Raw genomic sequence first — 72,089 nt, forward strand, 5'->3', positions numbered from 1 at the left:
TTGACTACTTTGATCCAGCTGTATACCTGGTCCCCTGTTTGTCTGAAACCCTTTCTTGGATGGTAGAGGTGAAGACACTGATGTTAGGGATGGCTGCTGGAGAAGGCATGTGGTCCTGGGCCAATAGCTATATAGCTATAAGCTCTTGATTTTCCCCGCTGTGAGTCTGCTCCTCCACCCATTCCCAAGCAGCCTTACCTGTTGCTGGGAACCTTTCTTGAGGAAGACCCCAGGGCCAGTAAGTCAGGCTGAGGAGGCTCTAAGCAGGTTATGGTAATGGGGATCTTACCAACCAGGACACAAAAGGAAGTGGGAGGATGTAAAAGAAAGAAATGAGAAGGAGGAGGATGGCTTCCTGCTTCTCCCACCCCATCAAGTGTGGCCTCAGCTCCAGTAACTCAGCACAACCATTTCCACCTGTCCTCTGGGACTTGCATCTTTCTAAGACATGGGCTTGGAGGCTTAGGACAGGGAAGGCTACATGTTCCATGGGCCTGGAATCAACCAAGGTAAGCCTGTGCAGAGTGGAGGGGTCTCAGCATTCTTTCACTTGTTCTGATGACACCCCTTTGCCCTGGCACTGGGCTCCAGCTGTGGAGGCCTCTGTGCCCCTCTCCATCCTAACCCTGACACTCCACACTTTTCCTGCCTTTCAGATTCTCATGGAAAGTCACATATCCTGAAGAATAAGGTACAGAGTTTAGGAACTTGGACTCTGGAGACAGTCACATGTGGGTGCAAATGGGCTCCACCATGGAACTGTTCTGCAAGCTACTTACGCTCTATGGGGATGAACTTTCATAGTCAAAAGGTGGTGAGTATCTGCTTGTGGGGTTTTGGAAGGACTGCATTAGATAATGCTTATGAGCTGGCTTTTGAGCTTTTGACAAATAGTGACTACTATGCTCTTTTTTTTTTTTTTTTTAAAGACAGAGTCTTGCTGTGTCCTCCAGGCTATAGGGCAATTGTGTGATGTTGGCTCACTGCAACCTCCACTTCCTGGGTTCTAGTGATTCTCCTGCCTTAGCCTGCTGAGTAGCTGGAATTACAGGCACCCGCCACCACACCTGGCTAATTTTTTGTATTTTTAGTAGAGATGGGTTTCTCCGTGTTGATCAGGCTGGTCCCGAACTCCTGACCTCAGGTGATCCATATACCTCGGCCTCCCGAAGTGCTGGGATTACAGGTGTGGGCCACTGCACCAGGCCCATTATGCTGTTTTTATAACTATATCTTTCTCTAACCTACCTTGTCAGAAATAATTCCCCTTCCACGGTGTTACTACAGAACATTGTGATAATATCGTTTTCATAATAGTATATATAATATGTGTTAGATATAAGCTATATGCTACATATGTAGTATATTTTATATATGCACTATAAACTTATATGGTATAACTAGATACAGTATATATACTATAGTGTTTATGGTATATACTATAGATTTAATAGTATGTAATAGTGTATGATAATAGTCCTAATAATAACTTTTATTCAATGCTTACGATATGTCAGACACTTATGAGCCTTATATGTATTCATTCACTTAATGCTCCCAAGATAAGCATGATCATTATCCAAGTTTCTCAGATAAATAACTGAGGCACAGAGAAAGTAGGTAACTTGCCTAGTGATCTGCAGTAACAGCAAGAGCAGGATGTGAAACGAGGCGGGTGGGCTCCAGCATTAGAGATTGTTGAACATGGGCTTTAGTACCCACCCCTGGGCTGTGAGTTTTATGACATGCACTGCCTGGGTCTGATTTATCCTTGTGATCTCCCCAATGCCTTGCTCCAGGTCCGCAGTTATTTGTGGGAGGCCTGTATGAAGGAGATGCCATCAGCAGAATGTATTATCTCTTCAGTAGCTAATAGCCCCAGGAAGGAGGATGCCAGCTTCCTGGTGCCTGCTTCCCAAAGCCCTGGCCTTCTGCTCATTTCTGATCCAAGTAAAAGGGCCATATCTGAACCTGACAGCAGTCAGGAGATGTTTCCCTCCCAGGGAATAGTGCTTCTAGTGCACAAGGCATACTGTGGTGGAAAAAAATGATGACTAAGGCAATTAAAATAAGAAAAATTGAGTCTCAGTTTCCATCTAGGGATTCTTCTTGAAAAGTGAGCAGAGGTAAGACATTGGGCACAAGCATGGACTCAACTATGTGGTGGTCTGCCAGCAAAGAGAGATGGTGCTCAGTATCTCATTCAGGGGGCCAGCAGGGCCCTGCTGAGCCATCCACCCATCCCCCACTCCAGGCATGCTGAAGCTGACAGTCACTTGAAGGTCATCACCATCAAAAGACATGAGTATGTAGCCAGGCACAGTGGTATGTGCCTGTAGTCTCAGCTACTCAGGAGGCTGACAGGGGAGAATGATTACTTGAGCCCAGCTTAGAGACCCTGTCTCCAAAACAAAATCAAAAACAAAAACAAAAGACAGTAGTGTGTAGTGATACAGACATATGATTGTTGATTGTTAGGAGGTCATTTATGCCTTTTAAAAAGCATCATACATTGCAAAGGGTGGTAAAGATATGTTGTAACTGCAGAATGCTATAATAGTAATTACTAAGTAAAGATGCTAGTAATAATAATATCTAATCTCTATACTGCACTTGCTGTATGCCAGAAACTCTTTCAAGTTTTTATACATATTTAATCCTCACAACACAATCTTTTTTTTTTTTATTATTTAATGTCAGTTTTATTCCTCAGCTATAACACCTTATAATTTAACTGCTTGGTAAAATACCGGAGCTTTATGTATTTATTTATATATATATTTTATAGCTCTTTAGGTTCTGGGATACATGTGCAGAACATGCAGGATTGTTGCATAAGTACCTACATGGCAATGTGGTTTGCTGCCTCCATCCCCCCGTCACCTATATCTGGCATTTCTCCCCATGTTATCCCTCCCCAAACTCCCTCCCTGCTGTCCCTCCCCTATTCCCCACCAACAGACCCCAGTGTGTGATGCTTCCCTCCTTGTGTCCATGTGTTCTCATTGTTCAACACCCACTTATGAATGAGAACAGGCGGTGTTTAATTTTCTGTTCTTGTGTCAGTTGCTGAGAATGATGGTTTCCAGATTCATCCATGTCCCTACAAAGGACACAAACTCGTCATTTTTTATGGCTGCATAGTATTCCATGGACAACACAATCTTATAGGATAAGTACTATTATATTTATTTTACAAGTGAAAAAAACTAAAGCACAAAGAGGTTCAGTAGATTGTCCAAAGTTACACAGCTAGCAAGTAGCACAGTCGACATTTGAACTCAGGCTTTGAGTCTGTGCTAACTGCCGTGCTATCCTTCCTTTTATGAAGAATGTGAGCATGTACATTTTTATAAAGCATAATTTCAGGTAGCCCTCCCTCCTCACTCCCTGAACTCTCTGGCAGCGGCAACATTGGGTCATTTTTCATACTGAGATCAATCCACCTCCTGAAAAATTATCTGGAGTCTGCTACAGATTCCAAATCTTACCAAAGCTTGTCTGGTGTCCCAGAAAACTATAAAGAGGGTCAGTTTTGTTCTTGTTGAGAGGCCAGGTAGCCTCTGCAAATTCTCTGGGTTCTCATGGTTCTGACATCTCAATGTCCGGCAGAGTCCTCAGCAGCTGAACCTGACTGCAGTGGAGGAAATTAGACTACAAATATACATTAGACACCCACATTATGACCAGTATAGTGCTGGGATGTGGGGGATGATGTATAAGAAGCAGGATAATGGTCTCTATCTACAAAGAGTTAGCAATACAGTTGGAAAGATCCAACAGATGAAACCACAGATTAAGATAACAAGATAACATGAAGTGACAATGTGATACTTGAAACTGTTCAATATTGACAATGAGACCAGGAGAGATAAAGGGAACATGCTGCTAATTGTATACCATTCAGCTCCTGGTCTTTATATCAAAGCTCCAAGTTTTCATGTCTCCCAGAGTGAATGATCTGTCCTTTCTTCCTAGAGAAACAATTCCAAGTAAAAGGACATTCTTCACCCAGCAGCTCCTGCCACACTCACTGAGATGTGTCTTTGTGTTTTCCTATGTATTTCTTCACCAGAGATGGTAGATAAATGAATCTGAGGTCTGTTACCCCTTAAGTAATACCTGAAAAAGTGAGGAGAGCAGAGGGCACTTGGGTCAAGTTGTGATGTCAGGTGATTCCCTGCACCCTGTTTCGTGGTGTGCTCTTACCTCTGTAGGGACCTAGAAACTGTGTTCTAACCACAGATGCTTAGGTTGCTTCAGATAAGGCATCATCTTAATTTTGGATGGGCTGCAGCCCTTTCTCCTCTAGCTGGGTGGCAAGTTGCTTACTCTCTTTTGAGTTTTAGTTTTCCTCATCTATAAAATGGATGTATTAGTCCACTTTCATGCTACTGATAAAGACATACCTGAGGCTCGGCAATTTATAAAAGAAAGAGGTTTAATGGACTCACAGTTCCATGTGGCTGAGGAGGCCTCACAGTCATGGCAGAAGGTGAAAGGCACATCTCATATGGTGGCAGACAAGAAAATAGAGCTTGTGCAGGGAAACTCCCCTTTATAAAACCATCAGATCTCATGAGACTTATTCACTATCACAATAACAGCATGAGAAAGACCTGCCCCCATGATCCAATTACCTCCCACTTGGTCCCTCCCACAACATGTGGGATTTCAAGGTGAGATTTGGGTGGGGGTCCAGCCAAACCATATCAATGGATATATAAAAATGGATGTGAAGACAAGCTGAAATAATCAATACAGAGTACTTACCATGCTGACTGGTACATAATTCATTTTTCTAAAATGGTATTTTTGTTATTAGTTCTACTACCAATACCCTGACATTGCTACCACCATTATCATCACCATCATCATTACCACCAGCATCTCCAGTATCATCAATACCATCATCACCATCATCATCTAACCGGTACATCTCATGTCCTATTTCCTTAGGACCTATTCAAATAACTTATTGGTTAATCTGACAAATACTTAAGCCTCTGTGAGTGGCTTAATTTGTCACTCCACTCAGGCAACATCTTCATTCAAGCTTGCAGGGGGCAAGGGAGTGACTTGCTGAAAATTAATGCTGACAATGGTAGGCCCTATGTTGGGAGAGAAAGGAAGTTAGTTTTGGCTGGATGGACGTTTGAATGCTTCCCAGATCCCTTCCTCTGCAGCTGTCAGGTCTGGCTCAGAGATAAACTGCTTCACTGGGTTTTCTCCATTGTCCCACAATGCAAGTAAAGGAGACCTTAGCCCACAAACATCATTTTCCCTTTATCTATTAATTACAGTGTCATGGTGAAGGGAGGACTTCATTTTAATTTTAGTCCTACATAACCCAGTGCCCGGAGGAGAACAACAGAGTGTTTGAGGTTGGGATTCTGAAGCATAAAAAGCACAGGCTAATTACCTTTGGCTTCACAGGCAGATTTCTGTGTACACAATTGTGTTTCATCTTTGTAACCTGAGGCTCTACTTTGAGGGTTTCTCAAGTAGAGAAATTACCCATGCTCTGTCCAGAGTCATGCTCGAGTTAGGAGCTCACAGGATGATGAGCATAAATACCACTGGAGCAGCCCTGCACCTCTTGGGGCCCCCAGAAGAGAAGTCTCTCTCTGGAGAGAAACTGATTTCATCATTCAGAAGACTAAAGGGACTCATTCTGAGTTTTTTGCTTGGGGTCTGTCATTTAATGTTCCACTCTGGAAAGTGGTATTCAGTTCCATTGAATTTTTTCACCAAGTCAACACAAATTGCAATGTGGAAATGAGTATGTGGAGACATTTCCAATGTATTATTATTATTGTTATTATTATTATTTTGCCCTTGGCAAAAAACACAGTCAGACCTTTGTGCAGAATGAGGACTCTGAAAGGCCATTGAAGGCCGGTTGGGAGAATCTTTAAGGCATCTCAGCAGAACATTGAGCACATATACAACACATGCCAACTTGCCTTGCGGCTGGGAAGGCTGAAGCTTTCTGTGCAGCACCCCCACTCTTCCTACACACAAACCCTGAGAGGATCTGGAAGGCATATCCCCTTGGCTGGTACGGGAGGCTTGTTCCATTCATCCATCGAACAAATATTTGTTGAGTGTCTGCTGGTGCCAAACCTATTATAGGTGCCAAGGATACTGCAGTGAACAGAAATAGGCAACAATCCCTCCTGACACAGAATTCACTTTTCCTCAGGCTGGTTGAATATTGGTATTTTGTTCTCTCTGTTTGTATGTGTGTGTGCGTTATGTAAATGTATCTTAGATTTTATATATAAATCTTAGATTTCTTAGATTGATATAAAGTAACATGTAATAAAAGATAGCTATATTGACATATTGAATTAGTCTGTAATCACAGTGCTAATAAAGACATACCCGAGACTGGGTAGCTTATAAAGGAAAGATGCTTAATTGACTCACAGCTCCACATGACTGGGGAGGCCTCACAATCATGGCAGAAGCTGAATGAGGAGCAAAATCACATCTCACATGACAGCAGGCAAGGGGACATGTGCAAGGGAACTCCCCTTTATAAGCCCATCAGATCTCAAGAGACTTACTCACTATCACAAAAACAGCATGGGAAAAACCTGCCTCCATTTATTCCATTACCTCCCATCAGGTCCCTCCCATGACATGTGGGGATTATTACAATTCAAGGTGAGTTTTGGGTGGAGACACACAGAGTCAAACCATATCACATTATAAATAATACATGAATAAAAATATACAATTATATATTCTTAGATTGTGTGTTCCAGGAAGGCAGGGATTGAATTCATCCCCTGCCTTCTTTGTACAAGCCCAGAATAATACCAGTCATTCATTTATTCACTCAAAACATACCTTCTGAGTGCCTATTCTGAGTTAGGTGATGGGGATACAGTGATAGGCAGAAAACCCCTTACAAGAGACTGTAGTCTAATTTAGTGAATATGAAAACAAAGACAGTGAGGCCATGGTATTTGTTGACATTTAATTTAAGTTTATGATGTACAAATCTTAAATCTTACATCCAAACAGTAATGTTATATTCATTGCCAGTTGACACATTGTTTTGCATGAATGACTTTGCCTACCTTATGTACAATCTGGTTTTTAAAAATCTTTTTATTTTGAAATATGTTTAGCTTTGCAGAAGGGTTGCAAAGATAAAGCACAGAGGATTCCTATGCTCCCTTCTCCCAGCTTTCTTTAATGTTATCGACTTATGCAACTATGGTACATTTATCAAAACTAAGAAATTGGCTTTTGTGTAATATCATGAACTAAATTGCAAACTTTATTTGGAGTTCACCAATTTTTCTATTATTATTTTACATTCCAGGTTCTAGGCAGGAGCAGCCTGTGACCTCATTCACTGTGTCTCTTTAGTGTCCTCTGCTCTGTGAGTTTCTCAGTCTTGTTTTTATGACCCTGACAGTTTTGAAGAGTACTGGTAAGATATTTTACAGAATATCCCTCAGTTTGGGTTTGTTTGGTGTTTTCTTATAGTTATTCTGGGGTTATGGGTTTTTAGGAAGAATACTACAGAGGTGAAGCAGGCTTCCCACTACATCCAGTCAAGGCTATGTGATAGGACCATGACTGGTCACAGGTGATATTAACATTGGTCATTTGGTTAAGGTGGTGTCTGTTAGGTCTCTCCATGGTGAAGTTATTTTTTCCCCTTTATATACTCTTTGTTAGGAGCTAGTCATTAACCAGCTCACATGGGAGCAGGAGAGATTAATCTCTATCTCCTGGAGGAAGGCTTCCTTTCTTCTTGAGTTTTCATCACTTACATGTCTTGTTGTTGGGAATAAGGGCTTTAAGAATCATAAGATTATTTTCCTTTGAAGTGATGTTAAAGTTATGCTATGTTAAAGTTCAGAAATTTAATCTGTACTGCAGTTTGTTTAGAACATTCTCCATCTTTTAACATGAGCTTGTATGATACAGAGAGAGAGGGAGGGAGGAAGAGAGAGATGGATTTTCATTTGGAGGGTTCTAAAGTTCTTGTTATTTGTAAACTAACTCCAGTACTACAGATGCAATACCCTTTCCTGAGTTGAAAGCAGTTTTAGCAACTGCCTATTGTATCTTAAGATAAGAGACGCAATAGTAGTTTAATTCACATAACTATAGAATCATAGACTAGGGCTGGGCACAATCATCTGCTCTGGCCTTCTCCCTTTACAGATGAGGAAACTGAGGCACAGAGAGGCAGCATGACTTTTCTGAGGTTGCTCAGCCAGTCAGTGGGAAGCTGGGCCTCCTGCTTCTCAGGATTCTTTTGCTGTAAATTCCTGTGTGACCTCCCCAGTAACAGAGGGAATTTATGCTCTCCCCTCACCCCACCCTCACCCATTCAGGCTCTCTCCAGGGCCTCCCATTTCTCTTTGTAGATCAGGAATAAGGCCTCTATCCAGGCCATACTTAGGATAATGCAGGATTGTGAACATCCTCACACCTCAGTCCCACTCAGCTCACACCCACCACCCTGAGGGCAGAAGGACCTCTCAGGCTTCAGCCACTTGCCTGCATCCCATCCCACCAACCTCATCTGTGGCCTGTAATTCCTACAGTTCCCGCAACCCTTCTAGCCAGGCTCTGCTACAGGATGGAGATGTTGTGGTTTAAAAGTGGAAGTTCTCTAGTAAATTTGGAGTTCACTCTCAGAGACTGCTGTCCCGGCAAAAAGGAGGTCAATTCCCAAAGACGACCAAGCCCTCTTAAAGCCATAGAGGGACTAAGCAAGTAGGTCTTATCTTCTCAAGAGGTGATATGACTCAGAAGTTGCATTTGGGAGAGGAAACAGGAAAAACATTGACCCCTTCCTCTTACCACCCACTTCCCCTGGGGTTAGAAAGTGAAGGGGTGAACGTCTGACTGAATTTGTCCTGCTCATGAAACATGTCATTTCTCCCAGTGAAGTTAAAGTGAAGCTTAAAGTCCCATTGAGCTCCTATGTTCAAAGGCAGTCCAATGATCAAATTCATATGGGGATGCTTTCCAGTGACTCCCTGGACAGCGAAGTTTACAGGAGGTCAGGGGAAGAGCTTTCTCATGCCAGAGGCTAAGTGGTATCCAGGGCTTCAGTCAAAATATCTGACTGGCTGGATTTTTCACATTGCCCATTTGGACAGTCTTGGCCGCAGCTGGGGAGGCTACAGGAAGCAGAGCCAAAGGCAGTACGAGCCTCCAAGGAAGCAGCTGTAATTGTGGCTTCAAGGGCACCTCCTGCCTGAGGCTTCCACAGATTGAGCATGTGATGACATGAGTAAAGGTGGGGTTTGGCTGCCTCTGTTTCTCTCTGGGGTTGTGCCTCAGTATTCATGCCATTTCCCGCCCTTAAAATCTCTCAGGAAAGCTCAAGAACTCATTTATGTTAGCTTGTAAATCACTGGCTCTGCATTGAAATATTAGATCTTTACAGGGATCATTGCTTTTTAATAGGGATAACATGGTTCTCAACCTTGGCCATGAATCAATATCACTTATGATACATTTATAAAATACGAAAAACTGGGCCCCACTCAAACTCTATAAAGAACAAAAACAAAAACAAACAAGCAAACAAATAAAAACCCCTCCACAGGTGAATCCCACTCACCACCAGGCCTGAAAGCCATTCCTATTTTAAATGGGAAGGTGTCACTGTGTGATTCCCAGACCAGCAGCATCACCATCACCTGGAACATAGAAATGCAAATGTTCAGCCTGAAAGAGACCTCCTGAATCAGAAACTCTAGAGGTGAGTCCTAGCAATCTGATGAATGTGAGAGTTTGAAAACCACTGCTTTAGGCTAAAGGACAGAGGTCTTCCTGGGGCATTTCAGTTAAGAATTGGAGTAATGTGGTTGGAAGGTAGGGGTGTCCTCTGAAACCATACTTGGTCAATGGTTGGCTGGTCTGCAAACTCACAGAGCTATCTCTGGTTGTTTGTCAATCTACGGAAGCTGTCTCAGCCTTGCAGACGATTAGCAGTGTTGGAGCCTTTTCTTCCGGTAGGATAAACAGTGATGATTTACCTAAAATGGCAGCTACATAGTGGCTCGCTAGTGGTGGTAATGGTGGTCATAACTACCCTTTTCCTTCCACACATGCCCCACAAGACTACAAGTGAGGGTGGTGGACAGGACCAAAGCAGAGGATAAGGTTGTGGTAGGGGAAGTTAATGATTTTATTTAAGAGAAATTATACTGAATTAGAGATTATGGAACTCTTGCACACAGTAATTCTTTAGTTGTATTTTTATCTTAAAAACAGTGATTCCAAAGCATCACTTGAAACGTAGTGCCTTTATGGCCTGAAAGCACTGTATGTAAGAAAGATTTCCCGAATGTTTGGCTGAAATGTGGTGACATTTCAATTCTATTCGGTAAGCACTATTGTTAGTATTGGGATACACCATGAACAACAGACACTGTCTAAAGCCTCAGGATATAGGAGGGAAAACAAACCAGTGAGCAGACCCCCCCCTTAAAGAGGAGACAGATGCCCTGTGAATACCTATCAGTTGGTTTGATCTGACTTCTGGGGCTCAGGTAAGTCCTCTCTGGGTAAGTGATGTTTAATCTGAAAACTGAAAATTGAACAGGAATCAGTCAGGCAAAGGGATGGAGGAAAGGAAAGAAAAAGGTGGGGAGAAGAACATTCTAGACAGAGAGAAGCGCTCCTGTGAAGGCCTGAAATAGAGAGAGACCCTGGTGTGGAAAATTTAAGAACCGCAAGTTGAATATGCTGGATCCTAGAAAGTACGGGGGAATATGACAGGAAATGAGGTTAGAGTGGCAGCCATCCCAGCTCCCAGAGGGCCTAGGAAGTTAGATGAAGGATTTAGACTGGGGCCTCGGGGAAACTGGAAGGGCAATTGAAGGATTTAAAGCCATGGAAGAGGATGAGAGATTTGCATAAAAAACGAACCTCTTGGCTGCATTTGGAAAGTGGACTGGGGGAGAAATTGTGGGTATTGGGAGACAGTCCAGAGATGGGTGTCATACAGATTAAATTTGCAAATGCTTGCTTAAGGAAAATATGAAATGAACTAAGAAATTAGGAGATTAAAATGTGTGCTTCATCTCATGTTCTTTTTCAGCCCTAGTTTCGTTTCTTTGAGTGAAACAGCTTTATGAGAGCCCTCTTCAGAGTTTGTATGCTCTCAACACTGTTCCTAGCCAGTGGCATGAATAAAACAACCTATACTAATTGAAAACTAGCTGTGGGCAAACCACAGTATAAAACGCTGCTGGGCACCATGGGAGATGGGAAGGCTCGGTCCTTGCCTGTAAGAAACTAACAATTGAGTAATGAAAATAAACAAAAACTCTGAACTCTTAAGTGTTCATTGAAGATTCAAGCAACATGGGATTAATTATCAAAAAGTGAGGAATTGAATCATAAACACTCTAAAAGAAGGGTTAGAAGTGATTTCAGGGAAGTGTAGGTCTTGGGCAAGGCTTTGAAGGATGCTGGGAGGTGGGTGAACCCACACGCATGGAACACTGAGGGCAGGAGTAGCGTGAGTTTTGGGCCTTGTGGTTGCATCCGCATGTGCGGTTACATTTGTCTTGATTTTCAGGGAAGGTCGACTGAACCTCAGACATAATAGAAAAGCACACTAGCTTTTGCTAAAAAACAAGGGGGTAGAAAATATTCCTATCTTAATTAGTGGGCACTTTTCTGGCGCACCTGCTGGAACTGCAGCAGAATGGGGACATGCTGGTAGACTTGGCTGTGAAGGGAAATGGGGCTGACTTGGGAGAGGCCTGAGAAGGGCAGAGGGGACAAGGGAGTGCTGTGGACCTTCCATAACCCTGGCTGGTCACTCTGGAAATTAAGGTGACTGGTTTTCAGAATGTTACCTAATGCCAAGGCAGTTTAGAAGTTGCATATAACAGGAGGGACCATTCTAAAAGCTCTATCCCCAAAGCCCCAAGTCTTTGCCCCTTAGCATAGAGACAACCTGTTTTTATGTAGGAATTCAACTGCTCTGAAGGGGGCATTGGCTCTGAATTGCTCTCAAGTCTCAAGTATAATTTGCTACTTGATGGCCACCTGTCACCATCCTGGGCAGGGGCTGAGGAGGTTGAAGGGCACAGGGGCTGAAACTGTGTGTTGCAATAGCAGCACCACGTCTGGGCTGGGCCCAGAGAAGACAGGCATGTCTCTGGGGTGGCTTCTGCGAAATGCCTGTACCAGCTGGTGGACCAGGTTGAGGAGCTGTGCAAAGCGATCAAGGTGATGCAGGATGCGTGCCTCCAAGTTTGGCTGGAGGACGTTTGTCTGCAGGGTGAGTTCAAAGGGGGCATTGCCTAGGGCAGAGATATCTCCAACTCTGTGTGTTTTCTGGAGATGCTTGTGGGGCTGCCTGGACTGAGGGCTAGGGAAGTCAAAGGAGTGGGAAGACCCCAAATACAGCCTATGGGCCCCACATGCTCCCTTTTCACTGGAGTTGGAGCTTTTTTATCTGCTTTATGTTTTGGAGAACTGCTTAGTAATTTATTTGAAAAAGAAAAGAACATTGCTGATAGAAACCAGTTGAAAATCTTTGTCATTTGAACAGCATTTTCACAATATGCTCTTTTGGTCCCTGCTACCAGACTTGGAGGCATGTCCCTAAAATAGGGAAGGTCCCTGACTCCCTGACACACACAGGGGTGACAGTGTTGAGCCCAGGACCTGCTCAGTGTGTACCTACTCTGCTGGAGTGCTGCGACGCAAGGCTCTGCTGGGGTCTCCAGGAGCAGGGATGGGAGCAGGAGCCAGTGAACTGCCAGCAGGAGGAAGAACAATGGGCTAGTGTGAGTGCTGCCTGAGGGGGCCTTCGGAGGTGACAGTCCACCGGGGCTGTGGAGGCGTGTTTGTACAGGCAGGAAGCCACATGGGACCTCAGGCCAGTCTCCCCTGGCACAGCTCCTGACCGCACCTGCAGCGGAGCCCCTGGGTGCCTTGAGGATGGAGGAGCTGTTGCTGGATGCCCAAGCCCAGCTGGCCTGGGCCAATTTCTTCCTTACTTCCTGGTTGTGGTTGAGGACTACCCTCTCTGCTCCAGGAAAAATTCTCCACTATTTTCAGGCCATTTGGCCTTCTTCCTTAGTCACTCCATGGACTCACTATCTGGGAGCCAGATTTCCTGAGCTGGGGGCACTAAGTTCTAATGAAATGGCTTCTGAAGGGGAGAGGACTCCTGGACAGGGTCTCCATTTATATACATGGAATGAATGATTTTATGAGCATCTCAGGCTTTTCCACTCTGCTGAGATTATTAGGCCAACAAAGATAAGACCATATCTTGGTAAGTGGCAGTCGTTTTATCACCAGGTGATGCCTTCCTGGTGTCAGTTACTTGGGGACGAGGTCTGCCTCTCAGACCAGGCACAGGCTGGGCACAAGTGTCTGAAGAGGATGCTGAGGTGGGCCTATATGGAGATAAACAGTCGAAGAGGCTGTGGAGGTGGGCCAGACATTAATTTTCACACTAGGTATGTGTTTCATGCTGCTGTTAAAGCTATACCCAAGACTGTGTATCTTATAAAGAAAAAGAAGTTTAATGGACTCACAGTTCCACCTGGCTGGGGAGGCCTCACGATCATGGCTGAAGACAAAGGGCATGCGTTACATGGCAGCAGACAAGAGAATGAGAACCAAGTGAAAAGGGTTCCCCCTTATAAAACTATCAGATCTTGTAAGACTGATTCACTGCCATGAGAACAGTATGGGGGAAACTGCCCCTGTGATTCAGTTGTCTGGTCTCTCCTACAATATGTAGGAATTATGAGAGCTATAATTCAAGATGAGATTTGGGTGGGGACACAGCCAAACCATATCAGTATGGAAAGGGCAGGAATTTCGAGCCATAGGAATGGGCTGGCTACCGCAAGTTTAGAAAGCTGGACTTGTCAGCTTGCCTTCTTCCCCATACTTGGTGTTCCCTGGGTCATTCCTAGCATGCTCGCTCTTGCTCAGTGCTTAGTAACACAATGGCCATTTCCTGGTCCTCAATGATTGTGAGGCTTCATGGTATGCCTTTTCACGCAGTATGTGAGTTGATCCTTATAACAGCCTGGTGGGGAACTATTGTATCTGTATCTTACAGGTGATGAAATCAAGACACAGTGCATTAAGTGATTTTGCTCAAGATAATGGTTTTAAGAGGTAGACCTGAGATTTGAACCCAGATCTATTTAATTCCAGAGATCAAATTCTTCGTTGCTTTTTGCTATGGAGTTTTTTGACAGTACCAGTTTGTATTAATTGTGCTGAGTATTTCTAAGAGCAGAGTTCAAGTTCACATTTGCACGGAGCTTTTCAAAGGATAATGGAGCTCCCAGAGTTCAATCAGCATGAAGTGGAGCTTGGGGACAGGTCATGTCACTTGGTAAGTAATCCATCCCGCCTAGAGCATCTCCCTCTCCTCCTCATGCTAGACCTTCGACACTCTGGTTTTGCTTTAGTAACTGCGGAGTTTTTCCTCCTGGCTTCTCTCTGCAACCTCTTTCCAGATGTCCCCAAAGCTGAGAGTGGCTAAAGAGGAAATCGTGATGGTGTATCCTATGTTTGGGACTAGAGTAGTAGATTTCCAAATATACAATTCTTTGGGTAACCAGCATCCTGGAGACCTATACTCAGCTACTGCATGGCTTCAGCATATGCTTCTCAGGCACCCAGGGGTTCTTGGCAGCACAATCAGTTGCTGCTGCTGCTGCCACTGCCTGAGGGTGTGGAGGACTGTAAGGAACAGGTGTTCCAATGCTGCCCTTTGCTTCGGTTGCTTTAATCAGTCCAAGCTGACATCACAGCCTCTGATAGATGAATGCATATGACCATCTAGATTAGATAAAGTAACTCATAATTTATAAACTGTGATTTAGTAATCTGGTTCCTTGACTCAGAGTAGTGAGAAATCTAGTGGATTTGGAGGAAGCTTGGGGGAGATCCAGACAGCATCCTCCCATAGTGATATCCCTCCTAGGAACCTTTGCACTCATTGTTGATGTATATGTTTATGGATCTAGGTGACTATATGGTATAATCTGTCACCACTCTGTGGCATATTCTCACACCTCTCTGTAGTTCAGGCAGTACCATCAGACTCCCCTCAGGGCCCAGGCTCAAGCCTATCCAAGGGATTGTAAGAATGGCTGTCTCTTTCCTGTGTTTACTGTTTGCCAGGCACTATCGTACTGTTTTACGCACATTCAATAACCTAACCCTTATAAGAATTCTATAATGTACATACCCAGAGGAGATAAGTTTGGTGGAGACAGGATCAAACCCAGGCATTTGACTTGCAGGTCTGGGCTCTTAACTACCAAACTATGTTGCCACAGTGCAGGCTGGAATGCTTATTCTCCCAAAAGCTCAGAGCCAAGCAGTGAGGGATGAAGGAACCAGGTGAGGCCCTGCTTTCTGAATAAGATAGCTAGGTGTTATAGAGGAAAACCAGATAAGGCAGTGGTTCTCACATGTGATCCCTGGACCAGTAGTCTCAGCATCACCTCAGAATTTGTTAGAAATGCATATCCTCCAGCCCTGTGCTGGACCTACCGAATCAGAAATTCTGGAAATGGTAATTTGGATGCATGACAAAGTTAGAAAATCACTGGAAAAGGAAAGCTGGAGGCTAGGTTCTAGGTCTATCTCTGCCCTTGCCTAGTTAGGTAACCATAGGCAGGTAATTTCATCTCTCTGGTCCTATTTCCTCATTTTAACAATGAAGGGCGCCCACTAGATTTATTCACTTTTCATTAGTCCAGCAAACATTTATTTAGTGCTTACTATGTGACCAATTCTGAGAATGCGGAGAGACGATGCTTTCATAATAGAATACAGTGAGAGCCAGGCGGCTTGGGATCATCTGTGGTTACCACTGCAGGTTCAACCTTAGTTAATTCTTGCTGAAACAATCATTAGAAAGACTCTTTCTCTAACCTCCCACCCTTTCTCCTAACTCTCATTTATCTTCACACTGTTGCCAAAGCCACTTTTAAAAGAAGTGCGACTCTGACCCTGTTACTCCTCGGTGAAAAGCCTTTCATGGCTCCCTAGTCTCCCAATGGAACGCAAACGGAACACAGCTGGAAACACATTTCCAAGGATCACAAGCAGCTTGGAACACAGTTCCAAGGACCAGAGATATGGAACACAATTCCAAGCTGCTTGTGATCCTTGGAAATATGAGCGGCCTCAGACATAACTCTGCCTGTGCCACCCAGGCCTGTCGGATGGTGAAGAGGAAGAAGTCCTGGCCAGCAGAGGTTCTAGTTCTGCAGACCCTGAGTCCAGTGGCTGAAAAAGTAAAAGAAAGAATAGGATTCTCATGCAACATTTGGCAAAATTCTGCACTTCCTTGGGCCCCACGTAACATTTCTCCTAGATAAACCTAGTTAAATTCCTGTCTGCATTTCAAAACCTACAAAAAATTTGGAGTGACAGAAAATGGGCATGTTGGCTCAAGACACAGGACTCTCAACAGCATGACTTTGGAGTCTATTGCAGCAACTGGGGCCACTGTCTTCAATAACCAGCATCCTGAATAGGGTCCCTGGGGCTTGGTGACTGCAGTTGACCTAGGTGGGCTGGAGAGAGAACTTGCTCTCCAACTTCAGGTGCAGACACTGATGTCTGTATGGTTGTCTACCCCTGAAAAAGAGTAAAGGAACTGTTATCAATGAATCAATGAGACTTTATTGAGCATACACTCAACGATACTTTATTGAGCATATACTCTTACTACTCTTATTACGCAAAATTTGCTGGTTATGAAAGAAACCCAAGATGCTTCCTTGCACCAGAAGTCTGCCAAATTTTCTGCATTCCAGGGCTTGGCATCATTTTATAAGTCACCCAATCCAAACTCCAGCTGAGGTGGGTCTGAGTCAGCTTAGCAATCTGTCTGGAACTCTGCTTTGGAGCCTGCATCCGTCTGTGAAGTCTGCCTCAACTGGTGCAAAATGGTTGCCTTGTTTTGGGAAGGTAGGTGGTCTGAGTTGCATTATAAGACGTTCAAGTGGGACAGGAAGCCTTCGAAAAACGAGGCAGATCCAAGATGCTCAGAGTCCGTTAGACTCTTAAAAAACCTTCTGTCTCTGTCACAGAGTGGAAAGCCCACCAGAGCCTTAGTAACCCCTTCCTATGGTGTGACTGAGCTTAGGGCTATCTGAGCCAGTTTCTACCTTGTTATTGTGAGGACAGTGGCTAGTGCTCAACTAATATTTCTTGAATTTGTTGCATGTAGAATAAATATCTGGGTTGGATGTCATTGATGGTTTTTATCTGTATCCCTCAGCTGAGGTTTTAGAAATGCTTTTCTGAATATGCCCAAGATGTTTATTTTAAAAGATACTTTCTGACTCACTGCTTTCCTTGTTCTGATGGGAAGATATTTGTTTTGGTTGCCTCTCCTCTACCTCTCCCCACACTGGAATGTCAACTCTAAGAAGTCAGGGACTTACTTTCGTTGTTCACTGTTCCGTTGTCAATGCCAAATACAGACTGGATGACAGTGATAACATTCAGCGAAAATATTTGCTGAATGAATGAATGCATGAAAGAATGAATGAATGGACTGATGAATGACAAGCTGTCTGGGACTTAACTCTCTTGTATGTGTGTGTGCGTTGTGGGGAGTAACGTGATGTGGTGATTAGAATCTATGGAGTCAGATTTCCCAGATTAGATCCCTGGCTCTTTTCCTTATAAACTGTGTGTTTTAGCCAAGTTTCTTAACCTCACTCTGTCTGTTTCCTCATATGTAAAATGAGGCTAATACTTCAAAGCATTGTTATGAGGATTAAATGAACTAATATGTGTAAAGTATTTAGAATAGTCCCTCGCATATAGTCAATGCTCCAGAAGTCTTAGCTGTGGTTGGTGTTGTGAGCTGGAAGACACACATGGAACTCCTGGAGTTGTTTTATCTCCACCCACCTCTCTCCGCTTTTGTTTTTTTATGATGTGATTGTGTGTATTTGTGGAACACAGTAATTAAGGGAGTGTTTTTTTTTAAAGAAAAAAGTACTCATGCCAATCATTTTATATTTATTGTGCGCCTGTGACGTTTATTACCTTTTTCTTAAAAAAATGTAGTATTTTCTCCCATAGATAGTGATAGCAACACTGGGCTCAAGTCAAAATCTTTCATATTTGCTATTAATGAAAACATAGTAATAACGATACTAGCTATCACTTTTAGAGTCTTTTCTATATTCTGGGCATTGTACACTTTGGTGGACCAGGGATCATGGATACTCAAGTATTGACTGAATGTCAGACTTGGTTCACTGAGGCCAGGCTTAGCTTACTTTGTTCATTAGTCTCACTCTAGTGTTACTGTGGCCAACAAACACCTCATGTCGACTTAATGCTTAATTGAATTGACTGCTCTGTCTTTGGAAGCAGATTTCTATTTTTTCTTTTGGACCTTCAAGATGTCTAAAATTTTGAGTTGTCATTATCTCTTTCTCACCCTTTCCTTTTTTTTTTCTTTCTACTGACATTTCTATTTTCATCTCCTTTTCATTTTCTTTGTCTCTTCATTCATTCATTTATTTATTCAATTTGCTTTTCCACCAAATTATAGAAGTGGTAGTTGAAAAACAGCAGTGCAGCTGCCAGCCCTACAGCTCCACCCGTGACCGAAAGTTGCCCGGGAGCATGGCATACATGCAAATAGACTTGTCTTCACATGTTGGAGCCTTTTTCTTTTTATAGTAAACTGTACCTTTGATTCATAAGGAAATGGACTTTGGCTTTATTGTAATTTCTATTTCCATGATGTTTGGTCACAAATCATGCAATACACCTGGCGAAACTCCTGAGTCACTGGAGGGCTTGAAGTTTCAGGAAGAGGAAGAGGAGGAGGTTCCCGTGTGGCATCTTCAGAAGGGAGGATGATTGACAAGTATTATTACCTCGATCACTGGACAAACTCCCTTCACTTTACTCCTTCGAGCCTTTAGTTCAAGGGGAACAGGGCATTGGTCAGTAGTTGATCAAATCAACAGCATCCCTGATGTATGGTTTTTGGGGGGCTCTGGCCCCTTGGGGGCTTTTAAATGCTGCATGGAGAAGAAAGGAGGCTGAGAGCTTTGAGTCCTGGACAGGCAGAGTGTGGGCCAGGTCATAGGGTCACTGGATCACTATTTCTTGGGAGAACCATAGGAATGAGATTGTTTCTGGGCGTGGAGTGTGCATGAAGCCAAGCTCCCTTGTCTGTGTGGGAAATGATGGTTATGTGTTTAGCTAGAGAAAGGATGTTCCACGCTACACTTAAGCTGGAGGCTTTTGTTTTTCTTGGTAATCAGGGTATTCTAGGGGCATTCCAATGAAGAAAACTTGAAAGGGGATAGGTAGAAAAGGAGATCTTGAGATAAAGGAAGGACTAGCTTTTGGTTGTCTAGGGTTGTGCTTCCTAAATCTCAAAGCAACGTCACCTGAAGTGTTGGTTACTATGCAGCCATAAAAAATGATGAGTCTGTGTCTTTTGTAGGGACATGGATGAACCTGGAAACCATCATTCTCAACAAACTGTCACAAGAACAGAAAATCACACACTGCATGTTCTCACTCACAGGTGGGTGTTGAACAATGAGAACACATGGACACAGTGAGGGGAGCATCATACAGTGGGGTCTGTTGGGGGGAAATAGGGGAGTGACAGTCGGGGGTGGGGAGTTGAGGAGAGATAGCATGGGGAGAAATGCCAGATATAGGTGATGGGGAGGAAGGCAGCAAATCACACTGCCATGTGTGTACCTATGCAACAATCTTGCATGTTCTTCACGTGTACCCCAAAACCTAAAATGCAATTAAAAAAAAAACCTCCAAACCAACCAACCGACCGACTGACCGAACGACCGACTGAGTCATGGTTGCTCCAGATCTACTAAGTCAGGTTCTCTAGAGGTGGGGCCCAATGGATATCTCTCTATAGTAAGTATCCCATGTAATTTAGATGGAAACTGTTCTCTAGGAATTCTTGTGGGACTTTCAGTTGTAAGACAAATATATCAGGTTTTTCATACCAGCAATAACTTGCTTGAGCATAGGGACTTTCTAATCTCATTATCTCTAGCATTATTCCCAGCACAAAGTTTGCACTCAATAAGCATTTGTAGACGTATCATGGAAAATATTTCTTAAAGGTGTCCACTGATTATGCCAGGAGTGGGGAAAAATAATGTTGGTAACATGGAGGCAAAACTGTTAAATAAAGCCTGTTGTTCAGTGTGTGGTGCTAAGTAATGGTTAAAAAAAAAAAAAATCTCTCTGCCTTGAAGAGACCACATGGTGAGTAGAATAGCCCAGAAACATTTTCTTTTGTCAAAGATTATTTCCCCCCCAAACTCCATGGCATAATAGCACCTAAAGTAATAACTATTAGGCTTTCTTGACTATATTCCAAGGTCATTTATGGCAGTCCTAGGCCATAGATAATAATTAAAGCCACCTGTCCTTGGTTTTCTCATCTGCAAAATGATGGACATTTTCCAGCTGCCTGTGTTAATGCAAGGTTGTCAGAGTGGCTAGAGGCCATCTGTCTAGTACCAGAGGGAGTTCAGGAATGGCCATAAAAAGAGTTGGGCACCTTCCAGCCTGCCGTGGAGGCCAGGCTGTCACACACAATAAAGCCCTGGCTTCTGAACACTGGCACTCATCCAGGCGCCACTTGGGTTGATGCAATCTCTATTTGATCAGATGAATATGATTTCCTTTTCATTGTGCCTAGTCATAATGTCTAATTATTGAAGGCAAAATAAAACTATAAATTCCAATGATTAGGCCTATTCCTAGCTAAGAACCTGCCATCCAGCTGTCAGCCATATTTGCAGATGATGCCTGGGAACCTGAGAAGATGAGATGTTTGAATCTTATCGCTTATTTGGATAAGGTAGCAGGACCCGATCTTTTCTTGGAAAACTAGAAATTGGTAAAGTTTGAAGGGGCTCCCTAGTGTGTGTAAATTTTGAGAACAAAGATATGAAAGGGAATTTGGTGATATATTCTCTTGATCTGAATAGTACCATACAATTAGTGTATGTAGAAAACTCTGTACAACAATTATTATTATTATTTCAACTTGGAAGAGGAGGAAATTAAAACTAGGAGAGTTTGAACAACTTGACCAAGCCCACACTGCCAGCACTGCAGCCAGATTCCAAACCAGGCTTTCTGACTCTAAATTAAATAATCCCTTCACGATATCCTGCTGCCTCCCCCATAATTAAGGGAAATGATGCATTAGAATGAAATGATATACATTTGCCAAAGAAATGAGAAATGAGTTTAGCTGACTCAGTATGTAAAGAATACGTGGGAAATTGCCTGAAGGCGGCAATGGACTTTGATATGTTACCTGTGGATTACTCATTTTACCTTGGAGCCCATTACTGTCCTAGCTGGACCTACATCAACTTATCTTTTATATATTTAAAAATCTGATATCACAGTATTTCTCCATAATAAACAGTGGTTTTTAACCTTGAGGCTCTCATGAACTCTCTGAATTGTCTTCCAAGGAAAATATGTATATGCACACAGGATTCATGCCCCTCCCCTTTAAAATCAACCTGGTCCTCCATTCTACTCCCATCTCTAAGGTTAAGAAATCCTCTATAGGTCTGAATTTACAAACTGCTCTGAATTTCTGGGCCATAGAAAAATCTTCATAGCTTAGAGGTGGTTGAGCCTCTTAGGTCATCAATTTTTCTATGCACTAGTCCATGTCTGAGTTGACGACAAATCACTTATTGCAAGGTCATATGAATTTTCTTTCTACCCAATACCAGATATCTAGCTATATGATGCTAAAAATTTATGTTTTTTCACTGCTGTATCCTTAAAGCCTGAAATAGAACTTGGCACAATTACATGGTATATTTTATATGTTTTATTTTTTGCACTATAGATACAAAACATTATGTGTGTAAAAACTGTTTGGAAATTAATCACGGAAATGCAATAGGACAACTTGTTCTTTGTTGCTTCAGGCTGGAATGTGGGTGGCATGATCACAGCTCACCTTGACCTACTGGGCTCCAACAATCCTCCAATCTCCACCTTCAAGTAGCTGGGACTACAGGCACATGCCACCACACCTGGCTAATTTTTAATATTTTTTTTGGAAATGAGATCTCACTATGTTGCCTAGACTGGTCTTGAACTTTTGGGCTCAAGTGTTCCTCCCACCTTGGCCTCCCAAAGTGCTGGGATTGCAGGTGTGAGCCACCATGTCTGGACAGCAACTTGTTTTTAAAGGGAATTTGTTTACAATTTCTCTTTTATGTATAACATCACTGTAGATTTCTGGTATATAAACTTTATCAAGTTAAGGAAATTTCCTTCTAGTCCTAAGTTTCTAAGAGTTATTTTTCTTAAATTAAAAATGGATATTGGACTTTATCAAATGTTTAGATTTGATTGACTAATTTAATAATTTTTCTCCTAAAGTTTATCAGTGTGGGGAATTACATTGATAGGGTTTCTAAGAATAAACCATCCTCGCATTCCTGGGATAAATTTTACCTGTTATGATGTATTATTATTATGTCATGTTATATTAGTACTTAATATACTATTGAATTCAGCAAGCTAATATTTTGTTTAGGATTTTTGAATTGGTGTTCACAAATTAGATGGCCTATAATTTTCTTTTCTTATATTAACCTTATTTAGCTTTAGAATCAAGATTACATGATTGGATCTTTAAGATAATTTAACTTAAATGCAGAATTCTGTCTTTTAGTTGGTGGGTTTAATATTTTTAATTTCATTATAACTACTGTGCTAGAACCTATCCTGCAGACTTATTCCTGTTTTCCATTAATTGTAATTTTTAAATATATCCTTCCTGTTTTTCATAGAAAGATCCAGTTTCTTTCAGAATGCTCAAAAGTTAAATATTTAAAATTTAGAAGTTAAACTTTTAAACATTAAAAGTTAAACAGAATGTTTAAATTTCATTTATAAAAAAGTTAAACATTCAGAATGTTTAAAAATTTTAACTTTTTTGTTTTGTTATAATGTTATAAAACATTTTTGTTTTTATAATGTTATTTATATTTTATATATACATTTTATAAAATAATGTTATAAAAATATATTTTTTAATACTAACAAATTGGCGGTTGCCTCTTACTTCAGATCTGCTTTTATGTTTATCTGTCCCTATTGATTGTTTAAATTTATTGATAGCTGTATTTTCTCCTAAGAAAAAAAAGCATTAGTGCATTTCAATTTCTCTTTGATCTCTTCAAGGGCCACATTTTGCAAAATTAAATATAATGTAATATAAGTAGTGTTCTCTGGGCTTGTGTAATCATGCTATTTTAAGGATATTTTGTTCTGTGTTGTTATGTATTTTCTCTTTTTTTCTAGCTTTAAGAAAACTCATATAATAAACTTTACCGAGTTTTTGATGACCTTTTGCTCTCATATGTCTTGCAACATCCTCCTGGGTCACTCTATTCATTTGAATGCTTCCACCAAGAGCAATTTTACTGGGAGTCTTGAAGGTCTGAAGACGTCTTTGTTATTCTACAGTATTAAAATGACGATTTGGCTAGATTTAAAATTATAGGTTCAGTGTTTGTTTTCTTAAGTACTTTTAAAAGTATTTCTTCATTATCTGCTTGCGTCTAGTTTTGCTGTGGAGACGTATACTGTCATTTTGATTCTTATTCCTTAGCTATGAATATATTCTTTTTCTCAATAAGCTTTTAGAATGTCCTTTTTTTATTGTTTTAAAATTTCATTATAATGTATCCAAGTGTTTGTTTTACCTTAACTCTATTGTTGCCCATGAGCCCTTTCAATCAAAGATTTTTTATCTTAAAAAAAAATTAGGAATTTGTCATTTCTGTAAGACAAGGACAAGGCAAGAATGACCACTACTACCATTGCTACTTGTCATTGTACTGGCCAACACTGTAGGAAAGGAAAGAAATAAGAGATGGAAGAATTGGAAGGGAAAAAGTAAAACTTCTATTACTTTCAGAAGAGATCACCTTCTACCTAGAAAGACTATTAGAATAAATAAAATAATCCAGCAAGGTTTCTAGAAATAAGATAAACTCTCAAATATTAGAATTTTTCTATAGCATCAATAACCAACTAGAAAATTACATAAAAAACAAGATGCCATTCACAATATCAACAGAAACGATAACATAATTGAGAATTAGCTTATTTAAGAATATACTATGCTTCTGTGGAGAAAATCTAAAAACTCTAACAATAAAAAACATGGAATATGATCTGAGGAGATTGAGAGCTGTCCCATGCTTAGCCGGACCAAATTAATTTTATAATGATATCAGTCTTTCCCAAAGTAATCTATAAATTCAATGAAAATGAATCAAAATTTCAGTTTTTTTTTTTTGCAGAGTCTTTCTGTGTCGCCCAGGCTGGAGTGCAGTGGTGTGATCTCAGCTCACTGCAACCTCCTGGGTTCAAGCTATTCTCTTGCGTTAGCCTCCTGAGTGGCTGGGATTACAGGTGCCTGCCATCACGCCTGGCTGATTTTTGTATTTTTAGTGGAGACAGGGTTTCACCATGTTGGCCAGGCTGGTCTCAAACACCTGACTTCAGGTGATCCATCCATCTGCCTCAGCCTCCCAAAGTGCTGGGATTATAGGCATGAGCCACTGCGCCTGGCTGGGTTGTTTTGAGGAACTTGATAAACCTATATGAAACTTTTAAGCTGTGCTATAATAAATAACAATGAAAACTGTAAAGTACAAGAACAATGAGACCAATAAAATAAAATGGGTTTATGTACATAAAGTATGTATTTCTATTCAAAAATCACACTATGAATAAAGTTAGCAGATGACAAGAGTGAAGAAATTTGTGTTGAGCAAAACTGAAAATATCTAGAATTGTACATCTAGAGTACAGATGTACAAAGAAATGCTGATTAACAAGAAAAAGGGCAACCCTGGTAGAGAAATTGGCAAAGGAATGAACATACATTTTAAACGGGCAAGAACGTATATTACACTTGATCTTAGCCAAAAGACCTAGAAGTGATTAAACAGGCATTTTGGAGAAGAGAAACTCCATAGGGTTAACGTGCATATGAAGACATGCTTACATGCATTAGTATTAGTAATGTAAAACAAACCACCACACTATCACTACACTACTGCACTAAAATAAACCACTGCACTGTTGCTATCACTACATCTACCACACTAGCAACATTTAGACCTTGGATGATGCCAGGTTTGGTGGTAAAGCAGAAATATGAGAAGCTGGGAGAAGAACGAAGTGCTGGTGAAAGTCTTGGACAGCAATTTGTTTGTATTTAGTCAAATTAAATATATACCTATTATTTGACCCAGTAATTCCACCTCTGGGCATATAACCTCCATGAAATTTTCACATGCCTTTGAAAAAAGATGCACATAAGAATGTTCATCGATGCTTTGTTTGTGGAAGAGGGAGTTGGAGACAGTCTGCTTAGGTAAAATGCAGTGCTTGCACACCATGGAATACTTTGTAGGTGTTAGAAGTGAGACACAGAATGTCTACATCAATGTGGATAGCTCTTACAACATTGTGCTGAATTAAAAAAATAAGAAACAGTGTGAAATGTATAACATAACATCATCTACATGAATTAAACATCTACACATGCCAAACAAAACCTATCTTATAAGAACAGGAACGAATGTCTACAAATAAAAGTCTCAACATCAACCACTGAAAAGAGTTTCCCTGATTGGAATGGTGGGTGGGTGATGGGGGTGTGAGGGGACAGGAAAAAGAATAGACCTGGAAAATGAGGGGGAAAGCAGAAGAATGAATAAATAGATTACTGAGCAAATGAATGAATGAGTGAATAAGATAGGGGCTCTTCACAAATCAAAAATGATGCAGTGCCATGAATGAAGGTGATTAAAGGCCAAATGAAAAGAAAAGATTAAGACTTGGCACAGGTAATGGCATATAATAAGCACTCTATCTATTAAATGATGGAAGAAAGTAAGTCGATGGTGAATCTTTTTGCAAAGCTAAAATTTCTTTTACAATATGAATCAGTGCTCTTTAAGAAATTATTTTAGAAGTTTTGATCTTGGTATATCAAATTCTTTAAAAATGGGAGCACACCTGTATTTGGAGACATCTGGACCACATTCATAGATTTTTTTTTTTCTTTTCTTCCATTTCTTGAGACATTGCATAAACATAGTCACCTCTTTTGAACTATGCCATGAAGTTTGACTTTTGATTCTAAGTCACAGAAAATATTTTCCTGGAAAATATGTGCTGTTTTGATCAAGTCTTGATTCCAAAGCACCTGCTTATATGTGGTCACTGATATGCAGGGTATTTGCTGGAAGAAATGAGCTGGAATCTGCCTCATGAGCTTTGAGGCTGTAAGAGGTGGTGGGTTTATTGCTGGCCCTGATGGTGGGCTTGCCTACTGACATTTTTTTTTCTGCCACTGTGCAAGATCTGATTTGTCAGAATATCTCTGGGTTTTACCTTTTCCTTCCCTCTTTCCAAAGGACAGAAATTTATCCCAGGGGATATAGCTTCTATTGATCTGCTTTAGTTTGAATAATCATGATCCTATATTACTACTAACAAACATGGCTGACACTTGGCTTTCACTTCTTTCAACCTAATAAATACCTTTTAGTTTAATTATTTAGAGCTCTGGCTCTAGTCAGATGAACTTGGGTCAGGCACCACCCTATAACCTGATAGCCTGGTGACACTGGGCAAATGACATTCCCTAAGTATTTGTTTGTTGCTCTGAACAATACAGATAGAAGTTTTCTTACAGAGTTTTTGTGGTGACTAGATTAGTTCATGTATTTAAGGCTTAACATGGAGCCTCTTGCACAGTGAATGGTTATTATTTTTACTTTGTGGAAATGATCATGCTAGGCCTGTGGGGAGACACTGAGATGAATAAGAAAAAGTTCTCAATTTCATGGGCTTGGAGAGAATGAGACATAATCAAAATAGACAAAAGACAGACCCATGGGAGAGAGGACCAGTGAGGTCACAGCCTCCTAAGAACCTGTGAGACATTCACAGAACTAGTTCTTCATTTTATAAATGAGGAAACTGAGGCTAGAAGAGTTATGTGACTTGTTGAAGGGGACACAGCAAGTGAGTGTCAGAGCCTTCATGGGAACCCACGTCTCCTGTGACTGAGCCAGGCCTGAGGGATGTGCCTCTGTTTCTCATGAAATTTCCTCAGTGCAGTCCAAGGCCTTGCCATACTGCCCACTGCCAGGCCAGGGTTCGGACTGTCAGCTGCTGCAGCCTGGGGGCCTCCACTGTCCCGAACTGCAGAGGCTTTGTGGGGAGGGCTTATTCCCAGCTAGGAGACAGCCTCCCTGGCTTTTGAGTGAGTCATTTATGAAATGTGGACATCAGTTCTCTTCAAGACTTGGCCTCAAATCAATAACCCATTAGAGACATTAATTCATAACTTCATCAGATGAATTTTTTGAGGCGTCAGTACGCTCCAGGTCTTGTATGGGGGCACTGGAGAGGCAAAGATGAAACCTCCTTGAGAAACTTACAGAGTCATGTGACAATTCACCATCACGTAATGAATTGATAAAGTGCACTAAGAGCTGAAAAGAGCGACAAATATTTTCTGGGCTTAGAGGTTTGTCCTCCCAGCAAGAGAGGATGGCAAAGTCAAAGGAGGGAATTACATGGATATTCGGTAGTGCTTAGAGGGCACTGGGACCAGTGGTTGGAGGGCAGTGGGTGGTAAGGCTGGAAAGGAAGGCAAGGGCTCAATAGCGGGAGGCCTTCTAGGCCTCCAGCTCTGTGGCTGAATGGAAAAGGTGAATGCTTTGTAGGCTGGAGGATAGCATGATCAGGTCTAGGTGGTGCAAGATGGCTCTGAGGCACTATGGACTGTAGAGCATCAAGGCCCCACACCTGCTCTAGGGGCGGTAGCCAACGGGTCTTGACCCCAAACTGGCTGAGTCCCTGGAGCCTGAGCATGTGGACCTCAGATATGCAGTGGCAGGAGACTTCCAAACCGGGAAGGAGCTGGTGGCCAAACACCCTCTACACTTCCAGGTGGTGAACTCATGACTTTTACTTCAAGAAGCTTCCTGTTATCAGTGGGTGGGCACTGGCAGAGAGGCCCTGTTCATCCTGTGCCTACAAGCCCAGCTCCAGTCAAAAAGCACGGGCACGTTCTCCTTTCTTCCCTGAGAAGTTTGGCCTCTTTCTTCGTGGGCATAGCCGCCATCAAAACCAGCGCCCCCATATTTCAGCATGATTAAGCCTTGCCATTTTGGGGGTGGCTGGGGGCGAGGGGAGGGGCTATTGTGTTTCAAAATGGAATAAACAGAAAAGCAATATTAAAAGAATGAGAAGGTTGTTTACTGAGGCTTGAAGAGATGAGATGACAGGTGTTTCCTCCGTGTTGAGAACCAGTGACCCCTGGGAATCGCATTTCCCGCAGAGCAGGCACTCATGGCGGGCTGAGTCCTACCCCATGCCCTGGTGGCTTGGAAACCTGCACGCGCTATGCAAAGCCCAACGTTTTCCAGAGAGGCTTTTGGGCTCATCACTGGCCTGGGGAGGGCTAGACATGGGGTCCCCACAGCTTGCCCCACACCACCTTTACACCCACACCCAGCACGTCCCCGTGGGGCCTGGGCAGGCTGTGGCCGCCTGCGCTACGCTGTTGCTCTGTCCCAGCTGGCTGGCTCCGGGTGTGGAACACTCTGGGCCTGTGCCGCTGGGGCGCGCACAGTGGGGTGACCGGCGGCCTGGCTGCAGAAACGTTGCACCCGTGCCTGAGGTGGGAGGACGTGATGACGCGCCCCACGCAGCGGGAACCCAGGCCTTTAAAAAGCCCAGGAAACAGCCTCAGCACAAGCGGTGGCTCCACTGGAGGAAAGCACACCCCAGTCTCGCATTAAAGAAGCCAAACTGTCGGCTTCAAAGAGAAAAGGCAACATCCTGTCACAGGCCATGCTCTGGCAAAAACGTAAGTGGTTTGGCGGTGGCTGTCAGAGCAAAGCGAGGGCCAGCGGGGCCAGGTGATCACAGCTTGGCCTGGGATTGGGGAGCTGGTGGAGGAGGTGATGGGGCCACCGGGTCTGGGTTCCAAGCCTGGGAGTGAGATGTGGGGAGGTGGGCGGGATGGAGCCTGGTGGAGAAACCAGCCTGTCAGAGGTGATGCTGATTTTCCAGGCTGGAGGGGAACGAACTAGTGTTCCAAGGTGGGACGGGTCGGGGTACCTCGCTCCTGTGCATGAATCACTGTGGTGAAGAAAGGGCAGTTTATGATTCACACAACAAAAGCCAGATGTGGGATGGGTTTGGGGGCTGGGAGGAAAAGCCATGCAGTTCTTTACAGGAGGGGCTTTATTTCCAGAAGCAGCAGCTCTTCAGCTTGCTGTTGAATTCCCTGGGACTGTTTCTAGATGAGTGACTTAGCTTTCTGCCAGGGCGTGACGTGTTCGTGTGGATACCCTGGGAGGAGTGGAGACTTGGCTTGGCGAAGCGTGTCCTCACTAGCTCCAGTGTCTTGCCTTTTGTCATTCTTTTTCCCCTTCTGTGGCAAGGCCTGTCTATCCCACTGCAAAGGGAGCAGTGGGTTTATCTTTGGCCTGCATTTTTCTCCCTAGAGTTGCATGGGACGACTGTGAACTTTATTTTCCTTTATGTGGACCAAAAAGCAACTTGCCTTACTCATAACTGAAATCATACAGATTATTTACAACATTCTTTTCACGCGGTAAACAAAGCCAACTCAGCCTCTGAGAGTTGAACCTTATTGGGGCTTAGTTCTATACTTCCTCAAGCAAGAAGAATGACCAAAAATTGCTCTATCTTTTTCTTAAAGATTCTTAGTTTCTTAAAACGCCTTTTAATTAATTTAAGTACGCTCTGTGTCAAGCAAGCTTAATATAAAAGAATCTAGATTTACAGAAAAAGGTAAATTAGGGAGTGTTCCTTTTTATGGAAAGATACTCGACTGGATCCATTAAAGTTCTGAAAATATAACTTCACTGTTTAAAATGTGACATTGTCACCTTATCACCAATTTGTCGTTTGGTTTATGCCTTATGTAAATTCTCTGGATTTAAGCTGGTTAACAAGTAATACAGAAGAGTGATTTCAAAATTTCTCAGATTGCGAAGACCCACCATTATTTGATATCAGTAAGATGTATTTTTTAAAAAATGAAGAGAAATGAACTTTAATTTGGGTTTGAGAGTTATGGACTTCTCCCAAGATAACTAGGAATATTCGAGAATGGTTGGCATGCAACTCCTACCAGCAAGCGATGGAGCAGCGACAGCCTATCCTTCCTGGGACAATGGCAGCTGACCCTGTTGTAAGTGCTCTGTGGATGAGAGCAGGTGGGCATTCATCTCTTTACTGGGGGCTTTTAAGCATCTGTGTGCCCTTTCACTTAGGGCTGAATCATTTGATTTTTGTGTAAGCCCCTGGAGGGAGTTTTGCCTTGGTGCCTACTTTCTATAAGCAAGTCACTTTCCTTTTTCTCAATCCTTAGATTTTTCATATGTAAAGTAGGGGTAAAAATCATACCCATTCTGAGGATCTATCCTTAGTAAGTGAGGTGCCACTGAAGTCACATTCAGTGGCACCTCACGCTCTGTCTGTGTCAGCCTCTGAGATATGAGTTGCTTCCCTGCATATACAATTTGCTGTATTTTTCTCTCTTGGTTCTGTACTAAATTTTTTCATTTCTAATTCCTTCTAAGAGATGAACAGACTTTCTTTTGAGACAGAATCTTGCTCTGTTGCTGAGGCTGGAGTGCCGTGTCGTGATCTCGGCTCACTGCGACCTCTCCCTCCCAGGTTCAAGTGATTCTTTCACCTCAGCCTCCCAAGTAGCTGGGACTACAGGTGCCTGCCACCACACCCAGCTAATTTTTTTGTATTTTTAGTAGAGATAGTGTTTTGCTATGTTGTCCAGGCTGATCTCAAACTCCTGGACTCAAGTGATATGCCTGCTTCTGCCTCCCAAAGTGCTGGGATTACATATGTGAGTCACTGCGCCCGGCCCCAGGTTTTTGAAAGGGGATGCTGGAGGGCATGCTTCCTGCTCACACCCTGGAGACCAGTCAGGTCCAGCAAAACTCCATCGTAAGGGAGACCACATTGTAAGCTCATCAGTGGAATAACTGGGGTGAATATTTCCACATGTTTAGATGAACACAAATCAAAGTTATCCTGAATTGTCCTTTAAGCCTTAAAAGAAAGTAGGAGAGGCCCTGGGCTCTGGACCCATCCCCTTAACCTGAACCCAAGTATGTGGTATATATAGAGGGCACCTGGGTGACTAAACCCTGTGGGGAAATCAGTAAAAACAGGGCAGCATTGTCAGCCCACTTACAAACACCCGATGGAAGGGCAGGGTTTGAAATCAGACACCAAGAGTGCTGAAAGGGCACTTTCTTTTTTCAGAAAACATCCTCGAGGCATGAGCTGAAATGACTGTACTGTGGGGTTCTGGAAAGGGTTAAGAAAACATTCACTTTGTGAACGTTGCCTCCTCCCTACCTAGTCCATGACCCTCGTTTGTGGACTAAATGTGAACATGAGCTTTCGGTTAAGATGAGAGAATAACACGACAAAGCCCAGAACCGCTGGCACAGAGAAGTAGAAATCTTCAAGCCTCAACCAATGGATTTGAAATTTGCCTGAGGGGCCAATTGGATGCAGTCACTCCATCTGTAGATCCCCTCCCTGGGTTCTGGATTTGGTCTGCTGGTCAGGTGTAGATGTGAAGAATTACCATCCCTCCCCAGCTAGTAACAGTGTAGTGGAAGCAGCAGGAGCCTTGGAGGGAGGCAGGTCTGGGTTTGAAAGCTGACTGTGCAACTTAGTTATTCCTCCTCGCACTCTGAAACATCTGGGAAGTGGGGATTCTAATGTCTGCTTCCCAAGGTTTTTGTGATAACTAAAGTAGAGAGTGTAGGTAAAATTATAGCAAGTTTCCTGATAAGTAGTGATGGTGGTGAGTTAGTACCTTCCGTCCTGGAAATCTCCAGTGGGCACATCTTGAGTGATCAGTGTTATGTTAAATTTATATATCCTTTTCCACACTTTGATTAGAATACTTAAAAAGCCCTAGTCTAAATGTTCTTGGATGATAGGATATTGCAAAGTTTTCCAAGGGTCTAAAATAGGGGTCTGCAAACTATGGCCTCTGTGCTAAATCAGGCCTGTTGCCCCATTTGTAAATAAAGTTTTATTGGAACACAGCCATGTCTGTCATTTGAGTATTGTCTAGGACTGCTTTTGCTACAAGGCAGAGTCAAGTAGTTGTGACAGAGACTGTACAGCATATAAAGCCTAAAATATTTACTCTCTGGCTTATTATAGAAAAAAATTGCCAACCTCTGGTCTAAGATGATTTGGTTGGTTCTTCAGGCATTCATTTCCTTAAGATACTCAGTATCCTGGGATTGTACAATGCCAACACCAATGGGAAATAAAACTTGCAGCCAATTCATTAAATAATTTGTATAATACCCCAAATTGATTTGATTGAATTTCTTCCTTAAAAGCAATGGAACTGAGTATAATTAACTGAACTCCATTTGTTAGAAAGTGAACAAATCGGACAGCTGTTTTTTATTGTTGTTGTTTGTGTTAGGGAATGATCCACATGCTAATGAAAGGCATGCTTGACTGATTTTCTTTAGATTGGCTTATTGTCTCGGTGTCCTGTAGACCTGGCCTTGGAACAGGAAATAATTTATCAAATTATTATGTCATGAATATGCCTTTGCTTTCAGACAACTTGAACAGAGCAGAGATTTAGCAAACAGAAAAATTAGGGCCTTAAAATTCTCCTCAACATAGAACTCTGCTCTTCAGATTTACTCTAGGGTTCCACTAAAGAGCCAATATTTTTTGGGAAGCAGTTAAAGATAAGTAAAATGTGTACTATGCATACAATTTTTGGAAGCTTATCTCCTACATAAATTTAAGCACAACCTTAATGAGAAGTAATTTCGGTTTCTGAACAACCTCCAATACTTCTATTCTATGTTACAACCTTTGCTTATTTAATAGCCAAGTGAGCACCTTTCCTTTACTTCTTACCAAGTTAATTTCATTGATTCAGCAGTTCTTTTTTTGAGATGGAGTCTTGGTCTGCTGCCCAGGCTGGAGTGCAGTGGTGCAGTCTCAGCTCACTGCAACCTCTGCCTCTGAGTTACAAGCGATTCTCCTGCCTCAGCCTCTGGTGTAGCTGGGATTACAGATGCAAGCCATAACACCCGGCTATTTTTTTTTGCATTTTTACTGGAGATGGTGTTTCACCATGTTAGCCAGGCTGGTCTTGAACTCCTGACCTCCAGTGATCCAAGCGCCTTGGCCTCCCAAAGTGCTGAGATTATAGGAGTGAACCACCATGCCTGGCCAATTAAGCAGTTCTTGCTGTTAAGGGCAAGTAGAATCCAAAAGAGAGACACGAATTTACATGCACCTTCTGGAGGTGAAATAAGGGACACACATCAACCAAACACACAGATTTAATTAGTAAAAGAGCAGCTGATGTTCTTGGTGAATACTTTACTTCCTGTCTCTTACATTTACTTACTAAGAAAAATGCCAAATTTGTCCCCAAAGTTTTGAAAGCTCTCTTCCAATTCACACTTGAGATTCTGTTCTTTCATGAGGAACGAAAAAAAAAAAAATCAAGTTTGCCTACACTTGTTCATTAAATGTGTGAACATTTAATTCATAAGTCTTGTAAATGACTGCTTTTAACTTTTCCATTACAAAGTAAATGTTTTTTCCCACTTTGACATCTTCTAAAGTAGTTGATTTTCCCACTTAATGAAGATGTTTACCAATTTCTTATTCTGAGCCAACCAAACCAATGTTGGCTAATTGATTATGAACATTAACATAATTCTCACCTTTATAAAATGCTTAGTAACATTCTAGTTTTCTCATTTTTGTAGAACTGCTTGACAGAAGTGGACCTATCTGGGATGGGGAGGCCTTCTCTGAAACCCTCTCGTGTAATGCTGGGGACAAAGCATTGCTCTTTAAATCAGGGATTCTGCTTTCCAATCTACAGATAATTGGGTGAAGGACCTTAGGCAAGCCACCTAACCTCTTTGGGTCTCAAATGTTCTAGTGTTGAAATGGAACTTGACCTTTCCTGGCTAATTTTCCTAGAGATTGAACTTGGTTGAGGTTTTTTTCTAGCTCTAACGGCTGAGTTTTCCTGAGTGTTTACATAAAAAATAAATAAATACATGTTTTAAATCACAAGTCCTTAATTTAATAGATGGGATTCTGTTTTTTTTTTTTTTTTGATGGAGTTTTGCTCTTGTTGTGCAGGCTGGAATGCAATAGCACTATCTCTGCTTACCGCAATCTCCACCTCCCAGGTTCAAGTGATTCGTCTGCCTCAGCCTCCTGAGTTGCTGGGATTACAGGCATGTGCCACCACGCCTGGTTAATTTTGTATTTTTAGTAGAGATGGAGTTTCTTCATGTTGATCAGACGGGTCTCTAACTCCTGACCGCAGATGATCTGCCTGCCTCGGCCTCCCAAAGTACTGGCATTACAGGCATGAGCCACTGCGCCTGGGCTGGGATTCTCATATCTGCTCAGGGCAGTGTTTTTCCACCTTGGCTACATACTGAAATACTCTGGGTAGATTTAAGAAACACAGATGCCTGGATCTCAACCTAGAGCTTCTGATTAAATTGTCCTGGACATTGGAGGGGAGCAGCAAATGCCTCCCAGGTGATTCTAATGTTCAGTTAAGGCTGAGAACTGCTCACCTGGAGGTTGAAATTGATGGCTTCTAATAAACCCTTGGGCATTACTAGGAGCAGAAGAATGCTCAATTCTTTTAACAGTGATAAATAAACAGCTCTGGGGGATGGAGAACTTATTTGGTGCCATGTAGTATCCAAAATGTTCCGTTGGATAAGTTTGGATTACATCTGATTGCTGGTGAAGAGACCTGAAATAACATAGATTTAAGTAAGACAGTAGTGTCCTTTCTCTCGCATAAAAGAAATCCACAGTAGGCAGGTCAGAATCATATGGAGTCTCACAGTGCCAACATCATCCCAGGGCCCTTCTGTCTTTCTAATCTACTGTCCCTGGCATGTGGCTCCTGTCCTCAAGGTTCTTTCACAGTTGCCGCTGTAACTTCAGCCATCACATCTGTGATCATCACATCTTTGGACAAGGAAGAAGAAGAAAAGGGAATGGCAAAAGATTATGACTCCCGATTGCTGCCTCTTCTCCCTCCCCAACACACAACTTCTGCTGAGATCTGATGGTCATTTCCAACTACAAGGGAGAACAGCATAATTGTTTAGCTGGGCACATTGCCACCCTCCATAATGCAGGGGTTGTTAGAAAGAAAGGGAAGGCAGATAGATGTTGAGTGTCATAACTTCCAGTCTTCACTATGCTTTGAGTGCATTATCTCATTTAATCCTCATAAAAGCTCCATGAAGTAGATTCTGTTGTAAGGTCCATTTTATAGACGAGGAAACTGAACCATGAAGATTAAGTTAATAACTCTCCTAAACAGCAAAATTCATCTGAACAGACCTCAAGTGTTGGCCTGCTAAGCTGTCCTGTTTCCCTGCCATGGTGCCTGTCTCTCTCACAGTGCTTAGGAGGTGCTCTTGGTAAAAGCACAGCCCTTCCATGTCAGATAAGGGACTAATGGCAGAATGAAGTCTGCAGATGGTAGTTCATACCATGAGAACCCATTTTGACTGTTTAACATCTACTTCAGCTTACTTATTGAAGAAAACAAGGTCTCTGCTTGCTGCTGTGCCTCCTTTGTGGGGCACTTTGAAGACATTTTAGCTATAATAAAAGGCTCAGAGAAGGATCTAGAGCTTGTCCCCCAAATAACCTAGCCCTACTGTTTACTGGACAGTTTTAGTGGAGAGCCTGGTGTGGCAGGCAGCCTTTGCTGGGAGCCAAGGCTTTTGCCTCCTTGGCACTTATTTATTTCTCTCTCTCTCTCTCTCTCTCTCTCTCTCTCTCTGTGTGTGTGTGTGTGTGTGTGTGTGTGTGTGTGTGTGTGTGTGTGTTTGGGTGGGGTGTGGAGAGTAAAATGTAGAGAGTAGGGTTTAACTTTGAGTTAGAGCATGACAGTTCTGCTCTTTCTTTGCCTTTAGTAGTTAAAGCTTAGCTTCTGGGGCAGGAGAATCTGAGTTTGAGTCCTAGGTTTACGCCTTACTGGTTGTGTGACAAGTCCTTTTGCCTCCTTCTGCTGCCATTTCTTTATAGACACGTACCAGGGGTATGGCTCTTACTTTACGGGATTGTGGTGGGGGTTTTCTGCTGTGCTTGGCATTAAGTAAATACTCGATAAATATTAGTTGCTATTATTATTTTCCCATTCTGTCATACTCTACCTCTGAAGACAAAGGTTATGCAGGCTAATTTTGGATTACAATTTGTACATCCCCTGAGTTCTGCATTTCTTGTGAAATGGCAGGGTACGTATCTCTAGTCTTGTAACTTGAGGTGGCTTAGTGATCAGGGTTACTTCTGATGATTAATCTGACTATTCTATGATCAAACTTGGAACTCAGGTCACAGTTTTCCTGCCGACCTTGTAACATAGGCTGACAGCAAAGCTTGTATTGACTGGCAAACTTGGGTTTGTTTTTTTAATTCACAAGATTGGACTGAGTGTTTATAATCTAGTTGTGAGCAGAATGACACTTGAAATATGCAAGAAATAGATACCGAAAACTGAAACAATGATGTGTGGTCTCCTTTTCTTAGTAATAGTTTCATTAGTACCACTTTCTGGGAAGAGCTGGTCACCAAAAAATTATAAACCAGAATAATTCTCAGACCAGGTGCTGGGACTAAAAAGAATTTGACCAATCTTAAACTGAATTACCTTTTAATCCACTAGAAAGAGCCACATATTTCACTGGAAAAGAACAAGCATATAGGACATTGTTAAAACTTTCCAGGACTAGGAAATGCTGAGGTGACAGAAAAGAAAGAAGAGAGGCAAGAGAGTTGACAATAGGAGCACATCTTAATGTTGGATGAAAGCCACATCAATTCAGGAAGGAAAGGAATAGAAGGAAAATCAACCATCTATTCATCATCCATGCAGGCATGCATCCCTCCAGCCATCCATCCAATTATGGAATTATTTCCAGCTAGAGAAACTGACCAATGAAATGAATTATCTTCAGCAGAAGGCGGGGACCATGAAATCAGGGAAGGTGTCATGGAACATATAGCATTGGGTTTGAAGCCTGAAATAGATGGTGTTTGCTTAGATCCGGGGGTGTGCAGATGCATCTTAGGACAAACAATATTAGCACTGGGAAGAAAATCCAAGAATATCTAGGCTGATGTCTACAACATTTTTGTCAGAAACTCCCTTCTTCAAACCAAATCTACCGTAGAACTTCAGTATAAGAATATAAATGGCACAGTTTTTGGAGGATATCTGGAGCTCTAATTGCTTAAGTTCCCCCACATTTCCCTGCCATTCTTACTCTGTTGGAACCTGCAGGCACTGTAAGTATATTCCAGGGTTCTTCAGATCACAGCTGGATCCCCTGACATGGCCAATCTACTGCATTTTTAAGCAAGATCCCTGCTAGCTGGTCACAGAGAGTGGCAGTGAATGGCCGTGAAACATACTGCATTGGTCTTCATTAAGCTTTGAATCTGTGAAGACTATGTTTTCAGTCTTTGTGGCTCTCTTGTGAATAAGGAGGGGGTAAATTCCTAAAAAACTGACCAAGTGACTTCTTTCTCAGGCCTGATACTGACAACAACTCCCATTCTCCAATGTCCTTTGTAAAGGAATCCCTTGCTTCATAAAGGCCACTGATTTGCAAAGCTGAGAATTATCCAGAAAGCTCCTCTTGACTGACAGTGATGTCTCTCATGAATCCATTGTTAGGGCTACTCTCACTCACATAGGCTGCACCCCAGGCCACCATGAACCTTGGGACTTGGGCAGTTGGGTCTGACCCCAAATATAAAACTAATGCTGGGGTCTGAAGAGCCCATCCTCCAAGGAAGTGGTCCCTACAACACAATGGTCTCAGGAAAAGTTATTTTTTTTTCCCCATAAAGCTCCCTTTGGTCTTGAAAAGCCTAAGTTAGATGTTGCTTAAATCAAGGGACAAACAACCAGATATCCAGCTACCTCCTTCAGCTGCCTAACCACAGGTTATTCCCATCCTAGCTCAGATGGGCAATTATAGAGTCACGCCTTGATCTAATAAGGGTGGATACATCCATTTCCTGTGCTTCATCATTCACTGTTGTACTGCTTTGCTATAGAATTGGGGTGGTCACTGGGGTAGGTCGACTCTTCTCATTCACCTGATCTGGGACGGTAGATCTGGAGCTCTGTTTAGGTCCTTTCTCTCTCCTTCTGATGCCCCACTCTCAGTAAAGCTGAGGGAATGCCAAATATGTGATCCAGGAACCTGCCTTGCTCTACAAGGTGATAAAACTCCCACCTACAGTCACTGAAGAGCACTCCCTTGCCCATTGCCACGTTTCTATTCCATATGCGATATGTGCTCCTATGTTTTTATCTCACTCAGAGTAGTATCTACAACACAGCCTCAGCCATGGCTGTGCTCCTGGCCTTTAGGAGACAAGTACAGGTTCCTTAAGGGGCTGCATCTGAGGTCAGGGCAAGGGGATGCCATCATACTCTGTCTGCAACCTAATTGCTGCCATTCAAAATATCCGAGGTTTTCATTTCTAGAGTAATCCTTTAAAAACTCAAATCTGCTGCAAACCTAATCCTTTGGTGACTTCTGAAGAAAGAAGTCTTCTGCTCAGCTCATGGTATCTTTATAAAAGCCTGTTTCTGAGGGTTTGATGTCTTCATCTAGGATTGCTATATGAAAGTGGGGTCTTTGACCAGTCTCTCTGTGGCATCATTGGCTTCCCTGTCTCCTAAGTGGGGCTGTCTTGATGCCTGCGGATTCCAGGTACCTGAGTGATAAATTCCAGGAGCATAATGAAGGCAGGCAGAGACAAGCCTTGCAGGCAGCAGAAGATCCTGGGTGTGCTGAAGACAGAGACATTCAGTATCAGGATGTAGTTGAATGGGGGCAAGTTACGGTCGCTGTACCAAGGCTACTTCCAATGACTGATGGGCCATGGATTGTTGGCTGAGATCAAAGGAGAAACGGCTATTTGTTGGGAACCCACTATGCACCAGGTGTTTCTTGTGTTACTCTCATACAGTTCTCATGATAACCCTTTGAGATGGATATTATTATTTTCATTTTGTAGATGGGGAAACTGAGGCACACACTGGTTAAGTGATTCTCCAAGAGTCACACAGGTGATAAGCAACACAGCAGGCTTTCTAAGCTAGGTCTAGTCCCAAAGTATACCACACTGCTTCTCAATGACAAGGATTTTAGTGTTGCACTGGGTCCTTCTTCCCCTCCCAGTTGAACAGGGCCCATGCATAGATGGAGCACGTTATGACTTCATCAAGAGTAGTTCTAGCCTGGCACAAAAGCCTCTGCAAATTTGATTCTTAGCAAGTCACCCTTGGGACTCAGTATGGAAACTCTGAAAACTGCTGATTTCCACCTTAGGCTCTGAGTTCCCTGGACTTCTCTTCTCTTGGTGGCCCAATCAGCCAAGAAAGGATAGGACCAGCTAGTGACACACCCTTAGGATTCACTCAAGGACCTGCTACTTAGAGGGTGCGGGACAAAGGTCTGCTCATGATGTGGCCTCAGCCTCTGGCCCTAGTACAGCTCCTCTGCATTGAAGACAGAACAGTCATATCACTTGCACTCTCCTCTATACAGTCTCTGTAGACTGAGAAACCTAGTTTGCTGCTTGTTCAAGCCTTACTAAACCATTCAAACAAGCCAGAACCACTTCATTTCTGAGGCAGATGCAGCTCTGTCATGGTTTGCAATTCTAAATTTGCTTGTGCAATTATTTGATTAAAGTCTGTGTACCGCACTAGACTAGACTGTAAGCTCCAAGAGGGCAGGAACCACATCTGTTCTCAGCAAGTACTTGTTCAATGAATGCTCTGCCAGGGGTCTCCTAGTCTTGTCCCCTACCCCGGGACACAATGTAGCTGAGATAGGAACCCTTTCTGCTCTGCTGACTCCAGTTTCTGTAAAAGGCGGGCAGATGCAGCTGGTTTCTCAGGTGGACCTGTCCGCTGTCATTTCAGTCGAAAAACACCAAAAATAAAACCTTGCGGGGAATTGTTTGGGTCTCTCAGTTCTCGTCACTCCTCATGTGAGAAGGCTGCTGACAAGGTTCTCATAGGCTGATCTCTCCTCTCTCAACTGGGCAACACCATTTCTTGGGGAAATTGGCAATTAAGGGAAACTGGATCAGGGTGGTCCAAGCCCAGACTTTAACTGGAGCAAGGAGGGTTAGGACCGGGCCAAGAATCATTTGATGATTGATCTTAAGTGTCACTCAGAGAAATAAACAGGACTTGCCCGGGAAGGGAGGAGGCAGGCAGTGAGGCCGAAGTGGACCGTGCTTGGAATCACAGGTCCTGTGCTTGGCTGAGGACACTGTTACTTACAAGTGGAGTCCTTGGTCAAGTCAGTGAACGTCTCTGAGCATCACTTTCCTACTCAGTAAAGGAAGGGAGGGGAAGAGGAATTCATCGTAGTGAGGATCTACCTGTAATCATTAGTGTCAAAGTCTCTACGGAACATCATGCAAATGGGAGTATGGTGATATCAGAGTTCTTGAGAATTAAGAATGTGACCAGGAAACACATGGACCTTTGCCACCCATTCATTCAACAGACCTGAGTCTAGATAAAAAGAGGCCTAACATTGAACGTCCCTGGGAGAAGAGAATGGGTACAAACAGCCTTTTGTGCTTGATCTGTTGTGCAGGATGCTCCGAAGGAGGGAGGTGTGGTGTCGAAGGTGCAGAGAGCACTGGGGAGAGGATGCCTGGGCAGTCGTGCCTGTGAGGGAAGGGTGGGAGGGCCGCTGCCATGCTGAAACCTCTCATACTTGAGGCCTCTGGCTGCCTCCACCTCTGGTTATGGGACGGACATCCAGAACTTTAGGGACAATCCAGGTAATCCTGAGGCCTCAAGGTGTCCTGTTTATTTCTCTGAGTGACACTTAAGATCAAGATCTGAGCTTGGTGGATAAGGGTGGTCTGTGTGTCAGTGGGCTCTTTACTTCAGCTTAACACAACCTAGAGGAATCCCTGTGTGACTGCCCTGGGCATCTATTCCCTGCTGGCTATGGCCTTCGTTAAACAGGACCAGTTTGGTCTGGGGCTCTGTGGCTCTAAGACTGAACAATCCTCTGTCGTCATCCCCAACATACCTTAAGAGCATCCCCTGGCTCCCGTTGTCAGGGCTGTTCTCTCTAGGTCCTGGTGGCTTGCCTAGATTTGAGGAAAATCTCAGTCACTGTGGCCCCTGGTTCAGCCTTTCCCAGGGGACCTGCCTATGGTTGGTGAGTGAGCTCTGCAGGGCTGATGGGAAGGAATAGTCTTTTAGAATGAGAACACAGGGAGGGCAAATGTCACCATCTGTTCCTTTCCTTTCTTCACCCAGACCAGAGAACGTGAGGTAAGCCACGATCTTTGTGATCTCCTGATAGAGACACTCCAGCCTATCAAGCAAGATATTACAACTTACTCCTCAGCTATCCAGCAGCCTTGCAGGCAACATCAAATTGTATTTCAATAGTGGTTCCCCTTTCTCTCGTGTCTTCTAATCATCTTTAAAGCTACCTTTTGCCCCTGCTGTCTTTTTCTCCTCTGTCCTGGGTATCATCCAGATTGTAGGATACGTGAGTGATGTGTTTATATTTCCTGGCTACAGGATCCTCTCAGTTCAAATGTCAGTGAACAGAAAGCCTACGTTTACATGCATATGGGATTTCTTTGTGGGCCTACATTAAAAAAAAAGGTAAACTACAGTATGGTGTAAATGGGCAGGAAGCCTTTCTGCAGCATGTCAAGTCCAACCTTTGGCCAAAATCCAACTTCTTTCTTCCTGTTTGGAAAAAAAATTAGCCATTGTCCATGAATGGAAAGAACAAATTTGAAAACTCTGACTCAGACTGTCACTGTAAGAAAATCACCCACATCAGTGTTTCAGTTAAGGATGTGAATAATGCTTTAGCCAACTGGAGTTAACATTCTCTAGAAGTCCTAGGGCCACAAGCACAAACAAAATTCTTTACATGAACATTTTTTTTTTTTGAGATGGAGAATTTTTTTTTTTTTTTTTTTTTTTTTTTTTTTTTTGTGAGATGGAGATTTGCTCCTGTTGCCTTGGCTCACTGCAACCTCTGCTTCCTGGGTTCAAGCGATTCTCCTGCCTCAGCCTCTGAATAGTTGGGATTACAGGTGCCTGCCACCACGCCCAGCTAATTCTTGTATGAAAATATAAAGAATTCGTTATAGGAAAGTGACAGGTGCCCCCAACTTTTGTGACTTGATTTTCAGTAGAAGCCAGGGCAAGTTTGTTAGTTTTGCTACAAATAAAAAGAAAATTGTATTTCCTCTCACTGGGTCTTAAAAAAAATCCTGAAGAGTCAGAAGCAAAAGATATTTATAGTGGTTACCTAGAGTGATCAATAGTGTGTCACCATTAACAATGTGTCATATGTTCTTCTGGGCTAGGAGCTTTTATCTTTCAAAATGACCTTGTGTGGCTATAAGGTTTACTTGTTTTTTAGGTAAGTTCCCCCAAAATTGACCAAGTGACTTATTTCCCAGGCTTGATACTAACAACCACTCCCCTTCTCTAATGTCCTTCATAAAGGAATCCCTTGTATCATGAGGGCCATTGGTTAGCAAAGCTGAGAATTATCCAGAAAGCTCCTCTTGACTGACAGTGATGTCTCTCATGAATCCATTGTTAGGGCTACTCTCACTCACATAGGCTGCACCCCAGGCCAACATGAGCCTTGGGACTTGGGCAGTTGGGTCTGACCCCAGATATAAAACTAATGCTGGGGTCTGAAGAGTCTGTCCTCCAAGGAAGTGGTCCTTACATGATGGTCACAGGAAAAGTTAATTTTTTCACAAGGCTCTCTTTGGTCTTGAAAAGCCAAAATTAGGTATTGCTTAAATCAAGGGACAAACAACCAGATATCCAGCTGCCTCCTTCAGCTGCCTAACCACAGGTTATCCCTATGTTATTGTATCCTAGATCAGTTGGGCAATTTCAGATTCAAGCCTTGATCTAATAAGGAAAGATACATTCTTCTCCTCTGCTCTATCCCTCACTGTGGTGCTGCCTTGCCAATTCAAGATTCAACCAGTCAGTTGTGAATGGAGAGTGCTCTCAGTGGGTGAGACGGTTGGACAGAAATGCATGTTTATCCTGCAGCCCACCTAGCCATTAGAGCCACTCTCTTAAGTGTTGTCCACCCTGGTGCCTGGCCATGGCAGCCCATGGTACGTCACAAGAGAGAAATGGCTGGGAGAAGGGTCTTCTCTCAAGGGTGCCTTGGAGGCTGTTTTACTGAATGAATGCCTTCTGACATGTGCTGTCTTAAAGTTGCCCCAGAAGAGAAGATACCAGTGACCAGGCCCTAGGTGTTTGCTTTGCTCAGAGCCATCAGGAGGGACTGACTTACCTCCTTAGCTGAGTAGCTCCTGCACTGTGGCATGAGTGTGGTTGGCAAGGTGTCATTAAATAAACAAGTGCTGACTATTTTGCATATGTCCTGGGTGATATTTTATTATACTTTCATCAAGGAACTGGAGTGCCATGTTCATTTAAATCAGGACACTCCATATGTTCCTAGCTTGGTGCAAAGCAGAGACACATGTCCACATGCAGCCAGAGCATGGCTGAGGGGACCAGTTGGCTCGAGTCTTCATGCTCTGCACTCCCCAGCAGAACAGCAGCTGCAGGACTCTTATTTTTGTGATGTGGAGCATGTCTGGGTGTGTGGCGGGGGAACTGAAATAGTCTCTGCTGACTTTTTATACCTACAGGTTTTGTTTCATTGCTCATTTTGGAAAAGGGAAGCTTTTATTAGGGGACAAATTAATGGTTTCTCCGTAAATGATTTTTTTCTCTCTCAAACTCCATTGGCCTGACTTCCAGTGGCATAGAAAGGCAATATGGTGAACTTCTCAGCCCGAAAAAGATTTCCAATCAGGACCAAGGGGCTCATGCTGAGGTGGAAAGATTTTCCTCAGTGATAGACTCTTGGATACCCATGGGAGACTTAAAAGGCTCTCAGACCACAGGATTAATGGTGAGAAAGCTTCAGGCTTTGAGGGTGTACTACCTGTAGCTGAAAGTTGATCGGGGGAACTCCACTTTGGGAAATTGGGCTTCTATTTTCTCTGCTGATATCTTATTATTTCAATCTCCTGGTTTATTTTCTTTGGATTTTTAAATTATTATTTTAGAAAATTATTTAAAAGGTTAAAAACATTTACCGTACAGATTCCAGTTTAGTTGTTTTGAAGTTAATTCAGGGATACAGGAGCCCCAAGGTGAGGCAATCGTGATTTTAGACAAGCTTCTTTTCCCCTCCCAAATTTGTATTTGTGGGCTCAGTTCTCATGATGGTGACAGTAGGGAGCTCAGTGTTTACTGTGGAATTAAAAATGTTTATTTTTGCTGCTCATAGGTTGGTGTGAAAGGTACCAACTGCAAGTTTCAACTTGCAAAAACACTTGCCTGTTGGGCTCCTTTGGAATTGTCTTGAGGCTTCAGATTCTGATATTTTATGAGCATTTTGCAAAGCCACTAGGAGAAGCACCCTCCCTCTTACCTGCTCAGTTGGAGTCAGTTACAGGATTGCTCGGCAGCTGGCTGTGGACACATGGCGGGCAGTCAGGAGACCCTTGGAAGCTGTGGGAATCCTGCAACGGCAATAGGAAGAGGTGGGGACTTAGAGATAGCGCCACATATGGTCTGTTGTGCCAGGGCACACCTGTTGACACTGTGCTTTCCAAGGAAGTCCAGACATTAGAGGGTGATGCTCTCTGCCCACGGCACCTCCATCAAGCCCTCTTTGTTCATTGATTTACAAACAGCAGGAGGCAGAGAGCTGTCTCTTGACAAGATCCTGGAAGTGCCCAGCTGGTCCCTTTCCAGCCAAGTGTGTGGTGTGTCCACTTCCTGGGAGGAACTGGGACCAGGAGGCCTCTGAGCCCTTCCTCAGAGGTGTACATGCAAACGAGAGGGGGTGAGCCATACACCTGTCTCTGAGCTGGTCTGATATATGTTCATATGGGATTGAGCCCTTTTTGTCCCTCAGCTGAATTAAGAGGGTGACCACAGTGCTCAGACCCCCAAATAACCCCTTTCCCAAATTTCTCTTAAGTGCAGAATGCCTCAGGCTGTACTTTATGCCTAAGGAGTAGCTGGGAACTCAGTTGGAGATAAGTGTGAATTGCAGGATACGACTGTGAACAAAACTGATGTGTGCAACAGCATGGATGGAACCGGAGGACAGTCTGTTAAGGAAATAAGCCAGGCACAGAAAGACACATTTCTCATGCTCTCACTCATTTGTAGAAGCTAAAAATTCACACACTTCTGGTAGAATTATGGCTACCAGAAGCTGGGAAGGGCAGCAGGGGGAGGGTGTGGGGATAATTAATGAGTATAAAAATATGGTGAGAGAGAATGAATATGACCTAGTATTTGATAGCACCACAGGGTGACTCTAGTCAACAATAATTTATGGTACACTTAAAAATAACTAAAAAAATATAATTGAATTGTTTATGACACGAAGAAGTGGTAAATGCTTGAGGGGATGGGTACTCCACTTACCTTAATGTGATGATTATGCATTGCATGCTCGTATTCAAATATCTCATGTACTCCATAAATATATACACTGGCTATGTACTCATAAAAATTAAAAATGCCGACAGCCATGGGGTAATCCTGAGAAAGAGTGAGCAGAGTCTGGGAGGGCAGGTGCTCTGCTGTCTGACACGTCAGGTCGTACCTGGGGTCTGTGGTCATCGCTGGGCACCACCTGGCAGTAGGGAAAGTGGCAAATGGAACTTGTGCAAGAGTGACTCACCCAGAAGGAAGGTGGGGAGACTGAAACCATGTCATTGTGAGATAAGTCCCTTCAGACCTAGGGGGGCACCTAGTGTCTCTCAGATGTGGAAAAGGAATATTACTACTAATACGCATGATAATAAGAGCTCACATGTATTAAATGCTCGGTGCCAAACTCTAGTCCAAGCTCTTCACATGTAATCCTTAAATTACCCTACAACATCATACCATTATGATCTTCACTTTATAGATGAGACAGCTGTAAATGGATAAGGATCGTGAGTTTCTTTAGAAGGTAACGGAGGGAAATACAGCATGTGTTACCATAAGGCAGCTTCAGTAAGATGAAGAGCTGTCTGATATGATATCCCCCTGTAAGGAAGGTGGAAATGGCCTGAGGGAAGAGAAGAAAAATGACATGCATTGAGCATCTAGATGTGACCTTTGGAGCTCCCAATGTATTATTTCAGTTAATCCTCACAACCACTGTGTGAGAGAAGAGTTATTATTCCCATTTTACAAATGAGGAAATTGAAGCCCAGAGACATTAAATAAATCTAAGAACTTTCCACCAGTAAGCGACAGCCCAGATTTGAATATAGGTATGTGTGTTCTCAAGTCCACTGTCACTGGTGTTCAGAACTAAGGTGAAGGTGCACAGTTGGCCCTGGGGCACAGATACCAGGCTGGTTCCCCCTGCTAGACACTCCTATGGCAGAATTTCACAAGTTGTGACGTTCTTCTGCTGCTGGCAACTTCTGTTGCTTGTCTTCCCCATTAGACTGCAAGATCCACATGGACAGGGGCTGCATGAGTCCTGCTCAGTGCTGTACTCCTGGGCACTAGAAATATTTGAAAGAATGAATCAAGACTGGTAGATCTCTTGTTCAGACGGGGGAAGTTAAAATAAGGATAATGACTCTCCTGTTGGGATGTTATAGGGAGATTCTTATGTTAAATTAGGAATGAATTATCAGTGGTTTTAGTGCTAATATGTTTTCAGAATTACCTGAGAGATTTTTATACATACAGATTCCTAGGCCCATATAAGCCCCCTAGAGTCACACTCTCCCAGAGCAGGACCTGTACCTGTATATTGTGTCACTTCCTGGTTGATTTGCTACCTGGCCAGCTGAGGGACCTTGGAGGATGGGTCTGAAGTCCACTTGAGATACAGGGATTCCTCACCCCACATTATCTGCCTATGGGGCTCACTTTCCGCTTCCTGTTGCCTCTGCCCAAGCTTCTCTCTGCCTTCTGGGCTTCAAGGCCAGGACTTGCTCATGGCTAGAACCTGGAGGGAGATCTGGTGCCGAGTCAGGCATGGGACCTTATCAGCTGGATGTTTACTGAGCAAAGTTCAACCAGGGTAGCGCTGCAGATCCGGGTTTAACAGATACCCAGGTTTCCAGGACTTTGATTCAGAGCCACATCCCTGGATCCCTTATCGGTGGATGATAATGGCCTCTCTGTTGAAGTCCTAAGTGCTAGGGTTTCTTGGCTGGCCCAGGCCTGCTCTCTGAGAGCCCAGGGCCCCTAGGCCACAGGCCGTCTGGGTGGGCAGCTTGTCACTTCCCAGCCATGACTGCTTTCCAATTGCTCTCCCAGGCCAGGAAGGGCCTTACGCACTGCCTCTTATTTGGGTCAATGCTTTGGTTTCTTTGCTTTGATGACAAGAGGGGAAGGAAACCATTTTTCAGCAGCAGGTGGATGCTCTCTGGCTCCAGGGTACATGGATCACCCTTGGGTATTTGCTCCGTGCCCTGGAAGTCATTGAGAACCTGGGAGCCACTTGCCTCCATTCTAAAGGTGGAGGAGAGGTGAAGGGAAGACAAATGGCAGCATAGCTTCAGGAGTCACCCAATCGATTAATCAGCTGACCTTAAGACAGATAAGTATCAACTGAGCTTAAGACGGATGGGCATACTACTGGGAACATATAGAGAAATAAGGTACAAGAACTCACCTTGAGAAGTTTATAAGCTAGTTGTGGGCATCAGACACATCAGAAGGAATAACTATTACATAACAGACTGAGTTGTTTTGAATGCCTACACTGTACCTGAGTTTATTTGAAGCACATACTGTTCTACCCATTTGCCACATCAGGTGACTTCTCTCAACATTCCTTTGATGAAGAAACTGAAGATTAAGAGGCACAGAGAGGTTTAGTAACTTGCCCAGGATCACACAGCGAGGTGGTGGCAGGGGCAGGATTTGAGACCTGTGCCATCTGGCTCAGAGTCCCTGCTTTTATAGCTGTCCTCTACTGCCACCTATGATGAATACTAATCAGGTCTGGAAATGTTTGAGAGGCTGTAGGATGTGGAAATTCCTCAGGCTGCAGGGGTCAGGCACGAGGGTTGCACTTGTCTTGGGTCAGCAAGAACCAAGAGGTTGAAAGAAGTGAGAGAGAATTCTGACCACAGAAAACCTCAACCACAGATGAGGGGGTGAGACATGCAGGGAACACGTAGAGAAATACAGACAGACCTTCTGGTTGGAGTCAGGGATTGTGTAGTAGAGAGTGTGCAAAATGGTGAGAACAATGGGTTCGGATCTCATTCTGAAGGCTTATCCAACCATCACTACCTACACTTGAGGGATTTGTGTTTCCATTTAGCAGGAAGTCTGTGCGCTAAATGGAAACTGTGGGTCCACTGCACCCAGACAACTAAGTTGTAGGATAAGGAGCTGGGCCTTAGTTGTCTGGGTGCAGGGGACCCACAGAAAGTTTGGAAGCAGGAGGAGTGACCATCCTGGAGAAGTATTCTGGGAAGTGTCACTTGGTTTTCTGTGTTCAAGCATGAATTAGGGAGCAGGCAGATCCATGAGCAAATGAGCACTTTGGGGTGGGGGCTCGTCCGAGAAGGACCATGGGCTCCAGGGACATTGCTTTTCACAGCCACAGCTCCGGAACAAGCCCCGGCCCCGGCCCGGCCATACCAGGGCGTCCGCGTGAAGGAGCCAGTGAAGGAACTGCTGAGGAGGAAGCGAGGCCACGCCAGCAGCGGGACAGCACCTGCACCTACGGCGGTAAGTGTGTGATTGTGTGTGTGAGTGTGCAAGAGTATGTGTGTGTGTGTATGTGTGAGTGTGTGAATGTGGGAGAATATGTGTGTGAGAATGTGTATTTGTGTGTGAGAATTGTGGGCATGGGTGTCATAGTGCGTGTGTGTATGTGTATGTGTGTGAGACCGTATGTGTATGTGAGTGTATGAGATTGTGTGTGAATATGTGTGTGTGTATGTATCTGTGTGTGCATGTATGTGTGAGCGTGTGTCTACGTGTGTGTATGTATGTGTGTGTATGAGTGTGTATATGTATATGTGTGTGTGTGTATGTGTGTGTGTATGTGTGTATGTGTGTGAGTGTGTGTCTACGTGTGTGTATGTATGTGTGAGTGTGTATGAGTGTGTATATGTATATGTGTGTGTATGTATGTGTGTGTATGTGTGTGAGTGTGTGTCTACGTGTGTGTATGTATGTGTGAGTGTGTATGAGTGTGTATATGTATGTGTGTGTGAGTGTGTATGTGTGTGTGTATGTGTGTGAGAGTGTGTGCGTGAGAGATTGTGTGTGTGTGTGTGTGTGTCTATGTATGTGTGAGAGCATGTGTGTATGAGTGTGTGTATATGTATGTGTGTGTGTGTGTGTATGTCTGTGTGTGAGAGAGATTGTGTGTGTGTGTGTGTGTGTGTGTGCAGGTGAACGGGTTGGGATGTGACCAAAGGGATTAGGCAGGAAGGAGTGTAGGTCCTCACTGTGTGGGATAGTTGCTGGGAGCAGAAGGCAGAAGGCTGCATGGTGGAGGCTGCCACGGATAGAGTGAGGGTGGAGTAACTGGGATGAGGGATCGGGGCTGGCTCAGATGGCCCACTGGACACAGCTACTGTCAAGGTCTGAGTGAGCAAATGACTCACATGCCCTGGTGTGAGTTGGGGGCTATCCCTAATAAGAGGAAGATACCATCTCCCTGAGCGCACACACTTCCTGCTAAATGGAAACACAAACTCCTCAAGTGTAGGTGGTGATTGTTGGGGTACTGGGTGGGGTGTTTTGTTCTAACCAGAGAGATTCCTACCTTCTACTCTCCTGCCCTGAGGCCCTCTGGGCAAGTCCCCTGCACAGGGCCAGTTGGGGATGGCTGAACGCTGACCTTGGTCTTCTCCTCTCCCCTCTAGGTCGTGCTGCCCCATCAGCCCCTGGCGACCTACACCACAGTGGGTAAGAGTGCCCCGTAGCCCTGGTCTCTTCACGCCTCTCATCTGGGTGGCATCTGCAGTTCCGTAATGTCCTTCTTCCCACAGGTCCTTCCTGCCTGGACATGGAGGTCTCTGCATCTGCAGTGACGGAGGAGGGTGCCCTGTGTGCTGGCTGGCTCTCCCAGCCCACCCCGGCCACCCTCCAGCCCCTGGCCCCATGGACACCTTACACCGAGTATGTGCCCCATGAAGCTGTCAGCTGTCCTTACTCAGCTGACATGTATGTGCAGCCCGTGTGCCCCAGCTACACGGTGGTGGGGCCTTCCTCAGTGTTGACCTATGCCTCTCCGCCACTCATCACCAATGTCACGGTATGTCACACAAAGGCAGAACTGCACCTGCCCATGCTGAGTGCACCTTTTAGAATCAGAACTGACTTCCTGACCCTGCTCTTCCTTAGTATTGATTCTTAGGATAATCAGGTCATCAAAGCTCACCTTGTCCTCCATGGAGGCCTGCCCTGATTTTCATTTCCTGAAATATCTTCCACAAAGATGTCTTGCAGCCTTCTTGTCATACTTTCTGCCCCTCAGGACTGGGAAGATCTTCTCTGATTCCCTGTTCTAAATCTCCCCAGCTTCCCTGATAGCAGTGAGTCGTGGTTCCAAGTTGAGGTTTTTAGTGAGTAGGGTACCGGGTGAGATCTACATGGGGGTTTGTGTTGGAACCAGCCTTTCATTTCTGTTCAGATAAGTTAGGGAGCGATTGTTCACTTAATAATGGGATTTAACAGAAGATTTCTAGGCTGAGCCACAGATGATAATTTCAATGGCATCAGACTCACGTGTAGGGTAATTCTTTAAAGTTCGGTCTCTACTGTCAGATTGCCTGTATTCAAATCCCTGCCCCTTCACTTACTAGCTATGTGACTTTGGGCTTAGTGACTTCAACTCTCTGAGCCTCAGTGTTCTCATCTATAAAATGGGAATACCAAGAAAAGGGTTGTTGTCAGGATCAAATGAGATAATGCATTTGGAGGGCTTAGCACATCATCTTATCAAAATCTGCTAACATTAACCAAGGGCCTGATGGGGAAGGAAGGGCCTGTCCTTCCCCCAGGAAAGAAGGAAAGAAGAGAAATAGATTTATGTTAATGGTGCCTGTTTGATTAAAGGAGTGGGAGTTTTGCAAGTGTTCAAGGGCAAAAAGACCTGTGGTTACAGCTGTATCCAGCTCCAGTTCAGGGAAACCATGGGAAGTAGAGCTGGGCCTTGAGCAGTCCCAGAGCCCACCTTCAATGGCGGAGCTTGCTTTGGTCCACCTTGTCTCCTCCATTTCCCTCCAGGGTCCAGTGCAATCCTGATGCACCTGTCTTTCCTCCAAGCACCTTTTATGCAAGGCCTGCAGAAGCCCTTCCATCCTAGGCCCAGCTGGCTACCCAGCAAACCAATTTTGGAACCTGGATGATGATAGATAAGAAGGAGTTAATCCAACACCTCTCCCAGGCAACTCATTTCCATGTCAGGGGGCCTGGGGTGGGCCTGGGGAGGTGGAGGACTCATGGTTCCCAGCCACTTCATTACCAAGGATTCCTTTCATTATCCCCTTTCATCATCCCCACCTTCTGCTTTGAAAGGTTCTGTGTATCAAACAAAGAGTATTTATTAAGAAATAATGTATTTGTTTTGCCATTTTGCAAATTAACTCATCAAAGCTGGCTACAGCTACAAGTCCACACTCCTGATCAGCAGAGATAAGATCTGCTGTGGTGCTGGGTGGGTGTAATTCTATTCCTGAGCAAAGAAACCTATAGTTGCAATGGACCTGTACAGGTTTATGACTGGGAAATGTAGGATTTCCATTTGGACTTTTGAAAAGTTGGAAATAATGAGGCTTTCCTGGATCCCGTCTGGCTTCAGGACACTGGGATGGGGACCACTGGCTTAAGTCAAAGGAGGCGAAGTGGGTGTGCTGTGGTGGGGTGTACACCTCAGCCTGGATTTTGGGAGGCTGAAAGACCTCTGAGACCCTTTCCGGTTCTATCATTCTATGCAAAGCACCCTAAAACCTTGCTACTCAAACTCTGGTCCCTGGACTGGCCACATTGGTGTCCCCTGAACATGCAAAATTCCAGGGCCCCCTCCAGACTTCCTGTGGTAGAAGCTGCATTGTAACAAGATCCCCAGGAAGTTGAGAAAAGCCCTGACCTAAATCATTCTAGCAGTTTACTGTCAAGACACAGTGATAATAGGAGGGAGATATGATCGGGGAGACAGGGATAGTAGGGGGAGATTTTGGCTTCTCTCACATGAATCCATGCAGAGACAATCCTCTTCTATCTGCTTTTCTCAACTATGAAAGAAAACTAAGAATCCAGGCCCGCCTCTTGCTGAGGTTTGTGAGGGCAGTTACTGTGCAGGGGAGGGGTATGACTCATAGAGCATGCAAGCTGACCCTTGGAGGGTCATGGGGGGTGCCCATGAGTGGGGTGGCAATGGAGAGCAGCTCAGAGACAGAGGAAGATGAGGATGTGGAAGGTACCAGGCAGCAGCAGGAAGGCAGGCCACGTTTGCTGACAAAGCAGTGCTTCCCCCACTTGGGGATGGCTGGACATCCCCATGCTGGCCACCACTAGAGGGGTGGGAGGTGACGGAGCTGTGTTGGCTCATAGGGACCTCCAAAGCTGTTGTGTGGAGCCTGGACTGTCTTTGTGTCTGGGCAGGACAGTGGCCACCTTCCGGATACAGCTGCCAGGCTATGGCTTCATGTGTTGTATTTTCATAGATCTCAAGATGCATATTTTTTCATGTTTTAAGATCTCTGAAATAGAAATGCATTTTGTATTCAATGAAACCTGGAAAATCCTCTCTAATTGGCTTAACCCAATGAGTTCATTACTATTTGATTCTATTTCATAGATGAGAAAAATGAGCCTTCCGTGTAGGAAGTGGCCTGAGCAAGGACATATAGCTAGGGAGGGACAGGGAAGGGGCTGTGGTTGAAGTCTGCAAGGCTTCTCCTTTGGGGGAAGACTTCGAGTAGGAGAAGTAGAGCCCCATGAAGTGAGAAACCAGGAAAGGGCAGAGTTGAAGTGGGAGATGGAGACCCCTCTAAGGGCAAGGACAGGTGGGTTGGTCTCCCGGGGCTGCTAACCCTCTGTCCTGTGTTTCCCTGTCACAGACAAGAAGCTCCGCCACACCCACAGTGGGGCCCCCGCTGGAGGGCCCAGAGCACCAGGCACCCCTCACCTATTTCCCGTGGCCTCAGCCCCTTTCCACGCTACCCACCTCCACCCTGCAGTATCAGCCTCCGGCCCCAGCCCTGCCCGGGCCCCAGTTTGTCCAGCTCCCCATCTCTATCCCAGAGCCAGTCCTTCAGGAGATGGAAGACCCCAGGAGAGCCGCCAGCTCACTGACCATCGACAAGCTGCTTTTGGAGGAAGAGGATAGCGACGCCTACGCACTCAACCACACTCTCTCTGTGGAAGGCTTTTAGGGGTGGCTCCCACCTGAGTCCTGTTCCCTGAAACTGGGATTTTAAAATGAGCCTGGAATTGAGCCCCAGGTTCATGCCTGTTTGGAGTAGTTATATTATAACTACACTTTCTACCCACAGCTAGAATTGTAGACCTGTAAACCTTCCTTCCCTTCTTCCTTCCCCTCCCTCCCTCACTTCCTCCCTCTTCCCCTCTCCTTCCCTTCTTCCCCTCCCTCCCTCCCTCTCTCCCTTCCTTCCTTTTTCTCCCTCTCTTCCCTTCTCCCTTTCCTTTTTCCTTTCCCTGCCTCCCTCGCTTCTTCTCTCTTTCTTATTTCTTTTTCGATTCTGTTCTATTTTGGGAGGTAATCATAGGGATTTTAGTGATAATATTTTATGTCAAATGTTGCCAAGTCTGTGGTCCAGGGGCTTTCATTTCTGTCACATTTCATTTCTTGCAAAAGGCCCCGCTTCTCCAGTGCCTGCAGACCCGTCTTAGGGCCACTCACACCCTCTGTCATTTTGAGCTGTATGCAGTGGCCGGTGGGAAGACCAGCCCTGGCAGCACCTCCCAAGAAAGGCAGCCAAGGGCCCACCCTGATGCCACAGTCCTTGAGCTGTCAGTTCCCACAGTTGCTCCTTTGTTTGCTCTTCTCAGCATTGGCCAGATTTATAGTCTGGGCAGCAAAATCTCAAGGCCTGGGGCTCAGGGTAGTGAGGGGTGGGGAGTGGGTGGGGGAGAAAAAAGAACACCAGGGTGGGTGGGGACAGGCCAGTGATGGAGAGAGGGGCAGAGGAGGGATGGGAACACGCTGTGCATTTTAGTTGGCGAGAGGGGTGTGGGAGGAAGCTTGAGTTTGATGCAGGGAGGAGGAAGGCTGAGGCATGACTTGGCTCCTGATTACTTGGTTATTAAGAAGAACAATAAACTGAAGGAAAGCATTCCTTGAAGAGGTGGTTTTACTGCTCTCCTTGAGGATACGTGCAAGGGAAGCTGGGCTGTGGTAAACATGGTGGAGGATGTGTTTGGCCATTTCTTTCTCAACTCTAGGCCCTCTGCTTGTACTGAGGAGGCCAAGACCCCATGAAGCCTAAAGGTGATAGGTCCTTGCTTAGCCTTAGTGCTACCATGTGGGTTTCTTTTTCTTTTGAGATGGAGTCTCACTCTGTTACCCAGGCTGGAGTGCAATGGCATAATCTTGGCTCATTGCAACCTCTGCCTCCGAGGTTCAAGTGATTCTCCTGCCTCCCCAGTAGCTGGGATTACAGGCATGCACCACTGCACCCAGCTAATTTTTGTATTTTTAGTAGAGACAGGGTTTCACCATGTTGGCCGGGCTGATCTCAAACTCCTGACCTCGTGATCTGCACTCCTCAGCCTCACAAAGTGCTGGGATTACAGGCATGAGTCACCGTGCCCAGCCTTTTACCATGTGGGTTTCTTTAGTGTCTTAAAAGATTCCGTAAGTCTCCATTCTGTAAAGCCAAGGCCTCCTCCATCCAAACACCCTCCCTCCTGCGGACTTCTAGAGTCTCAGCCAGAAGTACTGTTAGGTTTAATTTTAATTTAGTTTTATTTTTTTGGCTGAAGAAACATCAGGTTTGTAAGAGGCTGAGTTGTTAGCAGGGATACTTAGCCCCTGACAGTGAACCTCTGCCTTGGGAACTGGCACGTCCACCTGCTAATAGCACCGTTGCCACTATTAAGCAGACACTTCAGTTGGTAGAATTCACATAGAGGTCATGAACTTTTCTGGGGAATGACTTTTCTGGGAAACGACAGTTTCTTTGACACATTTTCTTTGCCCATTTTAAATAAAAGCTCTGGAGAAAGTTGCCTGTTTTCGATTTTTTTTTTTTCTTCTGCTTAGGGTTAATTTTGACCCAAATTTCTCTGTATCTGCCTAAAATCCCAGTACACAAATCTTGGATTGTTTTTATTCAGATTTTTTTTTTTTTTTAGATTTAAAAGCTCAAGACAGCATTTGAGATGATACATTTACATCTTTGTTGGTAGTGATGTTGAGTAGGTGGGCGGGGGTCTCAGTCCTATTGGATTAAAAGCCCTGGTTTTCCATAAAAAACCACTATGCAAGATTTTTCAGTGACTCTTTGAAAGGGTGCAAAAGCAACCTCCGTAAAGGAGTTAACGTTGGAAAAAACTAGGAAAGAAATAAAATACTTTACGTATTTGCTAAGATAAATGATCTATTTTTTTCTCTTATCTTGAGGTCAAATGTCTTGGTAGTAGTTCATCTAGGTTTCTTCCTGGGTTACTCTGCTAAGATGGAAACATTTTCATAAAGATTTGTAGAGACTTTTCTGTGCCAAAGTGTTTCATTTCTTATCAAGTTAATCCCCCTTAGCTTTCAGTCCCATGTTAGACAATATGATTAGAGGAAGGAACTTACACTAGTCTTGTTGACTTTGCAAACTGATCTGTTGCAGAAGAAGATAAAACCAGTCCCCACTGTGCCTGCAGTCCCGTTCTCCCAAGCATAACATGAGCGTGGCTAGTGGGCTTGTTGTCCAGGAGAGCGGGGAGCTGAGGAGAGAAAGGAAGTCTTTTAACTTGATTGCTCTCCCTGTTATTCATGCCATCGTAACTTCTCATGATGCTGAGTGTCCAGAGATAAATTCTACCATGGGAATTTCCACAGCAGGCTCTGAAAATCCATCAGTCAGGATCCAGGAGCATGTGACATCATGCTGGAACCATGACCTAAGGAAGCCATCTCATAGGGCCAGACATCATCATGGAATGGAAATTCCAAAAGCCAATTAGTCCCCTCCAAGATCAGTCCATGGAGTGAATTATGGTTTGGAAGGGGTCTGTAGTTACAGTTGTAGTTTGGAAGGGGTCTCCTTTTCCTGAATTTCTAAAGGCCTCTGAGCTCACTGACTTCATTGTTAATCTTCATCAGAGTAACAGTTTTAAAATTAATACACCATTCTGCTATATGTCTTATTTCCAGATTTTGGAGAATGACAACACATCCAGTTATTTAGCCCTCTTTAGATTACCAGTACCATTGTCTTTTTGGCTTATTTTACCTGAAAACCAGAACCTAGAAAAATGACATGGAAGGAAAGGGATTTGAGGTTTTATCTTCAGCTTTAGTGAGGCTCAAGTGACAAGGAAGATCTATTAAAAACGCATTTGTCTTACCTACTCTCTTTTGAAGTAGAGGCATGAACAACTTGATCTGCAACTTGAAGAAGAGCATGGCCAGTATGATGTAGATTAGTGCTTTACAAGATTCTGATCCATGAGGCTGTCCAATTCCAGCATAAAACAGGGAGCAAGGAGACAAGTATGTGGCAAGATGAAGAAGGTAGACATCTGGAAAAAAATAAAATCACATGACCAAGTGGCTAAAATTTTCTGAACATTAAGCTGGACTCATCTCTAAGTAGAAATTTGAAGACATGTTCTAAAGCTAAACATAAATCTTTTGACATCAGAAACCATAGATAACTTGTTTTGTATTAACTTACTTCATTTGAATGTCAAATATGAGACTCTTAATAATTTTTGTTGAGTTTAATTAACTGGGGGGATTCTCTATCCACTACTTCTAAATATTGATATAGATGATTGCAAGTTGATTATAATGGAGTCTCCTTTATTGGATGGACAGAGACATGATGCTTGAAAGATGTTTTATTCTGAAAGCTTCAGTAGAAACATCCAGAAGCTGGTGCTGTTAATCTGTTATTTCTTCTACAGCTGTGGCTGCTGTGGAAGGTGTTTCATTCATTCATTCATTCAACCCAGATTTTTCAAAATTTATTTTATTGAAAATTGACAATTTATATATGTTTGTGGGGTATGAATATAATACAACATATGGAATACAATTTACTGATTGATGTTATAATTTATGAATACAATGTGAAATACTTAAATCAAGCTAATTAATATATCCATTATCTTCAATACTTATTTTTTTTTGTGGTGAGAACATTTGCAGTTTACTCTCTTAGAAATTTTGAAATGTATAATACATTATTATTAATTATATTCACCATGCTAAGCAGTAGATCTCAAAAAAACTTATTCGTCCTTTCTAAGACTTTGTACCATTTGACCATTTCTCCATTTCCCCACCCGCCTCTGTAACTACCATTCTACAATCTGCTTCTATGTGTTCGATTGCTTTAGATTCCACATATAAAGGAAAATACGCAGTATCCGTCTTTCTGTGTCTGGCTTATTTCACTCAGCATAATGTTCTCCATTCATGCATGTTGCTGCCAATGATAGAATTCCCTTCTTTTTAAAGGCAGAATAGTAGTCCATTATGTATATATGCCACATCGTCTCTATCCATTCATCGCTTGAGGGACACAGGTGGATTTCATAACTTGGTTATTGTGAATAGTGTTGTAATGAACGTTGGAGTGCAGATGTCTTTTTGACAAACTGATTTAAAATTTTTTGGGTAAGTCCCCAGAAGTGGGTTTGCTGGATCATATGGTAATTCTATTTCAAGCTTTTTGAGGAAACTCCATACAGTTTTCTATAATGGCTGTACTAATTCACATTCCTACCAACAGTGTGCAAGGGTTTCCTTTTCTCCATATCCTTGCCAACACTTGCTATCTTTTGTCTTTTTGTTAATAATAGCCATTCTGACAGGTGTGAGATGATATCTCATTGCCGTTTTAATTTGCATTTCTCTAATGATTAGTGATGTTGAACATTTTTTCATAAACATATTAACCATCAAAACATATTTATTGAGTGCCAACTATGGGCTAGGCAGGCATCATGGATTATTACAGATGTCTGCTTTGAAATAGTTTTCTAGTTCAGTGATCTCTTTTCAGTATGAGTGTTTATTCTTATATATGTATATTCCATTATTTATAAATAGTATTCTTGGGCTATTTGTATCCCATAAACATATAGCTAATTGTATGTATTATAAAACATTCACAGTAATAGGAATTTTAAAAGTTGTGTTACATATAAAAATAAATATTTTAACTATTTTATTTATTAACTACAAAATTCATTTGACCTCATTAACTGTAAATAATATCTAGAAGGAGCATCTTTGTGATATACTGATTTGAAGATCTTGGTTTAACTTCAATTGATTTCAGTGTTTTGTCATAGTTGAAAAAGATACCACACAAAGATATTTAGATCCAAATAAAAAAAGTATATCATTGGCTGTCCTAAATAAATTACAAAAATTATTTAAAAATTCCTTCCATCAATCATGCAAAGGTGTTATTTTAAAATTTGGTCTGCAAAATTCCATTTTAGCTGATGTCAACTGGTCTTACACACTTATTAAAGGAGTTGCCTTTTCATTGAGTTAAAACCACTCAAACTCTTTATGTGGAAATTTTTTGAGCCATCTGAAAAATTCCACTTCTATATCTTTTTTAAAAAGACCAAAGTTATGACAGTTTTTATAGGTGACACACGCCTATATTGTTGTTAGCAACAATATCACATGATGAAAACATTCCTAAACATCTACTGAATTTTCACTGGCTAAATCTTCCCCTCATTGCATGAATTTCAAAAGGCGTCAATGTTATCTTGAGCTTGATGGGCTGGATTAAGTGCAACTTGTGTTTATTACTTAAAAAAATATCTGCAGGTAACATATTTTGGACAATCAACTTATCAACCAAAAAAGATCAGCAATTTAGTATGCTTGTATTTGTATTACATGTACAAATATGTAATATATATTGTATATGTATATATGTGTGTATATATATTGTAGATGTATATATAATATATATGTGTATACATAGTATATGTATATATAATATATATGTGTATACATAGTATATGTATATATAATACATATGTGTATATATAGTATATGTATTATATATACATATATGTATATATGTTATATATATGTATATATATAAATTCATTTTTTAGTTTCACAATTCTTTGGGTGTCTTTAGTCATGAGATAATCAGTGATTCTTTTTATGGCACAGAAGGGCCTCATATCATTATAAATATTGTATATTTAGCGATGTTGGGACTATAAAATTAACCACCCTGATGTCTCCTTAAATCTCAATATGTTGCAATATGATGGGAGTAATTAACTGAGGGCATCACCATTACCCCCCATTTTCATGCATAACTTCCTCTTGTCCCTGAGGACATTCTCAGAAGCATGCATCACACATAACTAAAGTGTGGAGAACACCAGCATTACAGTGGCCAACTGTCCAAGTTTATTATTTATATTTATTATTTAAACATAAATAAATCTCAATTTCCTTTTCCTTTCCTTCTTTTTTCTTTTCCTTTTCTTTCTTTAATTAAAAAAAATAAATTAGTAGTTTCTTTTTGCATTCCAGTGAATTGTCTCATGTGGTCCCTAAGACACATGCATCCCGCTTTGGTCACTTTGGAGCTTGTAAAAGTAACTGGTAGATGAGAATGGAGACTCTTGCTTCTTTTGCAATGGGTTATAGTATTCCTGCTTGCTATATTTCTTGCTCACATCCCCTCTGGAGGCCACACGAGAGAAGTTGGCTCTGGCCTGAGGAACTCTGCCATTATTTGTTCTAAGATGGGACTAGGTCCAGTAGAATCAGTGGTTCTGCCAGGGGGTGATCATGGTGTTTGTCAGGAGTGGCAGTAGCATGGGATACACAGTCTTTATATGCTCCCCTACAACTAAAATCCACTTCTCATTAAAAGTTTTCCTTGTCCAACCTATCCTTAAGTGACACTCATATTAACATGATAATGTTAACTCATCTGGGAAAATCTTAAGAGGAAGAAAACACACTTTTCATAAGGTCAAGATGCTGTCTTCTCTCCACCCAAGCCAATTAGGTGGAAATCTATAACAGCAATTCTCAACCTTGACTGCACATTAGAATCATTTGGGATTTTGAAAAATCCCTGCGTCCAGACTGTGCCTTTGGCTGATTAAAATGGACTTGCTGGGAGTAGATGCAGGCATCAGGAATTATTTTTTTTTTGAGGCAGAGTCTCGCTCTGTCGCTAGGCGCCAGGCTGGAGTGCAGTGGTGCAATCTCGGCTCACTGCAACCTCCACCTCCTGGGTTCAAGCTATTCTCCTGCCTCAGCCTCCTGATTAGCTGGGACTACAGGTGCGTGCCACCACGTCCAGCTAATTTTTGTATTTTAGTAAAGACAGGGGTTTCACTATGTTGGCCAGGGTGGTCTTGACCTCCACCCGCCTTGGCCTCCCAAAGTTCTGGGATTACAGGCATGAGCCACCGCTTCCTGCCGGCATCAGGAATTTTTAAAGCTCTTCCAGGTGATTCCAATGTGCGGTGAAAGCTGAGAACCACCAGGCATCTACCTTTCCCCTCCAGTGGAGTTGGGATTGTGTTCGAGTCTGAAAGCGGGGAAAGAGATCTCAGAGGCAACTTGTATGTGGCATTGTAGCATGGATGCTGTCTTATTCAGTTAGAGGTTTTTCTTCCCCCTTACAAAACCAGGCAGGGTTATGGTAATGCATACTCTCTTCACTAGAGAGTAAAAGCCCAGTGGTCTTAGCAGTCACTATAGGAGGCCTCTAGAGTAGCCTGACTCGCAAGGAGGTATAAAGTGATTTTAAATGTCTTTTATCTCATAGCATGATGATTTCCTTTTAATGTGTGTAGACCCATAAACAAATTCAAGAATGAAACATAAAGAAAATAGCAGGATGTCGGAGGATCTGCCCTGTCTCACCTGTGTACTGTTAAACCTCAGTAGTGGATTGATGTATTCAAGTATTCAGCAAATAGGGTCAAGTGAAAAGATAATGGAGACAGCAACTGTGGTAGAACCCCACATTTAAGCCTTTACTTGAAGTCCACTCAGGGCCTCCCTGGGCAAAGGGCTTTATGATGTTGAAGCCAGACAAAAATGTAAAGAATGAACCATATAGGACTGATGAATTTGTTTTTCCTAATGATAGGGTATAACTAAGCCATAACTAGTGTCCTTATTTCCTACTTTCGATTCTACCTATTTCAGTGCAGAGAGATTTTGGAGTCTGCAGTAGCTGAAAGAACTGGAGGACTTGGGGCTCAGGAGCCTAAAGAAGATTATCACCAACTTCTGGTAGATGAGAATGGAGACCCTTGCTTCCTTTACAGTGTGCTATAGCATTTATGTGCATTTGCGCTTCTGGTCTGATTCACTTCTTTGCCAGGTGCAGCAGAAAACTTGGCTCACACCTGCAGAGTTAAAAGAACCAAAGCTCATCACCCTTTTGAACATTTGCCCCTCCTTAGCTGGAGTGCTCCCGGCCATGAGAAGCCCTCTTTGTGAGGAAGACCCCAACACTCTCTGTTAACTAGGCAGCCTAGGACATGGGGTCCCTCCCTCTGCATCTCCAGGGAGAAACTCCTATTCCAATCCTGTCCCTTCAGTAGAAGGGAAGATAAGGATCTTTACCATCCTAAACCCATTCACTGTGTTTTCCCTTGAAAATCCAGGGATCTGGGTTGCTCCCAGGGAAAGCACAGTAAAGAGGCCTGGGTCCTGGATGTCACTGAAAGGTCCAAAGGTACCAGCTGGGAGCTGAGGATAACCTTTGTCCCTTTGTAACTTCACTTCAAGCCTGTATTTTGCTAGAGGCCTGGGACTCTTAGACTCCCTCTGACTTCTTGGCTGTCCCCACTGATCTCTGGGCTCAAAGGTCTGGATTTTGTCGGCAGCTTCAGACACCAGGAAGCCTGATGATCCAGCCCTCTACCCCCTCCTAATCCCCACTTCCGCACCTACAAGTTAGCCTGCTGGCAGAAAGTTAATGAGTGATTTATTAAGTTCCACAGAAATATCACCTCCCAACCCAAACTCTCCTAACCCAAATCCAGATCACTAAAGAAGACTCTTATTTTAGGGTCTAACTAGTCATAAAACATATTTTGCCAAGGAGCACAGATGTGGATTTTGTGTCTTAGAGCAGCGTTTTCACTGAGCTGGTTCAGGAGGACATCTGTGACTGTGGCGTGGGAGGTAAATTCTGCCCTGCACAGCTCCTTGGGGACTGGGTTTCCACCGAATCAAGATAAGGCAGGTAGAGCTATTGTCAATATTTAATCAGGATGCATGGGATTCGGCTCTGTAAAGGCAGCACTCAGGCCTGTGTTTGCAGACTTTGGAGGAGCGCCAAGGAAAATGTTAGGCCCCTGGCCTATGCTTTAAGGGAAACATTTCACAGCTATTTGTCCCAAAGTCAATCCCAGGAATTCTGATGAATATGCCATGCTGGATAGCGCCTCCCAGGGGCTCCTGGATCTTTCATAGCAATGCCAGAGCTTTGTGTCTATGCTTGGCTGGAAGGGACAAAGGTGGGAGCTCTAGCCCTTACTCTCTGTGAAAAGATCCCGTTTTCTGAATTGGACATTCCCAGGCCCCTTCTTACTGCCCCTGCTCCTCTGTCTACCTTCTCTGCTCAGCCAGTGCTTAGCAGGCTCAACCAAGCAGGGTTCTTACAGGAAGAAAAGCCCTTGTATTTGCCCCTTTCTGCTTACCAATGACTCATCCTGGTGATTTGGTTTCCCTAGGATTGATCTTCTGCCCTCAGAGCTGAGGGAATTTCTCGACTCTGCTGCACTGGGGACAGGACGGTGGATGCTGGGCAGCTAAGTCCTGGATTCTGGGGTCTACTGTATAGCGTCCTCTGACCTCAACACACAAGCACATCACCCTTGCTTCCCATCCAGCTTTCCTCCTGGATGTCACTTGCCCTTTCATTTCTCCCCTTGGCTGTGTGTGTGTGGGGGGTGCTGGGCAGGAATAAGCCCCCAATATCCCCTGATAGAAATCCTGGAGTTGTGACAGACTATTTAGTACTTCCTGACAGATCTCCTCCAGCACCATAACCCAAATCATAGCTTTTCGCAGGGATTTGGGAGCAAAGAAAGGTACCAATAATGATTGATTGATTATTATGCTCTAGGCATAGGGATAAGAGCTTTACGCATTAGCTCATTTAATTCCTCACTACGTCTTCTGAGATATTACCATCAACTTCATTTTATAGAAGAGGCTAAAGAGATACGGAGAGGTTAGGTAACTTATGTATAGTCACACAGCTCTTGGATAGCCAAGGTGGGATGGAAGCTAAGGTCTGTCTCAGTCCATGCTGCATCCTTGATCACCACATGTCATGGTTTCTCTACTGTAAAGAATTAGGACAACCTTATTTTAGATTTATTATAAGCACAAAAGTAAGGCATGAATACCTTATTCCTGTGGAAAAATTTAAACAGCTCAGATAAGGCTAGAGTCCTCTTGATCAACATTCTCTATTTTCTATCACTTTCCCCTACTCCATGGGTAATTCCTGTTATCAGTTTGGCTTGTGTCATTTCACACCTTTTTCTATATGTTTACATACATGTATAGTCTGCATACAAAACACCTGAATCTCTTGTTGTTCCTTAACATGTGGAATCATACTGGTAAACTCCATTCTGAAACTTCTTTACCTTCACAATATGTCTCTTTTCATGTAAGCATAAGCACTCATTTATTCCTTTCTACTGGCTCCCAGAATTTCATGCGATGGTTATACAGAGTAGTTCTCTGTTTTCTGTTTCTGGTCATTCCCCAGTTGGTGAGCATTTAAGTTGTTAACTAACTGTCTGTTAGCACAATACTTCATTGAAGATCTTTGGACATAGTTCCTCATGTACTTTTGTGAGTGTTTTTCTAGGGCGATGGCAGTGGAATTGCTGCGTGATAGAGTATGCAAATTTTAACTTTTAATAGACATTGACAAATGATCCTCTAAAGTGGCTGCACTAATCAATAACTTTGTAAGGATTGTTACATATGTGTTGGGGAAAAACACTTGCTCTCCTGGGAGAGCAGCACAAGAGAAAGTGAGCTGAAATTGCAGGAAGATGTGCACATAGGGAGCAAGTGGTGTGAGCTGTGGCTTCACAGCTGTCCAGTTGGGCAGGTGATAACCTTTGTGAGCCTTGGTTTTCGCACCTGAAAAATAGACACCACAATCTCAATAACTCAGAGGGCCATTATGAAGGTTAATTGAGATGATTTGTGAGCAGCTTATAGTATACGGCCGTGTTCATATAAAGCACTTGACAACAACAATCATTAGCTGGGTGGGAAAGAAATGAAGACAGGGAAGGGGTGGGCTATCTTCCCTGGAAAATCTTTAGGGACAGCAAGCCGATACCTGGGCTAGACCCAGGTGCTATCCTCTGGAGGGAGGGTTAGATGACAGGGCTTTGAAACCCAGCCAATTTCAGAGCAGAACTATAAGCCACAAGCCACGACCTTGACCTTGAGTTCTCTTCGGTCCAGCCTAGGGGAGGTAGAAGATGTGGACCATATGGACATTCATTCCCTTTTTATGAAAATTATAAATTTACACAAGAAATGCTTTTTATGTTTTTGCCTTTGAACTATTCTAAACCTGAACTTTCTGTTTGGCAAATACACGGGGTGTCAGGCCATTAAGGCAATGTCAGGAAAGGAACAATGCTTTCATCTGGCACTTTATTTTCCTGCTATCAGCATGGCATAGTCATCTTGGCTGTGACTTTGACTTGGTATGAGTAACCTTGGGAAAACTGTGGAAGCTCTCAGTCTCAGTCCTTTGTAAAAATTAGATGATAATTATAGCTATAAGAAAAGCTAATGCTTACAGAGCACTTAAAGTGTTCCAGGCATTGGGCTAATTACATTTTAGATGCATTATTTTGTTATTGTCTAATTTCATGCTCATAATTAATAGAAGTGGCTGATGGTTCCTGGAGGTGAATCTGATTTCAAATCTATTAGCAGCATGGCCTTGGGCAAGCGTCCATGTTCCTCTGTGGCCAGGAAGTTTTGTTGGGAAGGTTAAGGGACTGAGAAACAAGACTCCAGAATTAGCCCATGGGCTCTCAGCAGGAGACAGTCCCTCCCTGACCATAATGGGAAGCAACAAGTACCAGACAGACCTGTGAAGGATGCCCTGCTCCCAGTGCCACTCTGATTGTGGGACTGAGGTTGACCTGGAGGCCAGGTGGGGCAAAGGCCCTTGTTAAAATCCAAGTAAAGGTAATCCTGAGAGCATTTATAGTCCCCAAGTACCAGGGCTGAGCCCAGCTCTCCTGAGGAGTCATCGCCTTCTCGTGGGCCTGGGAGATGAGGCCATTGTTGGCAATCATTGGCTTAACAGGAAGCAATGGGGTCCCTGGCTTCCAGGCCTGCTTCTTGGACATCTTCATGGTGAGCCTTGTCCATTGCTCCTTAAAACCACAATCTCCCCGCTTCCATCCCTCTCCATGCCAAACTCTACTGCACCAAAGGATTGCCCAAGGCCTAATCCCTCTTCCTCCAGCTTGTAAACCCTGCTGAAACCCAGGGCAAAAGCTACCCAGGAGGGAAAGCATAACAGCCTCTCGTTGGCTTCTTGGGGCTCATCAGGTCTGCTTTTCTGAGAAGGGGTCTGTAAGATGGGAATTCTAAGAATGGAAGTGAGAAATGGGACACCAAAGGAGGTAAGTTTTGGTGGTATAGTGCTTTGGAGACTTGTCTCAGGAGGCAAGCCTAAGCATGGTGCCATAGAAAGAGAAGAGAAGGGAGAGGAAGAGGAAGGGGGTGGGGGGGAGAGAGAGAGAGGGGCAGGAGGAGGGGTCAGGGAAGAGCTGATAAGTGTGTAAACTGGGGCACACAGGGGTGAAGTTCCTTGCTCAAAGGCACATAGCACTTAGAAGAGGTGCCAAAACTTGAACCCAAGTAATCTTTTCTTCTGAGCCTATGCCCTGAACTACTGTAGCAAATGGCCTTTGTAAAATGGGGCTACTATGACCATACCTATATTTTACTGAGTTCTTGGGAAGGACAAAATATTCATGACTGGTGACTGGGAAAAAGTTGACACTCAACACTGGTTCATTCCCTTCTCCCTGTTCTCTTCTGTTTTTAAAATGGAGGCAGACGGCATGGAGAGCCCTGGTTACTATTACTTATCAGACTCAGATCTCTCTGTACCATAGAGGGATGGATTTTTAGTAAAGGAGCCTGTGCGGTATGTGTTTGTGATGGGGAAGGCTGATGGCGGTGATGGCGGTGGTGGTGGGGGGAAAGCTGGGCAGCGGTGGTGGTGGGGAAGGCTGATGGTGATGTTGGTGGTGGTGGGGAGGCTGGGTGGCCACCTGCATTCCTTTGTGTCATCTCCAGACCAGACAAGGCCAAGCCCAAAACAGGCTTAGAGAGAGATAACAGGGCCCAGGCTGGCCTGTCAAGTTCAGGTTCCTGCAGCTGGGAGGGAGCCAGGGGACAGGTGGCTTCAGAGGCCTTTCTGAGTATGCAGTATTCCCTGGACTGTGATCTTGGAGGTGCCCAGCCCTTATCTGGGCTGTCAGATACCAGGCATCATCATAAGGTCATGGAACCAGTCAAATGGTGATCCCTGAGGACTTCAGACCTGACCCTCTGCCCCAGTTATGGTCTCATCTGTCCTCAGACCTGGGATAAAGCTATTGACCTGCCAAGCTGAGGTTTGTGCAGGCAATTCCTCTGCTCAGGCCTGAATGGGGTGTGCTCTGGCCTCTGATGGCATTTAAGGGAAAGCAGCCAAGTGTCATAACTCTGGCCCAGCCAACCTGAGCTCAAACCCTGACTCCATTTACTAACTTGATGACACCGATCAAGTCACTTTAACTTCTTTACACCTCAGTTTCTTCATCTATAAAATGAGGATAATACTGGTCTCAGGGTTTGTGGGTGGTTCAGTTAAAGGTGCTCACATTTGTCAGAAGTCTTGGCGTAGAACAGGATTTCCTTTTCTTGTTTACCTCTCTTTGGAATTATTCCTTGTCTGATTAAGACATTGGTCCGAAGGCCACCTTCTCTGAAAGTCTACTTTGTCTTCCTTGAGTCTAAAAGCATCAGGAAGGACCCAAAGCACCCTGGAGCTGGTCTTACGCTTGGAGTCGGAGTGACTGACAAAAGCTAGCTAGGCTCTCCTTCCAGGTAGCCTTGGGAGGAGAGGCCAGACTGGGCTGAGACCCAGGCGGCAGCCACAGTCTCTGCATGGAAAGTACCCAGAATCACTGGGGTAGATTCTTGTAAATTTCAGTTATATCTCCCGGGAACGAGTCCTGGCTTGCTTTGATAGATTTTTTTGGCTTTCAAGTCATGGCACATGGATTTCTAAATCTCAAAGCCCTCTAGCGATATGCAAATGGTTTTAATTTGAGGTGTAGCAGACAGGTGGAAATAACACTAATGAAGCCAGCAGTTTCTTGGTAGTTCCTGCCATGAAGCAGATAACTCAAAAGCAAGATGATTTTTTTTCCTGTGGAAATCATTTAGGTCTCTTCCATCTGGTGGTCTTTTTAGGCTGTGGTGTTGAAGAAGATAACATTTAAGAACATTCTAAGAAGAAACTTTATTTTCATGCTTTTGAATATGACATAATATTTTCTGTGAGTGTGTTTAGCAGGAATGAACTGGGGGCTGTTGTTTGGGTGATAGTTGGGTCAGTCTTAGATCAGAGAAGAAGATGCCAGCCAACTCTGGGCCTTCCCTGGGGCTTGTTTTGGTGTTTCCTTGTCTAATTTTTCTTTTTTTTCTCTAACATTTTGTGTGTTTTTCTTTTTTCTTGGGACACTCTGTTCCAATAGGGGAATGGGCCCTGATTACATTACGGGGATTAAGATAATGATTAAAAGCATGATCTTTAGAGTTGAACTGACATGGATTTAAATTTTGATTTTTTCCATTTGCAGTCCTTGTGACTATGGACACTTTATTTCACCACCCTAAGACTTGGTTATTTCTAGGATGAATATAAAAAAAGCACCGGCTTCACTTTGCCAGGATTAAAGACATAATTATGTAAATCACACGGAATGGCAATAACACTTAAAAACTCCTACAGAATGTTTAGTAGGACAGGTTGAGTATCCTTTATCCAAAATGCTTGGGATAAGCCATGTTCTGAATTTCAGATTTTTTTCAGATTTTGGAGCATTTGCATTATACTTACCTTTTGAGCATCCCTAATCCAAAAATCTGAAATTTGAAATGCTATAATGAGCATTTTCTTTGAGTATCCTGTTGGTGTTCAAAAAAGTTTCAGATTTTGGGCCAGGTGCAGTGGCTCACACCTGTAATCCCAGCACTTCGGGAGGCTGAGGCAGGTGAATCACAAGGTCAGGAGATCGAGAACATCGTGGCCAGTATGATGAAACCCCATCTCTACTAAGAAAATACAAAAAATTAGCTGGGCGTGGTGGCGTGTACCTGTAGTCCCAGCTACTTGGGAGGCTGAGTCAGGGGAATCACTTGAACTGGGTAGGCAGAGGTTGCAGTGAGCTGAGATCGCGCCATTGCACTCCAGCCTTGCCACAGAGTAAGACTCCTTCTAAAAAAAAAAAAAAGTTTCAGATTTTGGAGAAATTTGGATTTTGGATTTTTGGATTAGGGATATTCAATCTGTATTATGAATATACTTGGGAGCTCCAACCCACCAGCAGCAACTGATGGGTCGTATGATTCCAAACTGTGCTTGGTGGTATATGGTGAAATGAGAGAAAGAGCAACCTGGGTTTTGGTTCTAAGGCACTCAGAGAGTGACAAGACTAACACATGAATAGAAAATGATTAGCTAAACAGATATGAGTCAGTGTTTAATAAAATGCTAAGTTGAATTAGGCGGGTGACGAGATGCATTGAAATGCAGGAAAGAGAGGTCACTATGAGAAGTAGGGGCTGCCTAGCATTTACTATGTGCCAGGTTTTGCTGGGCCTCTCAATCCTTATCATAGCCCTGGGAGGTGGATATTTTTACCCCCATTTTATTCACAAAAGGGCACTAAGGGATATGAAATGAGTCAGTCAAGGTCATAGAGCTAGAATCGGCATTTGAACCTGTAACATGGGGGTGTAGGCTTGAGCTGACCTTGAAAGAAGGGCAGAGTTCAGAAAGACAGAGGTAAAAGGAAGCTATATTCTTTGGTTTGCGGCTTTATGGGGCTGTGGAACTGTGCCCAACTGGGAAGACATTAGGACTGTTGCTTGGGGCAAGAGAAGGCCCCCTTCAGGAAGACTGCCAGACTTGTTATGCCAGGCAGGCTGTGGGCATCAGGGCCAGCCGGTCCTGGCAGGCAAAGACCACATACAGCTTCTGCCTTGCCACAGCTCATAAACGAAACCTGATACGCACCTTGACCCCACAAGACGCCAGGCATTTGCCTTCTTATCAAGTTGGGCACATTCCATGGCCAAGTGGCCACCTGGGTGACTTTTTGTCAGCGCAGATCTACTCCAGCCTGTGTGCACATTTGCATTCCTGCCTGTCTGGCAAGTTTTGCATTTTGAGAGTCTGGCCTGGCTACAGGGGGGCTGGCAGGATGGTGTGCTACCCACACGTCCCTCCAGCAGCAAGGGGACTGACGGCACTTTGGCACAGGCGCTGGGTTTGGTGTAAGAGAACCTAGGTTCGAATCTTGTCCTACCTTTCTTAGTTGTATGACCTTAGGCGAGTCCCCTCATCTCTCCAGGCCTCCGATTCCTTGACCAGAAAGTGGAAATGGCAAAAAAAAAAAAAAAAAAAAAAATCAAAATAAACTCTACTTTTAGTTTCATGTTGAATATTAAATATCATGAAGAGCCTGACTTACCTTGGTAGGTGCTCCATAAAATTAATTACTATTTTTAATGGTATTAGCTGTTTCTGGGATATTGAGAGTCCTGAGCTTTAGGATAGGGTACAGGCAGCAGGAGTGGGGGTGGTGGGGAGTGGGCAAGGATGAATACAAGAATGTGGTGTGAAGTTGCCATAATACCTGGCTTGTTTACCCTTGGAAGAGCCCCAGCTTCCCATCCTGAGCTACCAGAGGAAATTTGAGTGAAGTTTAGGCTTTTTGAAACTCTGTGCTTCTCCGCCTGATTGCTGAGAAGGGCTGTGTGTTTTGATGAGACTTTGCCCCTAAAAATTCTCTACTGGGCTGAAAAACGGGCTTGAGGAGAGCTTAGCTCAAATGTATTACCCAGTTGGGAACTGCATCCCAGACTGTAGCAATCACATGTGCAAATAAAGTATACATTTGCACATTATGCATAATAATATGCAAATAAACATAGTGTTTCTCATCTTATATCCAGGGCTTAGTGGAAACAGAACACAGTATGTGTCAGACATACTGAGATTTAAACCACAGCATGTCTCCTGCATGTTGGGAGGGTCACATTCCTTTACCTTTTCTTTCTCTGGGCACTTGCAACAGCCATGTAAGGTTGACAATATTATGGTTATTGTCATGATGAGCAAACAAACTCAGAACACTTAAGTGATTTGGCCAAGGTCACTCATCTAAGAGACCCAGGGTAAGAACAAGGTGTTGCACTAGGATCAAGCCCCACCTGTTGAAAACCTCAGCCAGGTCCCCAGAGACCCTGACGAAGAAGTCCTGAGCTGGCTGTCCAGTTGGAGACACTGAGCCCTTCCTCTGACTTCCTGATCCTTTTGCTTTTCCAAACTAAATTCCTGTTGTCTGGTGATACCAGCTGGATATTTGCATAGTGTTTTTCAGAGAACAATCTCAGGCTAAAACCCTGATGTGTTATGAGGAGCTGGCTAATGATATGAGGCACCTTTGGTCTGCTGCTATGGAGCAGAGGGGTCAGATTGACTATTTTAGGAGAGTGTAAACATTTTCTGGATAGCTATTGCTAAAAACACTCCCAAATGGGCTTCAAGGTGTTTCTATGGAGACCTTTATTGGGTTTTATGAGGAGTCACTAGACAATTGTTCAAAGGGCCCGAGGTTTTAATTTTGACTATTTCAGCCTGAAATCAACTTTATTCTCAAAAACCTGGCTGACCAGCCAACAGCTCTGATAAACAAAACACAGAACTGGGTGGCAGTGGGGACGGTAGTTCTGGTTAATTCTGGGTTTCAGAAAATGGAACGACTCCTTAGAGGTGGCAGACCTGTAGATCAAATGGGAATTTTATTTTCCTCAATAAGTGAGGGGAAAATTCAAAGTGGCTGGAGGAGATGCTGTCGATTTTGTGGATGCATTCTTAGTGTTTTCTTCATTTGACCTTGCACTTGTTAGCAGGAGCACGTGGATGCTGACTGCTGTGAGGTGCTGGGAGAAGAGGAAGAAAGGCTGCATGATGAACTGCACTAGGCCAGGAAGAGCAGGTTTCTGGTAATCAGGTTGTGTGCCAATCTGGGATCTCAGCTTAATGTTTTGTTAAAGAAGCAGGATTGTCAGAGCTAAAGACTAAAACTAGTGCATAAAAAGAAAGGAGAAAGGTTGAGATGAAAGTTGAGAAGGAAAATCAAGGAGGCAGAGGAGGATAAAGGAAGAAATGAAAGAAAACAAAAGAAAAAGAGGGAAGGAGAGAGGGGGGAAAAGAGTATGGGATGTATTCCATTACTACATCACAAGCAAGGGTGGAGGGAGGAGGTTGGA

At 43.5% G+C, this 72,089-nt stretch overlaps 1 protein-coding gene and 1 pseudogene across 4 annotated transcripts; one reads left to right on the forward strand and one right to left on the reverse strand.

Moving 5' to 3' along the window:
• Positions 1–24,870: 24,870 nt before the first annotated feature.
• LOC116556475 lies at positions 24,871–25,027 on the reverse strand (annotated as a pseudogene).
• Positions 25,028–28,382: 3,355 nt separating this feature from the next.
• POU2AF1 (POU class 2 homeobox associating factor 1) lies at positions 28,383–55,640 on the forward strand. Of its 4 annotated transcripts, XM_032285629.1 has the most exons (5): positions 28,439–28,978; positions 48,900–49,030; positions 50,179–50,221; positions 50,305–50,570; positions 53,380–55,640. In XM_032285629.1, exons 1-5 carry the CDS (start codon positions 28,963–28,965, stop codon positions 53,692–53,694), a joined length of 771 nt encoding a protein of 256 aa, XP_032141520.1. In that variant the 5' UTR covers positions 28,439–28,962; the 3' UTR covers positions 53,695–55,640. The 4 variants fall into 4 exon arrangements, with proteins under 4 accessions (XP_032141521.1, XP_032141519.1, XP_032141522.1 ...); XM_032285630.1 differs by lacking the exons at positions 48,900–49,030; positions 50,179–50,221; positions 50,305–50,570; positions 53,380–55,640 and adding exons at positions 43,160–43,301; positions 43,520–46,378 and having other exon boundaries at positions 28,383–28,978; XM_032285628.1 differs by lacking the exons at positions 48,900–49,030; positions 50,179–50,221; positions 50,305–50,570; positions 53,380–55,640 and adding an exon at positions 43,160–46,378 and having other exon boundaries at positions 28,383–28,978.
• The last annotated feature ends 16,449 nt before the right edge of the window (positions 55,641–72,089 follow it).

This window comes from Sapajus apella, unplaced genomic scaffold (assembly GCF_009761245.1).
Source record: "Sapajus apella isolate SASKATOON/1434 unplaced genomic scaffold, GSC_monkey_1.0 scaffold16, whole genome shotgun sequence".
NCBI classification, from domain to species: Eukaryota; Metazoa; Chordata; class Mammalia; order Primates; family Cebidae; genus Sapajus; species Sapajus apella.

Coding starts and splice junctions, on each gene's coding strand:
- POU2AF1 (XM_032285628.1), top strand. CDS start 28,388: ATGACAGGTGTTTCCTCCGTGTTGAGAACCAGTGACCCCTGGGAATCG. Junction 28,979..43,159: donor GGCCATGCTCTGGCAAAAAC/GTAAGTGGTTTG, acceptor ATTGTATCCTAG/ATCAGTTGGGCAATTTCAGA.